This window comes from Nicotiana tomentosiformis, chromosome 2 (assembly GCF_000390325.3).
Source record: "Nicotiana tomentosiformis chromosome 2, ASM39032v3, whole genome shotgun sequence".
NCBI classification, from domain to species: Eukaryota; Viridiplantae; Streptophyta; class Magnoliopsida; order Solanales; family Solanaceae; genus Nicotiana; species Nicotiana tomentosiformis.
The window spans coordinates 82,836,016-82,907,925 of NC_090813.1; the positions used below are offsets into that span (position 1 = coordinate 82,836,016).

General features: G+C 38.1%; 7 protein-coding genes across 12 annotated transcripts in view; 2 read left to right on the forward strand and 5 right to left on the reverse strand.

The window, feature by feature from the left end:
* The window catches only part of LOC104121194 (uncharacterized), an 11,935-nt gene extending 6,271 nt beyond the window's left edge, over positions 1-5,664 (forward strand). For both annotated transcript variants that reach the window (XM_009633126.4, XM_070195658.1), the window contains 9 exons: positions 206-343; positions 582-758; positions 842-1,443; positions 2,789-2,966; positions 3,048-3,262; positions 4,461-4,650; positions 4,817-5,042; positions 5,137-5,292; positions 5,396-5,664. In XM_009633126.4, the coding sequence (XP_009631421.1) occupies positions 206-343; positions 582-758; positions 842-1,443; positions 2,789-2,966; positions 3,048-3,262; positions 4,461-4,650; positions 4,817-5,042; positions 5,137-5,292; positions 5,396-5,522 (2,009 nt within the window). In that variant the 3' untranslated portion in view covers positions 5,523-5,664. The remainder of the gene's footprint in view (positions 1-205; positions 344-581; positions 759-841; positions 1,444-2,788; positions 2,967-3,047; positions 3,263-4,460; positions 4,651-4,816; positions 5,043-5,136; positions 5,293-5,395) is intronic.
* Positions 5,665-11,250: 5,586 nt separating this feature from the next.
* On the reverse strand, positions 11,251-12,288 carry LOC104121193 (15.4 kDa class V heat shock protein). Its single transcript, XM_009633125.4, has 2 exons — positions 11,770-12,288; positions 11,251-11,632 (listed from the first exon to the last, which is right to left on the reverse strand). The coding sequence occupies exons 1-2, from the start codon at positions 11,909-11,911 to the stop codon at positions 11,361-11,363; spliced, it is 414 nt and encodes a 137-aa protein (XP_009631420.1). The 5' UTR covers positions 11,912-12,288; the 3' UTR covers positions 11,251-11,360.
* Positions 12,289-14,135: 1,847 nt separating this feature from the next.
* On the reverse strand, positions 14,136-17,050 carry LOC104121192 (uncharacterized). 2 transcript variants are annotated; one of them, XM_070195659.1, is made up of 2 exons: positions 16,861-17,050; positions 14,136-16,191 (listed from the first exon to the last, which is right to left on the reverse strand). In XM_070195659.1, exon 2 carries the CDS (start codon positions 16,155-16,157, stop codon positions 14,259-14,261), a length of 1,899 nt encoding a protein of 632 aa, XP_070051760.1. In that variant the 5' UTR covers positions 16,158-16,191; positions 16,861-17,050; the 3' UTR covers positions 14,136-14,258. The 2 variants fall into 2 exon arrangements, with proteins under 2 accessions (XP_070051760.1, XP_009631418.1); XM_009633123.4 differs by having other exon boundaries at positions 14,136-16,172; positions 16,843-17,050.
* Positions 17,051-19,289: 2,239 nt separating this feature from the next.
* On the forward strand, positions 19,290-25,457 carry LOC104121191 (polyadenylate-binding protein RBP45-like). Its single transcript, XM_009633121.4, has 7 exons — positions 19,290-19,759; positions 21,419-21,887; positions 24,252-24,307; positions 24,382-24,512; positions 24,591-24,687; positions 24,774-24,947; positions 25,150-25,457. Exons 1-6 carry the CDS (start codon positions 19,466-19,468, stop codon positions 24,921-24,923), a joined length of 1,197 nt encoding a protein of 398 aa, XP_009631416.1. The 5' UTR covers positions 19,290-19,465; the 3' UTR covers positions 24,924-24,947; positions 25,150-25,457.
* A 7,219-nt stretch (positions 25,458-32,676) lies between these two features.
* LOC104121190 (mediator of RNA polymerase II transcription subunit 21) lies at positions 32,677-36,957 on the reverse strand. 4 transcript variants are annotated; one of them, XM_009633117.4, is made up of 6 exons: positions 36,820-36,957; positions 35,529-35,695; positions 34,614-34,846; positions 33,630-33,707; positions 33,355-33,406; positions 32,677-33,036 (listed from the first exon to the last, which is right to left on the reverse strand). In XM_009633117.4, the coding sequence occupies exons 3-6, from the start codon at positions 34,821-34,823 to the stop codon at positions 32,960-32,962; spliced, it is 417 nt and encodes a 138-aa protein (XP_009631412.1). In that variant the 5' UTR covers positions 34,824-34,846; positions 35,529-35,695; positions 36,820-36,957; the 3' UTR covers positions 32,677-32,959. The 4 variants fall into 4 exon arrangements, with proteins under 4 accessions (XP_009631412.1, XP_070051763.1, XP_070051761.1 ...); XM_070195662.1 differs by lacking the exon at positions 35,529-35,695 and having other exon boundaries at positions 36,820-36,939; XM_070195660.1 differs by lacking the exon at positions 35,529-35,695 and having other exon boundaries at positions 32,677-33,272; positions 36,820-36,939.
* A 19,862-nt stretch (positions 36,958-56,819) lies between these two features.
* LOC138905162 (uncharacterized) lies at positions 56,820-57,927 on the reverse strand. Its single transcript, XM_070193667.1, has 2 exons — positions 57,532-57,927; positions 56,820-57,134 (listed from the first exon to the last, which is right to left on the reverse strand). The coding sequence occupies exons 1-2, from the start codon at positions 57,925-57,927 to the stop codon at positions 56,820-56,822; spliced, it is 711 nt and encodes a 236-aa protein (XP_070049768.1).
* A 1,201-nt stretch (positions 57,928-59,128) lies between these two features.
* LOC138905163 (uncharacterized) lies at positions 59,129-59,656 on the reverse strand. The gene has a single exon (XM_070193668.1). The coding sequence runs from the start codon at positions 59,654-59,656 to the stop codon at positions 59,129-59,131; it is 528 nt and encodes a 175-aa protein (XP_070049769.1).
* Positions 59,657-71,910: the final 12,254 nt, after the last annotated feature.

The following is a 71,910-nucleotide window of genomic DNA, read 5'->3' on the forward strand; positions in this document are numbered from 1 at the left end:
CTTATTTCAAGTTTTAATTTTCTTTTTCCAATGAATGCAAATTTTATGAAAAAGGTACCCACTTCTTTACGGAAATAATTTCAGTAGAGGTAATCTTTCTCTGCATAAAGGCTTCTCTCCTTTGTAATAGTCCCACATCCATGTCATCGACAGCCTTTCGTACTAATATAATTTCATGGTCTTTATGACCTTATTGATAACACAGATGCTGCCAGAAATTTTAAGACTGTAATGGCTTGGTGGCAAGAGATGGCTCAAAAAAATAACAAATGCACTTCTAAGGAAACTTCTAGCAGTCCAAAGTGGTCTTTTACTAGTAAAAGGAGCAATGATACTCAAAAAGGTAATCATCCATGACAATTATGTACTTGGTGTGTAAATATTTTGCTGTAACCAGTATCAGGAACATGTCAATATTCTCTCCGATAGCTTTTCTTCTTGTATATAATTCAATGTGGGTGTCACCCCTACTATCTCCATTCTGTGCTTTGTCATCTGAGGATGAGAATCTGAAATTATACTTCAGGTATAGTTTTACCAGGCCTCAAGCCAGCTGAAAGATGTTTGTCTCATTGTTTCAGAAAATGCAGCCAAAGTAATACAGTCTCATTTCAGACAGTCAGTGCAGCGTCACAAATATTTGAGGATTAGGAATGCAGTCTGTATCTTGCAAGCTGCAATACAAGCATGGCTGAGGGTAAAGAAGGAACCATCAATTCAGTTCTTTGGTTCACAGACATATCTGGCATCACTATGTGGTATATGCTTACTTTTTTTCTTCCCTTTTGCTCCATTACTAGATAGAACTTTTATCATTTAATGTATTGCTACAAATGAACAGGTGCTAGGAATTGTTCAGAAAATTTGGAAAATCACGCTGCCTTTGTGGTTGATAGACATGCCTTTCTTAAGTTGAGAAAATCTGTAAGAATCATCCAGCGTGCCACAAGAGACTGGATTTCCCGGAGACATGTGACTGGAGATGCATCACCGCAAGATTTGTCCACTCCAACCCTCAATGATGCTGCCATTGTCATACAAAAGTGTATTCGTGGGTGGATAATAAGGTCTTCTCTTGTAAACACAGACCAATCTCCCACAGTTTCTAAGGAACGTGAAGAGAATATGCATCATATAAATGCAGCTGTAACTATCCAACATGCTTCAAAGGAATATACATTAAGCAGCCCTATACACAGTCAACACTTTGCAGCAACTAAAATTCAAAGTCACTATCGTGGATGGTTGATGAGGAAATATTTTGTGGATCAGAAGCAAGCAGCAACAAAAATACAGAGCATTTTCCGATCTGCAAGATGTTTGAAGGATTTTCATTGCTATAAACAGGAAGCTCTTTCAACGATTACAATCCAGGCTTATGTCCACAAACGGATTGCTCAAAGAGAAGTTTATAGGCGTAAATCTCAAATTATTATGATTCAGGTAATTTTTTCTTCAAATATTAAATATTTGAGCGTATATTGCTTCATTTTGATTTACTTCTGAGATACACTCGATATTAATCTGCCATATATTGTACTTAACTACACCTGTTATTTGGTGTCTCAGGCTTATTAAGTAACTCATTGAAAGTACATCCTCGTAAGGTCAACATCTAGTCAAAGGACTTAGATTGTGTAGTTTCTTTTTTTCATGCATTTGCATTATGTTTTTCTGTTAGTTGTATCCTGCAACCTTCCCGAGATCATCAGTCACATAAGGTACAGGGTTCCATAATGTTTATGTCAATATGTGACACAAGTCAAACCGCAGAATTTAGGTCACTTCCTTTCACGAGCAGACTGTACCTTGAATCATTAGCCTACGGGATAGGCTTATATTTTTTTCAGGCTTAAACAGCGTGTTTGCACCAGTTAGCATGAGGAGAAATGTAGATAGATGAACCAGAGACATTACAAGTTTATCTAACAAGATGCAGGAAGCGAGGCTTAGATGGTTCGGGCACGTGAGGAGGAGAAGCCAAGATGCCCCGGTTAGGAGGTGTGAGCGGTTAGCTTTGACGGGTATGAGAAGAGGTAGAGGGCGGTCTAAGAAGTATTGAGGTGAGGTGATCAGGCAGGAGTCGCAGGACATGATGCGGCTTGAGATTTCCGAGGACATGGCTCTAGATAGGAAGATGTGGAGATCGAGCATTAGGGTGGATGGTTAGGAGGGAGTCGAGCACTTTTCTTCCTTCGTATCGGCTGTGGGGCTAGCCTGTTAGGGTGTTGTCTTTGGGTTATTAGTGGTGTAAGTTTGTGTCCACACTATTTTTCCGTTTTTTTTTTCATAGTACGGTGGCTCTATTACTGGTTGTTGTTATTGCTTTTCTATCCATTTTCTGTTTCCTACGATGCTAATATTATCTCTCTGATTTTTGTTGTTGTCACAGTTCTATTGTCTTTTCTAGTCTTCTTGAGCTGTGGGTCTCTCGAAAACAACCTCTCTATCCCTCCGGGGTAGGGGTAAGGTCTGCGTACATTCTACCCTCCCCAGACCCCACGTGTGGGATTTTACTGGGTTGTTGTTGTTGTTGTTGTAAGTGCAATACTTTGTTTTGGCACTTTCACTTGGCAATGGCGTTTGCTGCTTTTACTTCCATATTTTGCAGCCAGTCAATTGTTGTGTCATTTTGGCTTCTGTAACGGTTATGTTACCCCTTCATTAACTACTCTAACAAGGATTTCATATAGCAGCTCATGCAACTTTATCATGATATGGACTAATAAAATACTTTTTTCAAAGGACTTGACTGTTCCTAGTGTTTAATAATTTTTTGTTGTGCCAGAGCCATTGTCGTGGCTGGTTAACAAGGAAAAGGCTGCTCGTTGCAAAAGAGGCTGTTATAAAGATTCAAACTGCAATTCGGAGCATGAAATACCAGAAAGCATTCTTTCGCCAAAGGCATGCTACTTTGGAAATACAACGGTTTGCAAGAGGAGCCATTACTAGAAAGAGGCTCCTAGGTACCTTTATTTTCAATCACAAGTTTCATTGTTGACTTTTCTTATTCCTGTCTATAATCAACTTAATGCATGGTATTCCAGGGGCCTCTTGCTACCGTAACATCTCAAAATTGGGTTACCAAACTCTTGCACTTAAAATACTATTGCAAGCAGTATTAAAGTTGCAACGGTGGTGGAGAGGTAAACTGCTTCACGAACAGAGAACAAAAGCAGCACTTGTCATCCAATCGCATGTCCGAGGATGGACAGCCCGGAAAAGTGCTTCAAGAAACAAGCACCAAATTGTTGTGATCCAAGTAAGTCGTAGATCTTGCTTACCGCGCCCTGCTTCCTTAACACGCTTGAGACAACTTCTGAAGTTCACATGTATTTTATAGTTCTTTAAATGCAAAAAATGGTACTTCTGTGTTGTTTATTTCCTTTGACTATGGCTGGGTAATTATATTTTACTTCCAGCTTTTCTTGTCACATATTGAAGATTAGCAAGGACTACTTCTCCTTCTCTTTCACTATTTATCTCTTCCTGCAATGTAGATTGTAATATTTTCGCTCACATCTGAAACATAGCCAACAGTGCGTATGACCTTTGCATCCAATAATTCATTTCTGATCCCCCCCTTTGTAGTTGATCACATGTTTCTAAGATACTTTTTACTTGATTTTGCGCTTTTAGATCATCTGGAAACTTGATTTTGTTCGTGGAGAAAAGCTGCACAATAATGCTTAAAAATATATTAGCAAGTAGTTCTATTTAATATAGCAGGAATGGTCTAGAGCAAATCAAATAACAATCTTTAAAATCTCTTGAATCGTGTGGTTGTTGTCTGAATCTTCCAGCACTGGAAAGAGGGGTCCTTACTTGAGTGAAATATGGTTCAGCTCAATATCAGAAAACATCTTTGCAGTATCGGCGTTGCTACATTATGTATATGTTTCAAAGTATTTGTATCATCAGATAGAATGGGTGTAGTGAATTGAAGCAGCGTCACTTCAATATAATTCTCGAAAGGTGAAGTTCTTGTTATGATCTTAGGGTGATTTTTTCTGTGAATTAGCTATGAGGAAAGCAATTGGAGAATATATGAAGGTGAGAAGATGAGAAAGAAAAGATTCTTGTCTGAAGAAATAGAACGTGATCATGTAGTACTGTCAAATAAAATATATAGCTCATATATGCTTTGAATCACTAAGTTACAGATGGGAATAAATGCACAAGGGTATACTATCTCAACTATATGTGTCCATTTTCACTATCTCAGCTATATATGTCCATGCCGTTATGATTTCTAGCCGTATTGAATGAAGCTCAGTTTTTACACGATTAAACTTGTACGTATTGTGCCTATACTGTAGGATGTCTGCTAGCAATCTTCTTCTTGAATAATTTTCTTATATATGTTCCAAATATTTCCAAATTTACTTTTGGAGTTGAATCAGCAGTATCTTCATTCTTCTTGAACTTTCTTAACTCATGCATCATTTTTCACTATGCAGGCATACATGAAGGGTTACCTTGCAAGAAAAGATTTAAGAGGGCAGCTTCTTGATTTGCGTCTGAGAGTACAAAACTCTGCTGCAAATGTTGATGATGGTATGCGCATAATAAACAGGCTTGTTGCAGCACTGTCAGAACTTCTGAATATGAGAAGTGTCAGCGACATTCTTCGTATCTGTGCAACTCTGAGTAAGTGTTTTGTGCATCTGGTACAGATATGTCTTTGGTTTTTTCTTGTTTTCAATGTTCATTCACTTAACAGTGCATAGAAATAATGAGTGATGAGTTCAGTCAACATAGTTCACCTTGGGATCATAAAGAAATAATATTCCTCTTTTTCCTTTTCCTATGATAGATATGGCAACACAACATTCAGAAAAATGTTGTGAAGAACTTGTTGCTGCGGGTGCTGTTGGTACATTGTTGAAGCTGATCAGCTCTCTCAGCCGGAGTCTACCTGATCAAGAAGTTACAAAACATGCACTCTCCACTCTCAGAAACCTTTCCCGATATCCACACTTGATTAATGTACTAATTGATAGCTGTGGATCAGTGGAAACAATCTTGCGGGAGTTTTTAAGGTATGCTATTGAAATTGAGCATTAAAATCAAGTTCTTAATGCACTTCAGGTGGCATAAGCTTTATATGTTTCTGCTTTGCAAATGCTTGTGCAGAAACAAAGAAGAGGGATATTTCATTGCTTCAGACCTTTTGAAGAAGATATTCACAGAGAAAACAGGTGTTGAAGCTGTGCACAAGTTGCCTGCTCTTTTAAAGAGATTGCGCGATCATGTGGAAGAGCTTTCAAGGAAAGCAAAACCTGACAAGAGGTCTGCGCTTCAGTATAGCAACCGCAGTTGCTTAATCTTCTTCTCCATAGAATAGATTAGTTGTGGTAGATATGTTGTCTAATATTGAACCTAATTTATGCAGGACCAGGACCCCACAGCCACATGCAAGGAAAGAGCTGGACAAAAGATTGAGAGAAGCTGTTGAGATATTGGAATTGATTAAAACCTCCATCGGATATCCAACTAGACGACTCTCTTACAAGGTGTAAGAATTTTCTTACTAGTTGGATAGGAGTCTTTTTCTTTGTTGATATTGTTATATATCCATTTAGTACATCATGTTTAGCAAGATAGAATAGAAACTTTCCTTGCAGATCAGTTAGTGAGTTGTGAAGATATCTTCACTCTATACTTCTCATTCTCCAACACCATCATTAATCTAACTTTTAGTTAGTCCATTATGGACTCTAGGCTGTGATATGTGAGGTTGCTGTTAGTATTAGGATTGTTGTGTCTATACCGACTTAGGGTTCCCAATGGTAGGAGTTAAACTTTTTGCAATTTGTGATTTTTGACTGATGAAAGTTTCGCCTCTGTAACTTGGCCTTTGTAACTTTTGGTTTTCACCTACGCTGCATATCCTTGCTGAGTTTAATCTCCATAAAGACATCATGATAGAATTTTTACAATATAAGGTAACTCTGTTAAAATTACACTAATAGTATAAATTCTTTACACTTAGTGAAGTTAAATCCAACCGGTAATGTCGATACTTCTAAATAATCATAAAAGATTTACCAAGGTTTTTTTTCCTCACGAACAATTTAATGCAAGTGACATGCTTGGGCGGAAAGTTCATTGTTTCTCAAATACTAAATGTAATGGTCTATTCTAATTCTTTCTGAATTCATGTGAAGTTTTCATATGTTAATAATTCAAGGACGGTAAATAGTTAATTATCGACTTTGGATCCACTAAATTGGTCAATTTCTCTGTGGGGTCGCATTAAATTTGGATAAGATATTTTTTATTGCATTTATCCTACTGCTGTGTGTGTGGCTTCTGCAAGCTGCAGCCTTTTGCTGAAAATCATACGTAATTATAAATGTTAAGTATCCAAGTTGGCAAGTTGTGAGTTTTAAATCATTTGGCAGGGGCAAGTCCCAATTCACTTAATAAAGTTGGTTAAAGTAAACGCAAAGTAAAGGGGACTGGAGGGCCCACCCTGTGGCTGCCGTCCCAACCTTTATCTTTTTCGAAGTGCATCAAAGGAGATTCAGATTCCATGAGCCAAAATTATCCACCAGCAAAACCTACTGTCAAATTCTTCCCTCTTTTTTCACTATTCCTTCTCCTTTAGATTCAAGATCAACCGAGAACTTGATTATACTGGAAAAGAAAACCTTTAGTTAGAGGGTGTTTTATCCACTTTAGTGAACCTACTTGGTAGAAATGTTAGAATTTAGACCAATGTGTGTCACGACCCAAAATCACATCACATGCGTCGTGATGACACTTGTAAGCCGATCATAATAGCAATTCAAGCCATTTTTAAAAAAAATTCAATACAAGTGTCAAAACCAACAACGAAAATATTCAAACAACCTCTCAAGACTAGTAATAGTGAGTCACGAACTCTAACTGAATACATGAAATGATCTCAAGAATCGAATATACAATAATGTTCAAATAATAATTGACAGTACAATAAAATGGAAGGACTCAAAGGGACTGCGAAGACCAAGCAACTCTACCTTGAATCCTTGCGATCAACACACTAACTCTCCTCGAGTCCAATATCTCTAGTACCTAGCTCTGCACAAAAATGTGCAGAAGTGTAGGTGAGTACATCACGGTCGGTACTCAGTAAGTATCAAGACTAACCTCGGTGGAGTAGTGATGAGATACAGTCAGGACATTCACTGGTCTAATAATCTGTGCAATATAGCATACAAAATAACATGAAACAAATAGCAATGATGGCAACAAGAATCAATCAAGGATATAAACAACAAGGTCACAAGAACACCATAAATATTGCTCAAACGAATAATGAACACAAGTACAACCAAGTAATCAAGTCTTTCAAATATAAATTTTTCACCTATAACTTTTTCAAATAAAAATCTTTAGAATATAATCTTTTCAAATAAATATATTTCGAATATACTCCCTTCAAATAAATATATTTCGAATATAATTCTTTCAAATAAATAGCCTTTAATATAATTCTTTCAAATAAAAGTCACCCTATGACACTTCATTTCATAATCATAAAAATACGGGTCTTAGCCCACTTTCATATTTTCGTAATACGGGTCTCAGCTCACTTTCATATTTCCAAGGCACCTCGTGCCCATATTTTTATCACAATTGCACAGGCAACTCACGTACCAAAATATCAATATATAAGATCTGCACGGATAACTCACGTGCCAATAATAAAATCATCATTTACTCGCGGCAACTCGTGCCCAAATCTCATTTCACAATTGCACGGATAACTCACGTGCTAATATCGTAATCATTATATATCCACGGCACCTCGTGCCCACATTTCATATCACAACCGCACGGACAACTCACATGCCAATAACATAATTCGTCCGGCAATAGCCATAGACTCACAATTTCAACATGTATTAAACTGTTATCAAATTTACTAAATTAACAAAACAAGTTTCACAAGATATAAAAGAAATCACCAACACAATAATCCCACATCATCACAGATCATCCCTGCCAATAGCCACCCTTATCTCTCCTATAGTCACCTTTATCACTCCATATAATAGTCATACTTATCCCTCCGCTCCGACAATATCAATAGCCAGCCACCCTTATCTCTCCGCCCCGACAATATCAGTAGCCACCCTTATCCCTCCGTCCTGACAATATCAATAGTCACGCTTATCGCTTCTATAGTCACCCTTATCACTCTTATAATAGCCACTCTTATCACTCATATAATAACCTCCCTTATCGCTCAGTTTAATAGTCTCCCTTATCACTCCGCCCACACAATATCCCAACACATATAACAACAATGAAATGCCATCCTTATACTTGTATAATATTAACAATGGAATGCCACCCTCATACGCCGTACAACATTAATATAAATCACACAACAATTTACACAGAAGATTATCACAATAACACCACATAATTAACTCATAATTACAAATTGCCCGTAGGCCATAACCTTTCTAAAAGTACAACGAAATCACAACAAATAGCCCAAGGCTCCACACAACGTATATAAAACCTCAAAAACAATAACAAGGATGGAAAAATAGCTCAGCACAGGACAACGCCTTCTTTAATCCAAATTTCAGATAAATATACAAATGCCTCTTTTTAAACTTATTTAATTAATATTTCCAGAAAATGTCAACTCAACAAACACGCGGGATTCACATAAAAATCAAAGTGGCAATCATACCAAATTATCATATAAAAATAAATTCGACAAACAAGGATTTGAGGTATGGCAAATAGAGGATTTAATAAATGCCAAAAATTATCTAATTTAATACATAAAAAAATGCCTAAGACTTTAAACCAATAAAATTTGCACATATAAGCCCGAGTACGTACTCGTCACCTCGCGTGCACGTATTTCAATCACACAATTTCCACATAAGACTCAATGTCTAAGGAGTAATTACCCCATTCAAGGTTAGGCAAGATACTTACCTTTTTGAAGTTAGGCCGATATTCCAAAATGGCCTTCTTGCTTGAATTGACCTTCGGACAACTCAAATCTATCCAAATTAATTCTCAACTTCATTAAAATTCATCGGAAACAATTCCGGATAATATAAAGTCGACTTAAAATTTCATATTAAAAAGTCAACCAAAAGTCAACGTGGGGCCCGCTTCTCGGAACCCGACAGAAATTTTACGAAATACGAACACCCATTGCGATACGAGTTCAACCATACCAATTTTATCAAATTTCGATAACAACTCGACCTCCAAATCTTAATTTTCCGTTTTGGGAAAGATTTTACAAAAATCCCAATTTCTTTCATTTAAATCTGAATTAAATGATGAATATAACCTTGGATTTATGAAATATAATCACTTTCAGATATAGGACACTTACCCAAGTTGAAGTCTTGAAGAAATTCTCAAAATCGCCCAAGAACCGTGTTCCAAAAATTCAAAACGAAATGACCAATTTTGGTCTTTAAGTGTCTGCCCAATAAAAACACTAATCAGGTCGCTAAAAGTGCCAAATCAGGTCGCTAAAGGTGCGCACCTGAACTGTTTACACCAACAATTTTTTTTTCACTGAAAAGGCTCCAACTCCATCATATGAACTCGGAGTTCGACGATTCTTGTTCCTATGAGATACAAATAATAATACGAACCTAGTCGTTTAATCGAAACTCAATTCAGAGCTCATTTGCTCAATGCGATACCAACTTCGCTCGTTAAACAATTAACTCATGTTTCGCACTAAAAACCCAATCGCGACTTGATGAAATTAGACCAAACATTCCAGATCATTCCTATAATTCATTATAAAACTCCAGGAAGTCTTGAAATCGAATTTCGATTTGTAGAACTAAAAATGGACCTTTGAATCATTACATTCTTATGCTCAAAACAATAACAAACCACCAAACACATTAAAAACACATCCAAAAACTCATGTGAGCCCTATGGGACCCCAACCAAGTATACTAACAAGTCCCAAAATGCAATACAAACTTAGTCGAGGCTTCAAACCACGCCAAAACGCATCAAATCAATCCGGAATGACTTCAAATTTTGCACACGAGTCATAAATGACATAATGGACCTGTTCCAATTTCCGGAATCGAATTTCGACCCCGATATCAATAAAGTCAACCCCCGATCAAACTTTCGCCAAAATGCGTCGAATTGACCTACGGACTTCCAAATCCAATTCCGAACATGCGCCTAAGTCTGAAATCACCATACGAAACTATTGGAATCATCAAAATTCCATTCCTGAGTCGTTTGCTCAAAAGTCAAAACTCCGGTCAACTCTTTTCATTTAAGCTTCAAAAGTAAGAATTGTTTTCGAACATTCCAAAAACCAAACTCGACCGCACACGTACGTTATAATACATATTACGAAGCTGTTCGGTGCCTTAAACCGTTGAATAGGATGCCAATTCACAAAACGACAAGTTGGGTCGTTACAATGTGTCACAAGTTCAAATACAACAACAACAACAACAACAACAACAACAACAACAACCTAGTATAATCTCACTAGTGGGGTCTGGGGAGGGTAGTGTGTACGCAGACCTTACCCCTACCCTGGGGTAGAGAGGCTATTTCCGATAGACCCTCGGCTCCCTCCCTCCAAGAACTCTCCACCTTGCTCTTGGGGTGACTCGAACTCACAACCTCTTGGTTGGAAGTGGAGGGTGCTTACCACTAGAGCAAACGACGGGAAAGTTGAAGATATTTTGCATCTTTCTATGTTCTCTTTCTGCAATTACAAATTGAAATTGGACACCACTATACACCTCCTTAATTAATTAAATTCAACCTCCAATGGTGCATAAAATTCTGAATCTATCATTCCCAGATTTTCCTTAGAGAGCATTCATAAGATTTGGTTTTCTTTTTTTATTTAATTTTCTTTTGGGAGGATGGACCATGTAAAGAAGAAGGGATGGTTAGAGGAGAAGAGATTTAACCCCTGGCATCTTCTGCACCTTGGGTGATGCAGGGTAAATAGACTCCAGTCTCCAGGCCATAATTTTGTTACAGAGATATTATTCACAAGCTTAAAAGTTTTTGGAATGACAACAAATTTAGTTTAAGGATTATGAGCCGAGGGTCTCCGGAAAACAGCATCTATATCCCTCCGGGATAGGGGATAGGGTTAAAATTTGCGTATACTCTATCCTACTCAGACTCCATTAGTGAGATTCTACTGATTGATGTTGTTGTTTTTTGTTGATTATCATGAATCTAAAGTATGTACAGATACTCAAAGAGAGCACAATCTTGAAATCATTATCTATTCCTGAGCAATGACCATTCCTCCGGAAACAATCAATGCTTACAAGATTAAGTATTACTAATATCAACCAATCTTGTTTGGAAAAAATATATCAAGCAGCTCTAGCACCAAGATTCACCATCCTTTCTGGCAAGTCAGCTGGCTCAATGAAAAATCCCCTTCTCACAAGTGTTCTTGGAACTGTGACTGTGAAAACACCATCTCTATAACTAGCACAAATTCCATTCATATCCACCATTCCAGGTAGCCGAAATTTCCTCATGAAACTCCTTGTTGGTTCTGTAGTTTCATTGGCAGCTTCAGTTCTTATTATCAGGTATCTTGAATCCTCAACTTCCACCTTTATTTCCTCTTTCTTCAGACCTATCCAAAAAACAAAAACATTCATTCAAAACTCAAGAAAATTAATACCCGATACAGGACAAAGTAAAGGGTGTTCAAAGGGGGAAAAAGTCTATTTTAAATCCCCTACTGAATTTTGATTCTTTTTTTTGTTTTACCTGGAAGATCAGCAGAATATATGTGAGATTCAGGGGTCTCTCTCCAATGAACATAATTCTCAGGAATGAAATGATAGGGAAAGCGGAGAGGAGAGGTGAAGAAAGAATTCCATGTTGAGGGGTGGAAGGTTGAGAACTCCATGTTCTTGGAAAATAGAGAGAAGAGGATTTGGGAAGAAAACTTGGTGGCTGCAACCTGCAAGAGAGGTTGGTTGTGTTTTAGGGGATGAAAAGAGTGTTGATTTTGACCTTATATAAGCCTAGCCAAGATTGGTGGCATTGGTGATCTTGTTAGGCTTTTCATTAAAATAATGATTGGCTCCTCAATTCTTTGAAGGGAAAAAGCAAATATATCTATCCTGAACAAAGAGATGCATATGAGTTGCTACTTGCCAGTTTGGGTGTCTAATAGTGAAGTGACAAATCCAACCCAATTTTAGAAGAATCAAATAAAATAATTAACTACTTAGACAAGTGGGAAATGTTTCCTCTATTTTACTCTTTTAGGACTTTCGGAGATGATTTCCTTTTTACTTTAAGATTCTCTTGAGATCATTACATTATAACCACAAACAAAATTGTTCAATGGGAGAATATATATTGAAAGAACAAAACCATAGAATACAAAAGCAAAACAACCTTTTTAATATAACTAACGTTGAGAACTTCTACAAGTTCAATATTGAGACACAAATCGTCTACACCTATGACTTCTTTTTTTTCCTTCCTTTTTGGATTATGGGGGGGGGGGGGGGGGGAGGGATTGGATTGTTATCACTCACAAGAAGGATTATATAATCATGAATATTGCTCCTATCAGTACAGAAAAGAAAAGAAAAAACTTAAATAGAACCTAACTAACAGCCGAAGTAATCCATAAGGTAGCATGTTTATTAACGATTTCAGCTAAGGACTAGTAGTTCAACGGATTCAGTGGGATTATGAGAACGAAGAGACTATGTTTGATTCTCATCTATATTTTTACTGATTGTAAATTCACCTTATATTATTTAAGTTGGTGATTGTAATCACTTACTCTCTAAAGTTCAACAATATACTTTTGCTCATCCCTTATTCCATTATGTCAATTTTTCGCTGAATTAAATATGAAACACTTGGATTGTAATATATAAGAGGAAGGACGATAAAAAGTTTCAAAATATTTTTACCTTTTAGTGTTTGTTCCTTAATGTCGTAGAATTTTCATAAAATTTTGTACGAATTCTCAATAACCAATTTTTACATAAATATATATTAACTTTATTGATTTTATAAACAATTATCCACAGCTCTTTTCTATTTTATCTTCACTTCTTTTTAGTATTCAGAAAATTTGAAGGTGAGTGGGATGCGAAGGACAAAAGTTGAAGTCGCCTGATATTGATCAAGTTGGATTGCACTTTTTTTTAGAAAAACAAAATAAAAACTTCCAAAACTGGTCATCAGGACTCAACTAATAAAATGTACTACCATTGATGGAAACAAAACACTGCTAGGTTACTACCTCCCACTAGCACAAGCACAAGCACGAACAATCACCTTGCCTTACTAATATATGAATTTAGTCGCATTGTCTTCCTCCAACAGGAAGGAGAGCAGCTGATTTTAGGGATGCCCATTTGTCCACATCAAAAGAAAAAGAATCAACTGATTCTAGGGATGCCCATTTGTCCACATCAAAAGGAAAGGAATCAAGGATATTACGTGGCTATTACGCATCAAGGGTGCCAGCTTTCGCCACCTACCTGATAAGGGTTTCTATCCAAACTAGTGCCTTAAGCAGGAAGGTGGTTTGTCAATTTGAATCTATTTTCTTTATGCTACCGAAAGACGGAAAAGGGAACCGACTCGTTCCTTCCTTACGGAGGTGGTGGGACCTGTTGGCATAATGCACGCGGGAACGTGGGAATTCGAGGTCTCATGAACTACTACTAAAAACCAACTTTTTTTTAGTTTTGTTTGTGGACAAACGATATCGGGTCAGGCCTATGACTAGATCTTTTAGTATCAAACCTCAATTTCTTCTTTTGAATACTACTTATAGATAGTTTTCAGAAGAAAGGTTGGTTGCATACCTGCTATAAGGGGGGTGCCCACTAAATCTGTCTCCAACTAATTTCATTTTAGTTTCGTTGCGGGCCAGTGCACCGGTAATTCTATCCTCCAAAGTTTAGGGAAATGGAAGAAATCACATGGTAGCTTTTTTGGTCTCAGCTAAAATTTCTCCGGAATATACCGTGGTAGTCTTACAGATATATAATATACATCAGACCGATGAACAGAATAAAAAATAAAAGTTTAGTTCACAAATAATAATCATTTGATGAAAGAAACAAACCCAGATTCCATATACGGACTGAAAACAATTTCGCTGCAAGGCATTTCTTTAACAAGTATCCCTCAGATGATCAACATACAGCTGAATATTGACAACAGTGTGCAAGACTTGGGAATTACAACATCAACATGGCTTTAGTGGATATCCTAATTCATGTATTTACTCCTAACAAAAAACAATTGCTATATGATGGGAAATTAGTGGAAGTGCCAAAAATCCTCACAGGAGAACGGAAAGGATTTGGTGTTACAGGATAGCTAATATGTAACCCTGCAGCGCGAAGAACTTGTTTACTACTTGAGCACGAAAGTTCGGACTCATTGGTGAAATAAGCTGGAACGTTCATGGATTTTATCAAGTCAAGAGCTCCACCCCAACACGAATAGCTTCCTAACCCGCAATTCAAAGACACGATAATATGAGGAGTTGGCAGATAGCTGGCTTCGTCCTGGTAAAGACCCCTTACAAGGTTTACCCTCACTCTGCTACCTATTCCAGAAGTTGTCCCGGATAAATTAGTGGGGACTTCTGGCCCGACCATTATTATGTGTATATTGCCCATCCCATGGAGTAGATGACCAATATCAGCAAAGGCTGGCATCCAATCTAACTCACCTTCAGGTCCAATGTAGTGGAGTATCACCTCTTTGTTCTTGAGTAACAGATTCTTTGAGCTGATGTTGAGTGCTGTCAATATGTAATAGATTGTCAAGGGATGAGACAGAATATCTGCAACGGGACTCGTTAGTGGTAATGACCGGAGGCTGTAGTACTCTAGCCAACCAGATAAGAAGACTGAGCTTAATATCCCATCTCTAAAATGATTATGAAAAGGTGAATCATGAGGGTATTCATTCTCGTCCAAGCCGCCCCACGAATCCCAAAGTCTACCCGGAACAGGAAGAAGACCAAACGGACAATGGAAATAACAATTACATTTTCTTCTCCACATGCCTTTCTGGTGAATACCAAGCGATTCAAGCCATTTACAAGGCTGCTCAGCAGAACAATTAAAGATGAAGATCTTCATTGCCAGCTCTTCTTCTCTTTCCATCATGGCCCTGTAAAGTCCGCAAACATCTTTGTGCGCTTCCTTCCAATGCTGCTTCTGGCAGACGGAACTGCAATAGACCACCGCAGAGCAATGACCACAGTAAACTGACTGTTCTCTGCTGACCTTTTCCTCACACAGCATGCACTCCCTCAAACAGACAGCTGCATTTGATTTCACATCAATAAATGTCTCCTCCATTTGCGCTTCGGAATGCTTGGTGGGAGTGGAAGTTGATGACGAGCTATACTTTTCCTGATATCCTCGACCAGGAGGGTGTGAAATTGTTACTGCCACAAGATCATTTCCTTTGGCCATTTCAGCAGGCCATTGAACATCAACAGTTTCAATAAAAGGTTCGAAATATATCACTCTAGACCACTTTGGAGCTGCTCCATAATCTTGCTGAAGCAAAGGGTGCAGAAGAGAAGCTCCTTTCATTACTGCATACACAAATCTAAGCTCTTCAAGTGTTGGATTCCTAAACTGAAGCTCGCCAGTGTTTGTGCAGCGGCCAACGTCAATTACTGGATATCGATCTTCACCTGAGACCTCCAATGCCAACGATATAACAAATCTCTTATTTGAAGGGAGCATCACAGAGTCCAGGTCATAAGTAACCCGCAAAACCTCAACATTTGGAACCCGAATTGTCTCCCTAGGACCAGTCATCTTCTTCGCATCATTTTCCGACCTAAACATATAAAGACCTATATCCCCACCATCCCCACCAATAAATTGGATACAAGAAAATGGCTGTTTTTTGCCAGACCAATCTGAATCCTTCCCTACCCTTACACCGAAAAGATGACTTGGGCGCAACCGCCTCCAAGGATCAGTCCTATACAAAGCTGCAGCAGCTCTGTATATAGACTTAATGAAAGGCGGTGCAATACCATCTATCTTCATAAGATTGGTTCCGGATCCAGGACCAAGTCCAGGTCCAGCTCCAAATTGCTCTTGAAATCTACCAAACGCATATTTTAAATGCACATCCATCTTAATGACTGACACCTGCAAAACTTAGATGTCACTCAACTCACGAAAACCAACCAACACCATGCATAAGTATATCAATAACAACAAATGCAGCAGCAAATTCAAGCAGAACAATGTAGTAATCTGTAAGAACAATTTCAAACTAAACACTGGTCCTTTTGTGACATATCATTTTGAATGACAAACCGAAAAATTGAATAAGAAAACGTGTTGCTCTTGCTTCACCATATAAAAAATTCTATAATTAATAGTACCAAGAAAAGAGGTTAAAAGGACAATTTATTCATAAATTGAGCAACGCAACAACTGCAGTACCAAATTCAAGCAGAACAGTATAGTAAGATGTAAGAAACAATTCAAGCACCAAGACTGCTCCTTTTATGTGATATACCATTCTCAGGGACAAACCCAGAAACTAAATTATAAATATTTTTAATTTTACTTTATCGTATCAAGAATTTTCTACCAAACAGTAAACAAAGGTACAGGGAAAAATTATTTCTGGGTATTCCTGAAATTTACTTGAAAACAGCATTCATAAGTTTATAAGTATGATGAAAAGATCGTCCCAGCTAAGTGAAAATGCAGAGAAGAATGCTTCATTAATTTGGTGATAAAATAAAAATCGCTAGTACTAAAGCATTTAAGTTGGAATTTCTTGATATAAACAAGATGGCAATGTCACCTTGATAATGATTTCTACTGAAGAAAGCTGCGATCTTTAGCTTTCAAATAACACAACAGTCAACTTAGAGTCAAGATCTGCTGACACTGACAAGAACTGTGTCTGAGAGGAATTGGAAATGGGAAGATCATCGTCGATCAAGTTGAATGGGCTTGATGTTGGGCCTAAGCTTTAGTAATATGGACTTTCTTGGGTCGCTCAGAGTTGTTGCCCGAGGAATTTTTCTTTCCTTTTTTGCTTACATAGTAGTAGTAAGACATATAAAGGCATTAATGGTAAGAGTCCTCCTATTTAACATTTCTCGAGGTGAAACTTTGATAATGAAGTGTCATTTCATATGAACACCTTAATCCTCGTAGTAGACCTTCGAGAATATGATCAAATCTCTGTATAACAGTTTATTTTCATATTTTTTAGTTTTTACGGTTGAATGTATGTTATAAACAAAAATAATTTAAAAATTAATTTTTTTAATGTTACATATAAAATATAAGAAAATTATTCAAATTTAAATACTCAAAAAATATAGTATAAATTTTACTAGTTAAATATTAAAGAAAAGAAACACATTATTAATAAAATTCGTAACTAAATGTATAATGATTTAAACTCTAAAGCATACATTTTAAAGCTACTAGAACTCTAGAAGATTAAATTATTTCAAGATTAATGGGAAAAATCCGTAATTATAGCTTCTTTCGTAGATTCTAGTCTCTTACAAATAATATAACGCTTCAATTAGCAAAGATTTGTGTCCAAACTTCCATTAAAAGGATATCTAATAGCTTTTCCTTGAAGACAATCTAAGAGGTTAATAGTTGAATCTTCTATCTCGGTCCAAGTAGTAGAAGGTTGAGGTCAAAATCTTTAAACTGATTATTTGTGACCTTATTAGAGATTCTATATGGATATTATACATTAGTAATTTTACAAAGAGCGTACTGGTGTAAAGATGGATATTGCTTTTATAGGCAAAATGTTGTTATAGAGAGGTAAAATATAACATAAAAAAATAGTTTATAAAAAAATTGGTTTTTATAATGAATGACTTTTATATGAAGATGATGTTATAGAAAAGTCTGACTGTACTTAAAGAAAAAGGGCACATAAAATAATTTTATTTTTAGTATCTTTTATGAAGTATACAAAATTAGCTTACTTAAAAACATATTATTCGGCACACTAATGTTTAATTGTATCTCCATATATATTCACTATTCACTATGTGAGAGTAAAATTCACAAAAGTATTAATAGAGTATTAGTTCCAGCGCATATCCAAACAGTTTAATAATAACATTAAGTTATAGATTATATTTATTTCGACAATAATTCATCTTGTATTTCTATATTAAGAGATGTGCTTACAATTGTACAATTCTTGAACCTTCAAGAAATATAGATGTTGTATCTCTTAATGTATTTAATATGTAACTATCTGATGTTGGATATTGAAAAATCAGCTATGATTGAAATTGATGTTATTGGAATATTGAAAGATTGACATATTCCTTACAAAATAAAAATGTAAGTAAATTACCTAAATTGGCCGAGAAAACACAATTTTTAGTAACTTATTAGTTAAATGTGTTTAGTTAAATCACAATGACTTTAAAATTAAAAATGGTTGTTACCTATTGTATTGTATCGTATTTTTACTTTAAATACGATGTTTGTTTTGGTTGTTACTTATATTTTATTGTATCGTATCGTTAAATTCGTCGTTACAATATGCCACTTTATGTAACGACTGATTTGGTGTGGTTGCGTCGTTATCTTATCTTTTTCTCTCATCCCACCTTTCATTATTATTAAATATTTTTATTTTATCATTTACCCTATCTTTTTATATAATAAATTTATTCCGTATCATAATTTTTCTTTATAATATTGCAAATTTATTCTTCATATTGCCAGTGCATGATATCATGAAACAACGGCAAGCGATACAATTTATCCAAACATTATATTCATCAAACGATACAGTACAATACAGTACAATACGATACATTATGAAACGATGTATAACAACCATCCAAACAAGCTGTAAAAGACCCAAAGGTCGTTTGGTAGGAGGTATCAGAAAAAATAATGCAAGTATTAGCTTTGTGCATTACTAATCCCTTGTTTGGTATATTTTTTCAACCAAGTATTAGTTATACATGCTATTTGGTATTATACTTTGTATAACTAATACATAGCAAACCATGGTATTAAACAATGAAATATTTTTAATACTTGCATAAATATAATTAAGGACATAATTGCCCCTAAAAACTTATTCCAAATACTTTCCACCATATTTTAGAAGTCATTTCTGTCAACATCTAATATTGTTAGAAATTATACAATATTTTAAATCAAATAGTAAATAATAATAACAACATAATTGATTTCATTATTACTAATACAAACATTATTAATACATTGCCCAAAAGTACTATAAATATTTTTGAATATTCTCCTCGTCCTACTCCTAGCAAAGCCGAAGTCCAAGAAAGGCCAGAAAATATCTCATCCTCTTCGCCCATTGTATTCCCTTCTTTGTCTCTCCACATCCAAACATCCTTATAGGGTTCCGCCGAATCCCAACCACCCTCTCTTACCCCCCAATCTTCGCCACGATGCAACCAGCAAATACCATGGTTCCACCACCACAACAGTACCAACAGCAGTGGATGACTCAGCAGCCGCCGCAGTATCAGGTTCCGCCGCCTCAGCAGCAATCTGGATATTATTACCAGCAACAGCCGCAGCAGGGCGGAGTTCCTCCACCTCAACAACAACAGCCTCAGTATAACGCCTCCGGTTCTGTTCAGCCGACTACCGCTGATGAGATCCGAAGCCTTTGGATCGGAGATCTTCAGTTTTGGATGGACGAACAGTACCTCCTCAACTGCTTCGCACAAACTGGAGAGGTATGCCTCGTATACCAACAATCTAATTTTTCTCCTTTTTATCGTTTTGCCGTACGCTGTGATATAGATTTTTGCCAAATTTTGGATTCATAGTAATTGTTGTTTCATGGAATTTCTCGTTTTTGTTTTAAATTTAAGAGGCTTTATGTGGAAGATTTGATCTTTGTTATCTTCCGAGAGATTTTCAAGTGTTTGCTACATTCAGATATGAATATTTTACTGAATGTTTATTTGTGAAATGTGAATATGATGGTGTTTGTATTTAGTAATTCTGTTGGGAAAAGGTATGCTACTCTGCTGTAGTTTGTAATCAGTGACTTTTGGGTTAGATTGTTGGTGAAAGGTATGTGAATAAGCTGTAATTTGTATTCAGTAACTCCTCTTACATTGTTGGTAAAAGGTATGCGACTGCACTGTAGTTTGTATTCAGTGACTTCTATTAGTTTGTTGTGAAAAGGTTTGTGAATATGCTGTTGTTTGTATTTAAACTTGTGTTACATTGTTGGTATACAGTGTGTGAATGTTCTGTTGGTTTTACGTAGTAACTCGTGTTATGTTGTTGGTAAAAGGCGTGAGAATATGCCTTATAAAAGGGCATGAACATGCTATAGTTTGTGCAAGTAAATTGAATTTCCTTGTTGGTAAAAGTATGTGAATATGTTGTAGTGTGTATTCAGTAAATTGTATCACCTTGTTGCTAAAAGCTCGTGAATATGCTGTTGTTGTGTTCGGTAATTTGTATTAGAATGTTGGTAAAAGGTATGTGAATGTGCTGTAGTTTGTAGTCCTGAACTTGTACTAGCTTGTTGGTAAAGGGTATGTGATTATGCTGTAATTGTATTCTGTAACTTGTATTATGTTGTCAATGAAATGTGTTAAGGTTAACCATATCTAGACAAGTAACGTAAGCCTAGAGGAAAAGTACCCTCCACCTCCAGCCAAGAGGTTGGGATTCAAATTACAAAGGAGCAAAGTGGGAAAAGGGCCAGTCTTGACTCTTGGACAGGGTTGTTAGAATTACATAATTAAATTTATAGGAGACAATTTGAACCAGGAATTTGTGCATCTTTTTAAATAAATGATAGTTATGTTTTAATTAGTTTGTCGAAGTGGCTTGGGATTATCTTTTGGAACTATCAGCTGCTGTCTAATGGTTGCTTTTTATCTGCTAATTAAGCTGTTCTTCAGTTGAGATTCTTTTAATGTGTAACAGGGGTAAAAAATTGGATAGTAATTTTTGACCCTATAATTGGTGGCTATACCTGCTGATACCTGCCTCTGTTGACTATGGGTATTGACACTGGAAAGGATTAAGCTGAATGCGTTTTCACTGCATCTGAGATATTGCAAGAAGGGGCCTAATAATCCATAAACAACCTTATCATAAAAGTAAATCCATGTGCAATCCATACACAACCTTATCAGAAAAAGTAAATCCATGTGCAATTTGTTTATGCTTACCGATTGTGTGATGGTTGACTTTATATGCATGCTTGTGTGAGTAGACAAAATAAACACAAGCGCTCTTTCCCCCTCTCTATTTATTTTTTCTTGTATCTTATACTGTATGAGCAGTAGTGTTACTACTATTAACAGTCTTCTTTCCCGTTCACTTTTTAGGTTTTTTAGGAGAATATTAACTACTTGTCTCTTGCGTAGGTGGTCAATGCTAAAGTTATCCGTAACAAGCAAACAGGACAGTCAGAGGGTTATGGCTTTGTTGAGTTTAATAGCCATGCTGCCGCAGAGAGGAATCTGCAAGCATATAATGGGACCTTGATGCCTAATACTGAGCAAAATTTTAGACTTAACTGGGCATCACTCGGCTCCGGTGAAAAACGTTCCGATAATGCTCCTGAATATACAATATTTGTTGGTGACTTGGCAGCTGATGTCACTGATTACATGCTTCAGGAGACATTTAGGGTTAACTATCCTTCTGTGAGGGGTGCTAAGGTTGTAACAGATAGGGCCACAGGGCGCACCAAAGGTTACGGTTTCGTTAAATTTGGGGATGAAAGTGAGCAGTTACGTGCTATGACAGAGATGAATGGACAGTTTTGCTCGACCAGGCCCATGCGGATTGGTCCTGCAGCTAACAAGAAGGGTATGGGTGGTCAGAGTCAAGGTATGTCTCAACCCAGTTGGTACTTGTACTGCTTTATGTGGTAATCTTTTACAGCAGTTAAGCGAAATGTATCCAGCTTGCTGCTTGATTGCTTGCTTCACTTGGGTTGTAGATTTTGGATCTTTTTGTCTTTTGTTTAGTTGTCATAAAGTCCTTCAATTGTTAAGTTTTGATAGTTTGAGGATGCTGTTGCTTTATTTTGGGCGGAGCTGATGTCTATTTTTGTTTTGCTCGGCCATGCGGGTGTCATTACGTTTCCTTTCATTCCATTATGCTCTTGAATTCTTGATGAGTATCCAGCTATCCACATCATTTCGTTCCAGTTGTTAAAAACTTCCCCTTGAAATATTAAATCTCATAAAACTCCGCTTGTCTCCAAGCAGGATGAATGGGAGGCTCTATGATTTAAGGGCCTGGATGCTTGTTTCAGCTGAAATGAATACCATTTAGAACGTGGTTTGGCGTAAGTCAGTTCATTTAAACGTGGTTAAATTTCGTTATGTGGGATCCTCGTAACTTTTTTATTTTTATTTTGCAACTTATTCCATTACTCCGCACTCCTTCCGTCAGTTTATTTTTCCTTACTTTTCAGCCATTTTGCTTTATCTTTACTTTTCAGCCATTTCACTTTATCTTTACATTTCCACCATTTTATTCTTTAACTTCATTATCTTGTTAGCCTGCCTGAAGTTGAACTTAATCTTCATTATTCCTTTACGCTTTCTGGTAGTCTCATTCATTGATTTAGTTCCTAGTCCTGGATCCATTCATCTCTTAAGTCTGCTTCATCTACCTCATGAACTTGTTTAGTAAATCCCCTTTACAGGGGCGAGAACTTTCCTGCCACCATTATAATCTTATGCTGCCATCATATGTTTCTGTTTGGTTCAAGATTTGGTACTCATGCTTTCTTTATGTGACACTATTACTAGTTGAAGGAGTCAAACCCTTTTTTCTTTAACTACGATTTTTTATTATTTAAAATTATCAACCATTGTGGCTTGTAATAATTTTATATCATTCAAAAATCTGTAAATTTTATTTCAAAAAACTTGAAGAATCAATGCCCAAATTCATACTAAAACTAAGTCCTTTGACCCTGTATATTCCGAGCCTCTTCTCATGAATGGAACAGAGGGGTTATAATTGTTTTTAGCTGGCAGCTGTATGTACAGTTACTTGGGTAGTATTTTTCTTTTTGAAGGTTTATTTTGATAAAATTTGCCACTAATATTCTGAATCTTTATCTCATGGAGAGTTTAAATAAGATGATAATGAGGTTGGTTTTAGGGTTTCTTTCGCTATGATCTCTTGGCTGACGTGAATCGTCTTATGATTGGATTTCAGAATATTGCACTTGAATAGTGCCTTTAGATTCTACATTTAATTGGTTTTGATTTTACTAAAAATGAGTAAAGGATAGAGATTGCTTGGAGCGCTCCCCCCCAACCCCCCCCCCCCCCCCAAAAAAAAATACACACACACACAAAAAATGTTCCTCTTGGTGCCTACTACAAAAGTTGTTTGGTCGTGGAAACTACTAACCCCTTTTCTGCCTTTTATCACCTCTTGTTTAACAGTCGTGTGATTATAATTATCTTAATGCATGAGATGGGATGTAATGAGATAATGCCATGTAGGCTGGGAAAGTTAATGAGATAATGCCATGCAGGCTGGGAAAGTCAGGAAATTATTCAGAAACTGCAGGACACCTAGTGGTGAATATACATCTTGAGAATATTTTTTCTACTTGTTTACTCATATATTGGTCTTCATTTTGTCCCTTCGCCTAACTGTGGCTATCCTTGACAAATTTGAAACATAAATGTCTTCCTGCTTCCATACTCCCACAAGCACATCTGAAATATCTGTTGTGTATGCAAAGTAACCTCATGTTTGGTTATCCAACAGTTCAGATATGTATCCATTTCTCAAATGCTTGATTGCCTCTCTAAACTGTTAGACATGCCTCCTGACTTTTAATGGTTTAGCCAAATGCCTGTCAGCTGTTTAGTCAAATGTCTGTCAGTTTGTGTTCTGATGCATATTCTGTTTCTTTTGGGACCTGTAGGAGTTAACAGTTATCCTTCTTGCTCTTTTGGGGCTATGCAATCATCCGACTGATGCATGATGTATATAATTGTGAAATGACTGTTTTATCTCTTGAATCATATGTAAAAGTATTTTGTTATCAAGAAAGTTGTACACAGTTATTTGTATTACTGATGGTGGTAGTCCCCTGGCTGACCTTTGCCTTCTTGTGATAGTTTATGGTACATAAGCTTGTTCTTTTGTATTCCATCTTACTCATGAAGCATAAAATTCTCCTCCCTCTCCCCTCACCTTTGCCTCTTTCTTTTGCAGCTTCGTATCAAATTTCACCTGGAGCTCAAAATGAGGATGACCCTTCTAATACCACTGTCAGTACATTTCTTTCTGGCAGAATTTGACATTCAGTCAGCCTGTACTCATATCCAAATGAATTTGGTTGCAGATTTTTGTTGGGAACGTGGATACCAATGTAACAGATGAGCATCTGAAGCAGATTTTTGGACATTATGGACAGTTGCTTCATGTAAAAATACCAGTAGGCAAGCGGTGTGGCTTTGTTCAGTTTGCTGACAGGTACAGTAATATGCCTTCTGAAGATGATCAATCTCAATGCTTGGAGGCTTAACACGTGAGCCATCATTGTTATTGCAGAAGTTGTGCTGAGGAAGCTCTACGGTCACTAAATGGAACTCAGCTTGGTGGACAAAGCATCCGTCTTTCCTGGGGTCGTAGTCCAGCAAACAAGCAGGTTATTTAGTAACGCCAATATTCTAATTTCTGGTTTTGGCACTTCTCGGTTGGTCAATAAGAACTATGTGTTTCTGGTTTGTGCAGCCTCAGGTTGATCCAAACCAATATGGCGGTTATTATGGGTATACACCTGGATATGAGGCGTATGGTTATGCTCCACCTACTCAAGATTCAAATCTATATTATGCGGCGGGCTATGCAGGATATGGGAATTACACACAACCTCAACAATAGCAGCAAATGTTGCAGCAGCCTCAGGTTTGATGAACCCGTTGAGCTTATTTGAATTAAATGAATGCAACATTCTTTTAGGTTATTAATATCTTTTAGCTGTTGACTGCTGCTTATCTTTTCTCCACGATTTTGTTACTGGTTTAACTGGGGAACAAATTTAAACTATAACAGCAACTCATTGAAAAATGATGATGTATTCGATACTCATTTCACTTTGTTTTTGCAGTGATCTGCTGGTCGAATGAATTGCTGAGTGCTTCATTGCATGACTACTTACTAGCGTTAAAAGGGGAGCACAGGGGATTCTCAGTTGGAATCCAGATGTAGGCTAATTGTTGGGGATACAATATATTTCACTACTTTTTTTAAGTTTATCGCCTGCCCTTTGTTTTTTTTATGTTTCATGAAGCACTTTTGTTTCTTAGATATGAGATCTACATATACTTGAAGACCTCGGAGAGGTAGAGGGCATTTGTTTATACATGTATGTGCTTTGTTTGCTATTCTGACAATGCTTAAAACTTCATTTTGGCAGACGGTGGTTGACCTTTCAATAGTGGCCAATGGTTTTCTTTAAAGATAATTGTATACATAATAATCATTTGGGTGACTCGTTCTCCGATGTATTCAGATGAGAAGCTCAAAAGGCATCGTTTTAAGATCCTAACTGACTTCAAGTTTTCTGTCATCTTTTGGATTCCCTGATGCTATGCTACTCTCCATGGCAGATATCTTCTGTGTTAGTGTCATATATTAATGTAGGAAAAACTTTAGATTGGTGCCAATTGCCGCGTGATCTGGTTAGTGTCAAATTGTCAATCATATGGAAGCCTCATGCGATCCTAGGTTGAGCTATTACTTGGTCACTCGATTTGGCGATATCCGAGGACGATGGCATTTTACAGTGGAAGTATCCAGGCACCGTATTAGTAATGTGTAATTAGATAACCTCTACGAAAAATGTAAAAATACACATCAACTAATTGCAATACTTTTGACAATATAAAACTGTTGGAGCAGAGAAACCATATTAACTAACTTTCCAAATAGTGCTCGTCTCGTAGAAGACCTAATGTTATGGTTAGATAGAAGGAATAGGAAGTGCATGTGAGTGAGTCCAGAACCAAAATGTGGTATTTTTTTACTCAAACGGTCGAAATGCGTGAAAAAAAAAAGATAGTGACCAAAATATGTATAACGCCCTTTTAAAGGGCACTATACCTTAATGGCCGTTTGCCCGTTAAGGTATAACGCCCTTTAAAAGGGCGTAATACATCAGCTTGAAAAGAGCGGGAAGGTATAGCGTCGTTTATTAAGGCGCTATAGTATAACGCCTTAATAAACGACGCTATAACCTACATAAAAACCCGTCTCCTTTCCTTCCCCACCAAACCAGAATCCCCCCCAATTAAAAATTAAAGAAACAGCGGTCCCCCAATTAACGACCAAAAAGGCTCGAGTGGAGCCCATCCGCCCCACAAAAAGTAAAGATTCTCGGTTTCACATCCTAGCTAAGGCGTTATCTTGTTGTGGGTTGCTCGTTTCGGCTCCAAATTGCCAAATCTTCAACGTTCCAAAAACCTTAAATCGAGGTATTCCGACTTAGTTTTTGTTAAAACTCGTATAAAAATGCATATTAGTTATTTTTAATGTGCTCTATGTTGTTTTGCGATTTAACTATTTTGTTATTTTTATCCGGATTATGATATTAGTGTGCTAAAAAAATTAGTAAAAATAGAGAAATTATTTTTAGTTATTAAAAAAAATGATAACTAGTTACTTTTTACTGTGATATATGTATTTTCGTGAATGTTTTGTGATTAAATTTATTTGTTGTTTTAATCCGATTTAGATTATTTAATTGCTTAAAGACTAGTAAAATAGATAAATTGTTACTTTAGTTCCCTCTAGTGGTATCTTTTGGCCTAATGTAGTGCTTGTATTTGTAATGTAGTACCCTTTTAGCGTTTAGCGTTGTAAGATGTAGTGCCCTTTAGCGTAGTATTATTATAGTTATTGAAATTAATCATTTAAGTATCTATTATACCCAAAAATACGTAAAAAAAAAGTTGATAGTCAACAATCATAAGAAAATAACATGAGAAAACAAAAATATTTTCTGGACTAAGTATGCGAAAACAACAATATTTCCTGCACTAAGTATGAGAAAACAACAATATTTCCAGGATACCTTGGCGCTACTGGCCTCAAATATCAAGCCCGGAACCCATATGTGAATATTTAATAATTAAATCTTGTATAATTATGAAAATTAATTATTTAATTTTATTATAGTAAAAAATAAGTGAGTCAAACAAAAATATGTAATAATAAAACTAACATATAAAATAATAAAACTAACATATAAATTAATAAAACTAACACATACAATATTAAACTAACATATAAATAATAAACTAACATTTAAAAATAACAAACATTTTGAGTGATAAATCGAGATAATTTTCTCATCATGAACACAAGAATTCAGGATATCTTGGTGCTACTGGGCCTCAAATATCGAGTCCAGAACCCATGTGTGAATATTTAATAATTAAATTTTGTATAATTATGAAAATTAATTATTTAATTTATAAACAAACATATAAAATAATAAAACTAACATGTAAAATAATAAAACTAACATATTAAAGTAAAATAAAATCTCGGACTTGCCAACCTGGATCTACTGTTGTTACTGGGCGATCATAGGTCGTCACACATATGGGAGGGACAGTTACTGGCCCAGACGTTCCGTGCCAGGAGAGTAAACGATATGTGAGGCTTTCTTAGGGACCACCCTCTCTATCCCCGTATAGTCAGACGCCTCCAGGATACATGCTTTTATAGGATTGCGTAGATCGGCCGACTACATCTTGATTGGTCATTGATGACCCTGATAGAGCGGTGGCGACCGGAGACACACGCATTCCATTTGCCCATTGGCGAGACCACTATCACGCTTCAGGACACCCTGTTGCTTTGCCGAATGCCATCAGAGAGTACGGGTTTGCACTACATGGAGATGCTGCAGCGGCTCACCGATTTCCAGCCACCGGATGAGACTGCACTGGTTGGGGTCAGTCGTCTGCAGTTGACGCCCGTCCAGCAGTATTTGGAGGCATTGCACACCGACATCACAAATGATACACCAGAGCTTCATATTCACCGTTACACGAGGTTGCTGCTCCTTCTTATGTTTGGAGGGGTTTTGTTCCCGAACACTTCGGGGAACCTAGTCAGCTTGAGATTTCTTCATCATCTTGAGCGGCTAGATGATTTACATCAGTACAGCTGAGGTGTTGCTGTTCTCGGTTACTTGTACATGCAGATGTGTCGGGCGTGCATGATGACGTTGCTGAATTTTTGCCGCTGCTATAGGTGAAAACATAGTTGAATACTCTATTCATTATAACATATCCAGTAAACATATACCTTAAATTTTACGTCCACTTTGTATATTAGGTTTGGGCTGGGAGCGATTCCTGCAGTTGACACCATCTCTACCACCCTTAGCTCCGGGTGTACGACCTCCGTTTCTCCCTCTAGCTAGGAGGTGGGCTGATAGTTCAAACACAAACTCTGTCCAATTCTAGCAAACATGATTTGTAGTATTCCTGGTTAATGTGTTCATCATACCATTCCTCAAACATACAATGATTTCCGTCATTGCGTCCAAATAATTGTTGACACATCCAGAATCTGTGCCCAACATTACCATCGGACCAACATGCCCTCAAAATCGCACGTTTGCCACAATAGCACCTTGGTTGGTCATTGCGTCCAGACATTTGTTAATGCAAGAAAAATGAAAAATTTATGGAAAGTTTTGCTATTTATTTTTGTTAAGCGCAAATAATAACTAAAATGCGCTAGTTATTTATAGGCAAGACAACCCACATAACGTAGTATTTCACCGCGCTATGCTTCGCGTGTTAAAGATTTTTTCGGGTACAAAACAACTTTTCGAGAAGATAACTTTTGCAGGCGAGCAGCTTTTCACGTCGACAAGACAACACACATAACGTAGTTGGATACCGCGCTATGTTTCGCGTGTTAAAGATTCTTTCAGGTACAATACAACTTTTCCAGAAGATAGCTTTTGCAGGCGAGCAGCTTTTTCAGGTCGATAAGACAATTGTTTTTTTTAAAATGGGTTTATGTTAGATTGTTGTACCGAAGTATATCAATAAGATTTAACAGCAATAGAAACATAATTTTATTTCATACATTCTGTAAGATAAACAAGTACATACACCTATTATAACCACATTACGGAAACAAAACACTACGTGTATCCTTGATAGTTGGACACATTAGATGAACTTCCACCAGGAGTTGGATTACCACCGCCACCCAAACCAGCTGAAGGACATTTACAACGATCGTGTCCTGTTTGCGAGCATATGCCACATATGCGCGCATAAACGATATCACCAACATCTATTTGGTTCCGTATACACGTTCTTTTTTGCACATGTCGTTGACGTACATAGTCCTTGTTACACACCATTTTAAATGGTTCCGGCGGCCAATAATGCTCAGCACCCACTGGCTGCAACTGCCCACTATAGGTGTTTAAGTAAGCAGCAACACTATATTCTTTATCAACGTAGTTGGTTGCCCCTAAACCTGTATGTTGAAAGCACTTGATGGCATGTGAGCACGACAAGTGGTAGATGGACCATTTCCCACAAGAGCATAACCTTCTGGCTTCATTTACGAGGTGTGTATTATTCCCCTGGTTGTGATGGATAGCGGTGCGAACTTCAAAAATATTTCGCTCGTTGCAATACTGCAAAAATGAATGCCAATGTGCTCGCTTCCTGTATTTCTCAAATCTTTTCATTGGTATTAGCATAAATTCAACACCTCTTTCCATCAATGACGATGCACCTCTAGCCCTTTCAACAAACCTCTCTGCCATCTGCTTGAATGACATCCGCACCATGGCAGTGACAGGCAATCCTCGTGCAGACTTCAATAACCCGTTGAAAGACTCTAACACATTTGTAGTCAGAATTCCCCATCTTCTACCACCATCCGCATGCAAAGTCCACTTGTCAAGCTCATGTCGCATCAACCAACGATGGGCTCCCTCATCTTCCTGCCTGATAGATTCCATGCGCCTCCTGAATTTATACTCTTGGTGATCTATTGCAGCCATCCACATTAAATCATGCAAATCCTTGTTGGGATATGCCTTCTGGAAATTGGCCTTTAGGTGCCTCACACAGTAACGATGGTAGGTATACGGTTCCTGCCATGCACGCAAATTCTGTCCATAACTTAAAATACCACTATCCCGATAAGATATTAGACAAATACCTGAACGCTGTTTGATAACGTGCTCTTTCAAGTGGTTCAAAAATAGTGTCCACGTCTATTGGCTTTCATTGGCACAAATAGTAAAAGCTAAGGGTAGCATCTACTGCAACAACGATCAACAACTTAATATATACTTACCATAGACATGAGTGCCGTCTATGGATATTACCGGCCGGTAATGCAGAAAACCATCAATTGCTAGTTTAAATGCCCAGAACACATATTTGAATATATGTTCTCGTATTCCCGGACTCTGCTCAAACTTTCATTCAACAACAGTCCCGGGGTTAAAGTGCTACAATGCGGCCATGTACCTAGGTAGAGATGCAAATGACTTATCCTAGTTACCATAAACAATTTCAAACGCACGTTTGCGCCCGAGAAATGCCTTTCTTTTGATAATGGTGCACCCATATTCCAGGAGGACGGATGTAATACACTCTTTGATCTTGTACCTTATGGAAGTCAACATCCAAGTTGAAGCGATTCCCATTGAATGTGTCCATTTCACAATTGTGGGTGCCAATATATTTACCCACAACCCACATATTTGATTTTTTCTTCGCACGCAGCATTCAATTACAACCCGTAAATCATCTACGGCAAACAACCTTGTATACATCCGGAGTTGACTCCCATACCTCATCTCACGACACTCTTTTACGCTGTACATTCTCACCGTCCTACTTAGGCGCGCTTTATCAGGAAGGTTGTAAATCATCTACGGCAAACAACCTTGTATACATCCGGAGTTGACTCCCATACCGTCATCTCACGACACTATTTTACGTTGTACATTCTCACCGCCCTGCTTAGGCGCGCTTTATCAGGAAAAAACATACCCTTTTACAGCAACGTTGGTCTAGACTCATCCCACATTACTGTCCGAATTTCGTCAGTATCCCTTGTGAGGGCATCCACATCCGGCATACTTGACAAATGATCAAGGTAGGGAATCTCCCTGGAATGAAATGGCACGTGAGACTCGTACACTCTTGGTCTAACGGGGGGTGGACCATGCTCCCTCGTCAAATCAGTTCCAACATTCTCTTCCTCCTCATCATCACCCTCATCAAGGAAGGGTGTGTCATCTTCGGACTCATCGGCATTGTTGTCATAATCACTGTTCTCTTCCTGACTCTGTGCATCTGCCAGATCCCGATTAAATATATCGTCTTCGGGCAATTGAGTAAGGACAAGACGTTCAAGTTACTCGTTTTCACTGCACAACCAACAAAATAATGAGTTACTCAAATTGATAAATATTTACATATAGCTATATCACTTCACTTACAAATCGTAATGTGTTGACATCCCATGATGAACATTATCCTGTTGGTGATACTCCAGGATTGACCACCATGATCCAACACACCAGAACTACGCATATTCTAACTGGGCGTTGGTTCATAACTTATAAAATTCATATCTGGCCAATACCCCCTGTAAAATATATGAGTGTTAATACAAATTCAATACAGCAAAAATAAAGATTGTAACACAAAGAAAAATTAAAGTTTACCACTCGTCTTGTGGATCATGTAAAGTAGGAGAGAAATTATTTCCTCAATCCTCATTCGCCCGTGGAGATAAATTTAGATCAGGCCAAACTCTTTCAGCCGGAACCTGTTCGGCTAAAACTGCTCCAAAATAACCACCCGATGACTGAGGATATCCCTGCTTTGCGCAACCTCATTATTGCGAACGTCTTCAACCTTGACGTACATTTCCAACATTTTTATCATAAGAAATTTCCGATATTTATCCGGAGTCCTCAAAAAATCTCTCAAAGTTTCATCGTCCTCGATGTTAAACTCAGCATAACAAGCAACCCCTTGCATAGTGACATAATACAGATATCTCCCGGTTACTTTAAGGTTCACCGAATGTTTGCTCACTCATTTTTTTACATAACGATACCAATGTATCGTACTCCATTGTAAGTGGCAACTTAACATGACACGGTGGAGATAAACTATAGGTTACTGAGTTGTTCACCACCATAACCTCACCCCCCCCCCCCCCCAATATAATGAAACCCTTACTTTTCGCTCTTCAGACATTATGACAAAATGCACAACAACTTAACGAAAAAATATTTCAGAAGACTTCGAATATTTGTGAATGGATTTTTAGAAAATTCTTAACCTACTTAAATAGGGCAAAAACCAGTCCGGGGGTACAATTAAATAAGGGCGTTATACCCATTTGAATTATTGTTATGTCAGTTAAGCCCAGAAGAATTATTGGTGGGCCCACAAAATATGTATAGCGCTTTAATAAACAGCGCTATACTCTCTTCAAGTTGAAGTTTACTCTCTTCACCATCTTTTTTTTCCACGCATTTCGGACGTTTGAGTCAAAAAATACCACATTTTGGTTCCGGATTCGCATGTGAGTTGTGAGGAGACAAGTGACTGCTGAATTTGGTTTTAAAACACGTCATTCCTGTCTTTCCATTCAGAATAAACAAAGATTTGCAGCAGGTACACATGGAATACTGAATTCTTTTCTGCAGCAATCAAGAACTTCAAACGGAAATGCCAGAACACACCAGTATATATATGACCAGTTAGTGAATGCACCCATAAAAGCCCGACGCAGACGATTTGTTGTTCCTCCAAGGCATATTCCAGGAAGAGGGCCTCCTTAAGCAAATACTGTCTGATTAGTTCCATCAAAACTGAAATATGTACTAGCAGCTTAATTCATTCTGGCTTCTTAAGGTTCAGGCAGTTATCCGTTGCTTGGTTAAACAACTCCTGAACCTGCTTTAGCTCCTTTTCTAAATCAACAAAATCAAACTGAGTCTCAGAATAAACAAAAAATAATAATATTTTAAGATACATAAACATTTGGACCTTAGCCTAACTAGAACAACTTTGACCACTCTCTCAGAAGGAAAACAAATACATGAATGCTTTCTTCCACCACAAATTCTGCAGTTAAGTAAAGGATATAGGTGCTGTGGAAGACTGATTAGATGGAAGTTATGCTCAATCAGTTCACAACCATCTCGGTCTGCATGTGCATAGCCATGTATTGTGTAAAAATGCCTCCCAAAACCAAAATTATGTCAGATACACTAGGAATAAATCCTTACCTGCAGCTTCCAGTTGCTTTTGAAGTTCTTGGCCAACTGCATCGTTCTCAGCCTACATCACATACAGAGAGTAAGAGTTATTGGGTACAATGCAGACAAAACAGTTAGCCCAAAAACGTAATAACAGATTAATCTTCATTTATCCTTTTCATTTTTTAATTTAACTACATATAGGTTTTGTTTCAGTAAGTATATGGCATTGGAATTAGAGTAAGACGGAGCATCATCTTGCTCAAATGTCATATGTCAAAACATTATTTATGAGAAGCTTATACCTGGAGTTCTGCAATTCTTTTTAATTGGGCTTCTTCAGCCCCATCTGATAAAGGAAGAGCAGCAACCAATGCATCAAACTGTCCAGTAAAAGAACAGAAGAAAAATGTTTTCAAGAATACGACAACATTGTAGCAAAGCTACAATTTAAGAGCACATTGCAATAGGTCGAAATTAAGAGCCATGCAATCTTCAAGGCTACTCTCAAGTGCCATCTGTGCATCTTAAGTTTGGTGGGATGCTAGATCAGACAACCTCTGATTGTGAGGACAAGATGAAAACAAGGGAAATATAATTGTGAACTTGAAAACCTTAGAAATAATGAAAAGTGTGTCCATATATTTCACTGAAGACAGCTAAAGGGCCACAAGCTAGAATTCAATTTTCTGGTTTTGAAGAACCAAGCATTACCCGATGAGACTTAGCCTAGATGTTATGGTTTAACTCCTGAGGCTGAGAGCAAGTTCTCAAGTTAAAGTCCCTAGAGTAATGAGATTCTGTTCAACTAGAAGTTGGAATTTGCCCACCATTATGTGAATAAGTCAGGTTTTAATTTGAGTAGTTTGTGATGTTAATAACATTATTATATGTGTTGTTAAAATAAAGGACAACAGACTTAGGTCTTTGAACTCAACCACACTGGTCTCAAGACTCAACAAACAAAGACTTGATGTTATCTGGTATAGAACAGCATGTACACAACAGATTGGATGAGCCATGAAACATAAATATCCCCATGATATGCATAAAGGTCCACAAATAAGATATTATAAGGATTTGATGTACTAAAAAATACATAGACTAGTCAAAGGAAGACGAAAAGACATTATTTGACCAGAAAAAAAATTCAATATTCTAGGAATCCTGGATATTTTCAAAGTACATGCAGAAGATCCATATAAATGTGGCTTGCTCATCTTAGTTGATAACCTTGATCTATAAGCATACGAGGGTGTTATAGAAAGAAAATGTGAAGGTAAGTGTACCTGCTTGGCAGCCTTAACAAAAGCAGCACTCATTTGCTTTGGCTGCTCTGCAACATTGGTTGCATCCTCTGTAGGATTAGCAGGAGGAGGTTCCGGATAATTAGGTGACAGACGAACAGGAGGGGCATCCCTCTGAAGGGTACCAAAGGTGTTGAAAGCAAGAGCTGCAATGGTATTTACTTGCTCCTGTAGCTGTGATATTATATCCATCTTGTGGATCCTTCCCTAAGTTCCTAAAAAATGGTGAATATAGATTTTAAAACGATTGCCTATATATATTGAGTACCAATGATTCAGGGCTACTGTTATTTTCATCAATAACCATCACTCACGCATCAGTCACGGATAAACTTTTCAAAGAAGATATAATCAGATAACAAATTTCAAATTGCTTTTGGTAAGTTATCACAACAGCAGAAAAGACAGTTTTTTATGACACTAATGTAGATTTCACCACGAAGTTGCTGATTGTTTCTCAAGCTATCAAACTCTACCAGAACTGGTTTTATTATATATCTTACAAGACTTGAAGCAGTTGATGGTTACTGAGTCACATAAAATCTTATCATGTTGTAATCTAATGAGTTATTCCTAGTATATCTCATGTAGTAGTATCAGAGCATGGACACTCTAACTTAGCTTTTTAGTTGGTTATCACACACAATATTCTTGTAGTTGTTCCTTTTCTGAAATGAGATTAGTCACAATTCCGGCCCAGCTTAATGAGGGGGTTGCTAGAAACAATGTTTTTAAAAGCAAAAACTGCAAAAAGCGATATCATCCATGGGGGTTGAAGCGAAAAGTGAGAAATGAAGCGCACAAGTCACATAAAATAAAAATTACCAAACATACATGAATTTATTACTATAATAATCAAAGTGCAACTAAAATAAATAATTTTAGCGACAATCTTACAAGATATTAATCCAACTTCTCAAACTTGAGATTCAAACAATCTACCGCATTAGGATCAGTGGATCACTTTGGGTATCTTTGTTCGAAGGATAACCCCTTGCTTCAGATCCTCTTTAGAAGATGAACTGATTGATTTTAACAGCACCGGCTAGATATGCCATTAAGTGCTACAAGACCAAAAGAACAATGATTTCTTGAGGTTTTATGCTAGAAGCAAACTGTCAAGTGCACTGTTTATCAAAAGCACACAACTTGAAAACAAGAAGAATTTACTATAATACTTAGTTAATAACTAGAAACCAAACCCACTGCATAACTCAGGAAATCTTGTGGTTAGAATTTTCAGAAAATTTACTTCTTAATCCTTGAAAGCAAATTATACCATCAAAATTTAAGCTATTATATCATGGGAAGCAAATAAGAACATATATTAACTTGTAAAAATCACAAGGAACAATGATTCCATCATAGGACTAGCATCACATAACCGAAAATAAACAGAGAAAACCAAATGTCCAAATACGTAAGAAAAGTATCCCCATTCACAAATTGGCAGAATTTACTCAGATCATTCACTTATGTTCTGAGCTCCCGACAAAAGTACTGAAATTATCTGCGGTTCTTAGCTATTAATACAGATGAATATATATATATATATATATATATATATATATATATATATATACACACACACACACACACCATAAAGGTGGAACTTTTCCTCTGCATTTCAACTAGTTAGGCCCTTTTCACTCTGCATCTTTATTCTTTTTAACCCATGCTTTCTTTCAATCAACTAAATTTCTTTATACTTCACTACTCATAAGGGACGGTGGTATCTGATCCAATAACAATACAAATATACAATAAAAGAACTCAAATAAAAGAAGAATCTTTTAAACTAATCATAATTCACAGACACTTCGAATTCAGAGTTTAGATATGTAGCATTTCCCTTAACAGGCATCAAAATTACATCTTTTAGCAATCAAAAAATTGCAACTAGGAAATTCAATTAAAAAAAAAATGCCATCATACCAATAGCACAAAACCAAAGATATGCAAAAGCAAAATACACCAACAAACAGCATATAAAAACGTTTCTGAAGATCCTTGGATGCAATTACCCAATAAAAACTACAAACTATAGTAGTACATCAACAAACATAAAGCATAAACGAGATTGAACTATACTCAGAAAATTGAATGCAGTAAAAAGGCAAAACCCCACAAGATAATTGGATCAGAAAATCGAAATACATAAAATTTGGAAGAGCAAGAAGACACTGACCTATGCAATGTGAAAAGTGGGGTTCTGCAAGAAAATTGTAGAAGCAAACACAGTAATATAATCTACCTTTACTAGAATTTGCGTTGTTCAGCGAGGAAGAAAGGGCATGTTCGCATTTGGGCTTAATTTGGTTTGTTTTAAAGGGACTGTTCGAATTTGGGCTTAACTTGGGTTTGGTCCAAGATCCACTAATGCGAACATATTTGAGTAAAATAGCAGGGGCTAGTCAGTTTTCAGACTGGTAATTCAAAAATAGCCAGCGTTTATAAAGTCATAGCCACTATTTTGCTGTAATACGGACCGGTACAACATAATATACTGGAGATTGGTGCACATGTGTATGAACTTGCAGCATATTATGCTGGAACTCCAACACGCGGAAAGTTCCAACACAATATACTGGAGATTTGAGCACTTGTGTATGAACTTCCAGCATATTATGCTGGACCGATATATTATACTGAAATTCCAGTATATTATGCTGGAATATTTTTCGAATTTTGAACAGTGTTTTCGTTCAGATTTATCGTTACATGAAAAGTGGCTACATTTCGATTACTTTTGAAACTGTGGCTATTTTTCAATTACCACTTATAAATCTAGCTATTTTTGAATTTCTCCCATATTTGACTATGCATGGTGTTTAAAGGGAAAAAAAGAACTATTGGAACTTGAGATTTTATTATAATTATTTTATGAATATAAAATCATATCTTTAAGAGGAACATATAATATTTGGAATTATATTATTTTTAAATATAAAAAAATATGACTTTTTTAAATAACTTAGAAAGAAAATAATGTCTGAAAGAGATGGTCCCATGAGTCACAAATACTATTCAATTCAAAAAATATCTCATATAATAGAGTGTATATATTTATAGTCATAAAGATTACTAGTAGGGATAGACCGGGCTTTGCTTGGGCCCAACGTGAACAAAGCTATGGTGTTGCAAATAGAGGTACAGTGACAATATCTGTAAGGATGAGCTTCTGCCCAACGTAAATAAAGTTATGCTATTGTAAATAGAGGTACAATAATAATATCTACTAGGATGAGCTTCCACCCAGAGGAGAAATAGAAAATTACAGAGTTACTATAGAAGCCATAATGCTAAAGTAATATGGCTTTTCAGCCGCAAATGATATGGATCTGAAAGACAGCAGCAGCTACAATTGCTGTCAACAAGATGAAAAACTACTATGTAAAATAAACTATAACAGTGAAATAAATTAGCCATTAACATAACTTTACGAATCAATTTTTCATGAAAACACTTATAGATCATCAAGCACATTTGGTGTAGGCATGACTTTGTTACTTTAGTATGTAGTTAAACATTATGCCTAAGAAGGAATTGACTAACCAGTTTTACGCTATATTTTGAAAACAACATAAGTAGCACATATATAAAATAGGAAAAACTAAGGATGAAGGAAACAACAAGGTAGATACCGACTACTGAGCAAAACCGAATTTCATCAGGCTGGTAAATGAATAGCATCACAAAAAGTGTAAAAAATATAATTGCTTAATGACCGGAAAGAATATCACACAAGTCCTGCTGGCAACAAAAAATCACATGTAGTATTATCACATGTTCCTAAGTTTTTTTTTTGAATAAGAGCAAATGTCTGTAACAATCATTCAACAACAAAAGTTCATTTATATAACAAGAATGCAAGATGTAAGGCTATGCAAAGGCATTTTCAAATTCCACATTTGCCTCAAACAAGAGGGATACGGATTTCTAAACTGATGAGGTCTAAATCATGTGGCCAATCCACTGGATATCTATCAATTTTAACTAAGTAGATATTGGTAGAATAAGGTGATCTATAAAGTTAATGACATCTCCATGAATTTGGAATGACAAATCGAAGAAAAAAGGATCCTTTTTGTCTATCTTAGTCTTTCATGCTCTCACTTTTTCTCGCTTGCCCTTCTTATTTTGTTGTGCCCCTCATCGAATCATCCACATTTCATAATCAATGTGAAAAGAAGCAAACATGCATATTTGTATATATAGTTTTGGAACAAAAGCACTTCGAGAAAATTAAATTAAGTAGTACGTATGAATAGGACGTGGTGAGACCTATCGCTAGCATTGCCAAAAGATTAGACTAAGACAAACCTCTTTTTGTAATAACTGACGTCTCTGGATCATGTGGTTGATTTTGATATATTGATGTTGTACTTAATATGCAAATCATTATAATCAATACATGAAAAATATTATAACTCAAAATTCGAATACGGAGTAGTGACCAGTTATCATTTCCTTTGACAGAGTCAACTATTGTGCCATCTGCAGAAGATGTATTAGCTATTGTAGGAGTAAAAATATAGCTTAACATTAGGAATATATATGTCTGACTACAATCATTAAAACAACACACATCTTTGTAGATACCTAGAATATGAGTTCAAGCAAATAATATGCCTTCTCTTAGAAAATCCAGAAGAAAATAAAGCCAACATTATTCACTGGGATACTTTTACCTAGTTAAATCATCATGAATTTTTCTTTTCATAAGAGCATTATCAGATTAGTAACTAAATTATGATAAGCTAAATTTACGACAGCCCCAAAATAAGAAGTCATAGGCAAAAAGTCAAAACAATGAAGAACTAAATCTTAGAGATAGAAAGAAATTATCAGAAGGCTAATTTTGTTACCCTGTACTTTTCTTTGAACATTAGGTTACTTCAATGCAATCTAAACTTGGAGCGTGGTAGCATTAGTCAAATGTGGAACATAAACTGATTATTTCATTTTGACGTGTAAACAAAAGAAATAAAATAAAGGTATCTTACATTGCAACTCTTTTAGGAACAAACTATATCCTTTTTAAGGTAGTAATGTATACCTTTCATTTCTTCAACACCATTTCTCCAAACAAATGAATTAGGATGTTCATCAATGCGGGCAAACCATAATTTTCAACTTGAAACAAGTCATAGCAAAAGCATAAAATAAATTAGTAAAAACTTCAGATACTACAACAAGCGCATCAGACTAATTTTTGGATTTTTCATCACATCGATACCATAATTATTAAGCATTGCTTTTAATAAATCAAACGACACCAAACAGAAACACACAATTCATATATAAATCAAGATATTACAATGTGGAAAATATAAATGGAGATAACAAAGATCCTACAGAAATGCTAAATATTCTATTTTCTCAACATTACAACATACGAGCAAAACTTAAGGAAAAAGAATTAAGATGTCACGACCCAAAATCCCACCACAAGCATCCTTATGATCGCGCTTTAACTCTGCTCAAGTCCGATATCTTCAATACCTGGCTCTGCACAAAAATATGCAGAAGTGTAGTATGAGTACACCACGGTCGGTACCCACTAAGTATCAAGACTAACCTCAATGGAGTAGAGACGAAGTGCAGTCAAGACACTCACTAGTCTAATAACCTGTGCGATATAATATATAAAATAATAGGAAACAAATAATAATAAGGGCAACATAAAACAACCGATGATATGCACAGTAAGACAACAAAATCACCATTTAATATCGCTCAACAATTAATAAATATAATTACACCCAGTTAACTCAAGTTCTTCAATTAAATATCTTTCACATATAATTCTTACGAACAAAACTCTTTTTCAAATATATTTTCGTCGAATAAATATCTTTCAAATATAATTCTTTCATATAATTCTTCTTGAATAAAAATCCTTTCAAATAAATATTTTGAATATAATTCTTTCGATTAAAGAGTCACCATGTGACACCTCATTTCAAAATTATAAAAACACGGGTCACAGCCTATTTTCATATTTTTCGTAAACACGGGTCTCAACCATTTTTCATATTTCCACGGCACCTCGTTCCCATAATTAAATTATCATATATTCCCGGCACCTCGTGCCCTCATTTCATATCACAACTGCACATTTCATCACAACACCTCGTGCCCACATTTCATATCACAACTGCACGGACAATTCACATGTCAAATATCCTCATTATTTACTCATGGCACCTCGTGCCCACAATTCATTTTATAATCCGCCTGGCAATAGCCACATGCTCTCAATTTCAACATAAATCAGATTGTTATCAATTTACCAACAAGAAGACAAATTGTACAAGGTATAAAATAAACACAAGAAAATCGCAACATCACATGAAAATCATCAACGCCACAACCCCACATCATCACATATCGTCCCTGACAATAGCTACCCTTATCGCTCTTATAGCCACCCTTATCGCTTCGCCCAGACAATATCAATAGCCACCCTTATCACTCCTATTGCCACCCTTATCACTCCACTCAGACAATATTCTAACAACCACAACCACAGTGAAATGTCACCCTTATACCCACATAATATCAACGGTGAAATGCCACCCTTATATCTTCAAAATAGTAATTAACACAACACAATAATTTACACGAAAAATTATCACGGCAATATAACAAAATCAATTCATATCACAATTTGCCCAATAGCTACAACCAAAATTTCAAAGATACAACCAAGTCAATTAATTTTACAACAAATAGCCGAAGGCTCCACACAATGTGTACAACACCCAAAAATAATCAACAGAGATAGAAATTACTCAACATAAAACAAAGTCTTCATTAACTCCAAATTTTCAATAATTATATAAATACCTCTTCTTAAGATCATTTAATTAATTATCTACAGAGGAAAAAATCCAAAATAAAATTAAATTCCAATAATTATCAAACCAGAAAATTCACGGAATTTCATAAATAATCAAAAAATAATTACATCAAATTGTCATATAACAATAGAGTCAACAATAAGGATTTAGGCACGACAAATAGATGATTAAATATATGCCGACAATTATCCAATTTACTATACAATATGCTCAAGACTTTAACTCAATAAAATTTGCACATATAACCCAAGTACGTACTCGTCACCTCGCGTACATGGTTTTCAATTACACAAATTGTACATAAGACTCAATGCCTAAGGGAAATTCCCTCACTCGAGGTTAAGCAAGACACTTACCTCTTTGAAGTTATGCTGATATTCCAAAATCGCCTTCTTGCTTCAATTGACCTCCGGACAGCTCAAATCTATCCAAATTAATTGTATAACTTCATTAAAATTCATCGAAAATAATTCCGGATAATAATATATCGACTTAAAAATTTATTCTAAAAAATCAACAAAAGTCAACATGGGACCCGCCTCTCGGAACCCGACAAAATTTTCATGAAATCCGAATACCCATTCCGATACGAGTTCAACCATACCAATTTTATTGAATTCCAATAACAACTCGACTTCCAAATCTTAAATTTTCGTTTTTGAAAGATTTTACAAAAATCTTGATTTCCTCCATTTAAATCCTAACTAAACGATGAATATAATCATATATTCATAAAATATAATCACTTTAGGATATAGAACGCTTAACCAAGTCAAAGTCTTGAAGAACTCCTCCAAAATCGCCCAAAAATCGAGCTCCAAAATCTCAATCGAAAATGACGAAATGACCATTTTTGGTCCTTAATATTCTGCCTAGTTTTCGCACCTGCGGACTAGTTTTCGCACCTGCGTGCTCTCTTTTGCGAGCGAAATCTCGCTTCTGCGAAGGGCAGTACCAATAAACACATCGCACATGCGGAATCCTTTCCGTTTCTGCGCATTCGCAGGTGCGATGCAACATCCACATCTGCGTAAACAACCGCTTCTGCGCCTTCCTTTCTCGCTTCTACGCTTCCGCAGGTGCGGGATTTTCTTCGCATCTGCGACCACTGCCATGCCCTTCCATCTTCGCTTTTGCGATGTCTCCCTCGCTTCTGCGTGGTCGCATCTGTGCCCAAAATTCCGTAGGTACGATTCCAAGAGGTGCTGCCATTTTCCAGCAGCTTCTTCCAAGTTCGAATTGCTCTGTTAACCTTCCAAAATACACCAGAGGCCCCCGGGACCTCAACCAATTATACCAACACGTCCCAAAATACAATACGAACTTAGTCGAGGCTTCAAACCACATCAAACAACGCCGAAATTACGAATCGTGCGTCGAATCGAATTATAAGTTTTTAAATCCTCCAACTTCTATATTTTGCACCGAAACGTATCAAATCAATCCGTAATGACTTCAACTTTTGCACACAAGTCATAAATGACGTAAGGGAGCTATTCCCATTTCCGAAATCGAAATTCGGCCTCGTTATAAAAAATTCACCCTTCGGTCGGACTTTTTTCCAAAATCTTATATTTTTCAACTTTCGCCAAAATGTGTCGAATTGTCCTACGGACTTCCAAATCCGAATCCGAAAATACTCCTAAGTCCGAAATTATCATACGAAGCTATTGCCATCATCGAAATCTCATTATGGGGTCGTTTGCTCAAAAGTTAACTCCCCGGTCAACTCTTTCTATTTAAGCTTCAAAATGAGAATTTTTCTTTAAATTAAATTCCGAATCTTCCGAAAACCAAACTCGATCACACACGCGGGTCATAATACATATTGTGAAACTTTTCGAGACCTTAAGTCACTGGACGAGGCGTAATTTCTTAAAACGACAAGTCGGGTCATTACATAACATGTCTAAACTTCAAAGCAAACACGAAACCCAAAATAAAAACATATAAAAAATTTATCACGACCCAAAATTTAACTACCCGTGATGGCACCTAACCTCACCCGCTAGGTAAGCCCAATAATAATAATCCGATTCAATTAATATTTAACTAACTCTAATTCACTCCCCAAAGACTGATAGTACAAATCATGAGCTTCTAAGAATAGAGTTTACAAAACTGGTATGAAGTAAATACATCATCTGTTTGAAAAGTACATAAACAGAGTTTTATGAATCTAAGGCTACCATGAACAAGAAGCAGCTACAACTAGAACGCAGATACGTCTTCAAATCCAGCTCCCAACGAATACAGTAACATCAGCAGCCAGTATCTGCACGTAAGGTGCAGAAGTGTAATATGAGTACAACCGACCCCATGTACTCAATAAGTAACAAACCTAACATTAGGTTGAAAGTAGTGACGAGCTTTTACCCAGGTCGGGTCCAAAACCAATAGTCCACAACAGTCCATAACAACGTAAAGCAATAATATAAGAAGTAACTCAGAGATAAAATGCTTAGCTAAATCATGTTTTCTAAAAATAGTTCTTCCTTTCAAGTACATCAGTGAAAACCCAAATCGTTTACCGAAGTTGCCAAAAATATGAATAAGTTTAAAAACAATAATTTTCCCAAAAATCCTTTCAATAATAAAAGAGATGTTTCATTTTCTTTCCAGATAACCCGTGTAAAACAAATGCATCACTATGCCCATCTGTCAACATGTGTGAGAAATCATGAATGATGTGATGATGTACATCATGAGGAAAATACATCTCTATGCCTATATGTCATGTGTGCATGTCAATGCGATGCAACTCAGTGATAAAATCATATGCATACTCTCAGAGTATCATTTCACTCAATCCTCCCAGTCACTTAGTCCTCATAGTCACTCAATCCTCACAGTCACTCAATCCTCCCAATCGCTCGGCACTCGCACTCAGTAGGTACCTGCGCTCACTGGGGTGTGTACAGACTCTGGAGGGGCTCCTTCAGCCCAAGTGCTATTATCTGCATGGACAACTCACGTGCTATAGTATCAATATATGTATCCGCACAGATAACTCACATGCTATAATAAGCCAATCTGGCCTGCTGCGGCGTGCAACTTGATCCCATAATAATAATTTATATAAAGCCAATATGGCCTGCTGCGGCGTGCAGTCCGATCCCATAATTATCCTCACAATCATGCCCTCGGCCTCACTCAGTCATCAATTTCTCCAGTCTCTCTCTCTCTCATGGGCTCACAATGTCATGAAAATAGTCCGAAAATGATGATATGATGTATCAATAAATAACAACAGAGACTGAGATATGATATATAATGACATGAATATGACTGAGTATGAATTTTTAATTTAAAACAAATAATTCACAGCAATATGACCTCTGTGGGTCCCAATAATACTGGCACATAACCTCAACATGATTTTTAATATGATTCTCAGCTCAATTTCTTTAGCACATAAAACTACATAGAAAATGCCAAGATTATTTGACTATAAAATTCCACAGAGACAATTATGTCACAATTTCCATGGTGCACGCCCTCACGCCCATCACCTAGCACGTGCGCCACCTCCCAACAATTCACATAATACATATATTCAGGGTTCATACTATCATGCCCCAAACTAGGGGAGGCACGACTGGCACTCGATACTGTATTCGATCGAGTTAGCCACTAAACATACTAGCTAACTAGACTGGGGGCCCAACAGATCGGGCAGCACAACATCTGAAATACTAAGCCTGGACCGTAAGGTTATGACATGAATAACAATAAGCCATATAAACATAGGTAGACAAGCCAAAATAATAAAATACTAGCTGGCCGATGAGGCCGCGACTGAAGACATACATGCCTGCACACCTATATATACATGCCAAGCCTATGGGCTGGAGACTGAAAGCAGCAAAAAGAAACCCAGAATATTGTGTCCACAATAGCCTCTAAGAGTGTCATAAGCACTGTCGGGATAAGGCCCCAACTATACCCAAACTGTACAACAAAAGTAACCATCCTATGAAAGCTCCAGGAAGAGGTGGAGCTTACCAACTCACAGCTGAACCCCGAAATCCTAGCGGAGGGGTCGATCAGAGTCCCTACCTGGACCTGCACGCACGAAACAAAAATGCAGTGTCCTTAGGCAACGGGACATCAGTACGAATAAAAATGTACTAGTATGTAAGGCAGAAAGTAGAATCATACATAGCTGATGTAAAAAGGTAATAAAGATACCACCTGACACTGAAACTCTGATAGCCTCCATGGCCGACATCCGACCTCATAGTAATAAAATATGCATGGTATGCTCGTGTAATCGTATGTCGTGAATACATATATATTGATGTAAATGCATGACATACCCAACCAAATGCTAGCAATGGCGGTCTCTCCCGGTAGCTAACCGGTATCATATTGCCAACCTGTGGCCATCTGTACAATATATATAGTCTTTCGGGCAAATAGGCCCCTTACCTCCGATTATAGCTCGAAGTCCATGCATAATATGTTATGTATGATATGAACTTTGAATGCACATAATAGGCCATAACAAAAACTTAGCCAACCTTGGCTCATTGGTACTCTTATTCTCATAATCTCATAATCACCTTCGTATCGCATACAAATATCTCGTGGAACCTCATATCTTTTTTAATAAGTTTGAAAACTTAACTCGACTTTTAGAAAGATAACTTAACTCTGAATATGTTCATAAAAAGCTTAAGGTGCTTCACTTAGTCATTATACCTGATTTCTTGATAATTAGTAAAAGAAAGTATTTCAAAAAAAATCAATTGTTTTAGTAGTTTAAACATAAAAATTATATTTGAGAATTTTTGAAATCGACGTGTCACTTTAGAGATTTTAAAATACACTTTAACAAGGAAGAATGACTGATCGCAAATACTAAATGCCTTTATTTTTAAGTCACACAACCCAAAGACGAATAAGAATTCATATATATGGACATATATTTAAGAAAGCCGACAAAATGACATATATAGATGTCGAATACCCTTTTTAACCGAACGAGTGAAATATCAACCTAATAGCATCATGAAAATACTTCAGCTACGATACCAATGTCTTTCACAGAAGGTCTTTCTAGCAACAGAATAGTAAAATATCACATTTGGCGTCTTAGGAATTTCCCAAAATTCGTGCTAAAAGGAAGGACGAAGCTTAGCCTTAACATACCTCTCCAACGAACGTCCGAATGCCTGTAGTTCCTTCACGAAAGTTGTTCCTTACGTCCTAAGCTTTGAAACCACTATATATATGCAGCTTGTACGCACCTATAAAGAGTTCATAAATGAGTCTAAATTGGCAGATTTGCCATATGACCCTAGCTTGACGAAACGCCCGTAGAACTTTGTAAAAATGATCATAAAAGAGTCCCAAGATGATTACCTTGGCAAACCAAGTATAAATCCTGAAGAACCAGTAAGAAAAACAATTTTTTATCTTTCAAAAATAGCTCCAAACACAGCTAATAGAAAGGGAAAACGATTGCAAAGCGTAGAGATTGCGCTTCTAGGCACGGGGGCAATTTTTAATAATAGAAATCGTTAAAAACGCACCTTAATCACTCAAGAACACCATGAAACCCTCTCTTAAGCTTTCTCACTGTTTTGGGACGAAGATGAAATATTTTTGGGTCTTAAAAGTCGGATTTTCCGACTTATACCACTTGTTTGACCCGACCCGGTTCGCGACCCGATTTTAGCCCGGACAGTCCGCGGTAAAACAGTTATAACTTTTTACTCCAATGTCGGTTTGATATGAGATTTCTTTGGTTGCAAACTAGACTCGTAGACCTTCGATTTGGTAGGTTGTGGGTCCCATAACTCTTTATATATTGGGAGAAATGATCTGATACATTTGACCCAAAGTTTAGAAAATTTATTAGAGAAATTTAGGATAACTTTTGTCGACCTTTATTTCGCAACTTGCTTGACTCCAAAACTTAACATGTGACCAGTGTGATATTATAATACCTCATAACACATTATTATTAGCATATTATACACTCTTAGTCTTATCCCACAGGTGCAAGTTAACTTAAACCTTCCGAACGCGCGGGGTGCTACCCGAGCCATTTCTTTAACCATGAACCTTTGTTTAAGGGATTCCTTTGACTTAAAGCTTTAGTTTAGTTCCTTGATATTACCACACATTTTCAGTCTTATTCTCCCAATGTACTATACCCAATCATATATACCTAATATAACCATGCCACGTTACGTATATTACGTAAGAGAAGAGAGAAACACCTGGGGTCTCAAAGTCTCCCCCCCTTAAGAACATTCGTCCGCGAATGGGTCAAGTCAATTCTTTGGTTTCATTTCTTGTCCGCTAATACGTTATTTGCGAGGCTATATTTGTTATATTTACAAAGCATAAATCAAATTATGAAGATTCCAACTACTAGGCTTCGTATAGCTATCTCGCAATAAGAAATTTAAATTGCACTTTCAAGTCATTTAAAATCCAATTAAGTTGGTGTAAAGAAATAATTGGCAATTATTTAAATGCGACTCACCTTAAGTCGTAAATAGGTGGGGGTACTTCTTCCTCATTTCCTCCTCAGCTTCCCAGGTCATTTTCTCGATGTTGTTATTTCGCCATAACACTTTCACGGAAGCCACTTCTTTAGTTCGAAGCTTCCTTACCTGCCGATATAAAATAACTACTGGTACCTCTGCATAAGATAAGTCTTCAGCAATGTGAATATCCTCAATGGGCGTAATACGTGAATGATCTCCAATGCACTTCCGGAACATAGATACATGAAACACAGGATGGAATGCATCCAATGCTAAAGGCAAATCAATATCGTACGCCACCCTACCAATCCTCCGAATAATCTTATACGGTCCAACATACCTGGGGCTGAGCTTCCCCTTCTTTCCAAATCGCATGACGGCCTTCATAGGCGATACTTTCAGGAAAACCCAATCTTCTACATCAAACTCTAAGTCTCATCGTCAAACATCTGCATAAGACTTTTGCCGACTTTGTGCTGTACGCAGCCGGTCTCTAATAAGTTTTACCTTTTCCATTGCTTGCTGGACTAAGTTAGGACCTAGCAACTCTGTTTCCCCGACCTCGAACCAACCGATCGGCGACCTACACTTTCGCCCGTATAGTGCTTCGTAAGGAGCCATCTGAATACTAGCTTGGAAGCTGTTATTATAAGCGAACTCAATAAGAGGTAGATGATCATCCCAACTTCCTTTAAAATCTAGCACGCAGGCACGTAACATATCCTCAACTGTCTGAATAGTACGCTCTGCCTGTCCATCAGTTTGCGGATGAAAAGCGGTGCTAAGATTTACCTGCGTGCCTAGACCCTTCTGAAAAAATTTCCAAAAATATGCTGTAAATTGAGCCCCTCGATCAGAGATAATAGATAATGGCACTCCGTGAAGGCGAACAATCTCTCGAATGTAAAGCTTGGCATAATCCTCGGCTAAATATGTCATCCTGACTGGCAGGAAATGAGCAGATTTTGTAAGCCTATCAATAATTACCCAAATAGAATCATACCTCTGTGGAGTGCGAGGCAAACCAGTGATGAAGTCCATATTTATCATGTCCCATTTCCATAATGGAAGCTCAATACACTGAGTTAGGCCTCCAGGCCTCTGATGTTTGGCTTTAACTTGCTGGCAGTTGGGACATTGGGCTACCAGCTCCGCGATATCTTTTTTTATTCCATTCTACCAATAGATCTGTCGAAGGTCCCGATACATCTTTGTCGCTCCGGGATGAACTACATATCTAGAATAATGGGCCTCCAAAAGAATCATGGCACGAAGCTCTCCTACTGACGGTACACATAAGCGGCCCTGGTATCTAAGGACTCCATCTCCAGTTAGCTCAAATAAAGGTTGTTGCTGCTGTGGAATACTTTCCCTCAGTTTTATAAGCTCAGGATCCTCGTGCTGTCGCTCTTTCACTTCAGTAACAAAAGAAGATTTTTCCGTATTCTGAACGAGAATGCGTCCACCCTATGCATCTACCAAACGCACCTGCAAACTAGCTAACTGGCATAGATATTTGGTCATCTTGACCTTATTAGCTTCAACATGGCTTAGACTGCCCCTGGACTTCCAGCTAAGGGCATCAGCAACAATATTAGCTTTGCCGGGATGATATAACATATAAACATCATAGTCCTTTAGTAATTCTAGCCATCTTCTTTGTCGTAGGTTCAACTCCCTCTGTTTAAATAAATACTGAAGGACCTGGTGGTCGGTGAAAACATCAATATGAACCCCATATAGATAATGCCGCCAAATCTTTAGGGCAAATACAACTGCGGCTAACTCAAGATCATGCGTAGGATAGTTCTGTTCATGTTTTCACAACTGTCTGGAGGCGTACGCGATAACCTTACCATGCTGCATAAGAACACAACCTAGGCCAATTCTCGAGGCATCACAATATACAACATAACCCTCGGTGCCATCCGAAAGAGTCAAGACAGGTGCCGTAGTAAGCCTTTTCTTTAGTTCCTGAAAACTTGTTCACATGCCTCAGTCCACTGAAACTTAGCTCCCTTATGTGTCAGTTTCGTCAATGGTGCAGAGATAGAGGAAAATCCCTCTACAAACCTTCGGTAATACCCTGCCAAGCCTAAAAAGCTACGAACCTCTGTCGGATTCAAGGGCCTCGGCCAAGTCATCACAGCTTCAATCTTTTGGCCATCAACCTTGATACCATCGCCGGTAATAACATGACCAAGAAAAGCTACAGAAGTTAGCCAAAATTTACATTTAGAGAATTTAGCATATAACCTGTAGTCCTGGAGAGTCTGAAATACAGCTCGCAAGTGGTCCGCATGCTCGGCTTCCGATCGTGAATATATCAGGATGTCGTCAATAAACACAATCACAAATTCATCCAAGAATAGTTTGAATACCCGGTTCATAAGATCCATAAAGGTTGCTGGGGCATTTGTAAGCCCGAAAGACATGACAAGGAATTCAAAATGGCCATACCTCGTCCTAAATGCTGTTTTTGGGATATCAATACCCCTGACTCGTACCTGATGATAACCGGATTGCAAGTCGATCTTCGAAAAGCATTTGGCACCTTGTAACTGGTCGAACAAGTCATCAATCCGTGGAAGAGGATACTTATTCTTGATAGTGACTTTATTTAGTTGCCTGTAGTCAATGCACATCCGCAAGGACCTATCTTTCTTTCGAACAAAGAGCACCGGAGCACCCCATGGGGATGTACTTGGCCTAATAAAGCCTTTATCGAGCAAGTCCTTAAGTTGTTCCTTCAATTCCCTTAGCTCTACAGGAGCCATTCTGTAGGGATGAATGGATATAGGCTGCGCATCAGGAAGCAAATCTATAGCGAAATTGATTTCCCTTTCGGGGGAAATTCCTGGAAGCTCGTCAGGGAATACCGTCGGGAATTCATTCACAATAGGAACCGACTGAAGAGTCGCTGGCTCCTTATCTATATCCCTAACATGAACCAGATGGTATATACAACCTTTAGCAATAAACTTCCGAGCCCTAAGGTATGAAATAAACTTACCCTTGGGCGTGGCTGCATTACCTTTCCATTCAAGGACAGGCTCACCAGGAAAATGAAATCGGACCAACTTTGCACGACAATCAATATTAGCATAACAAGCTACCAACCAATCCATACCCATAATGACATCGAAGTCTAGCATAACCAATTCAACTAAATCAACAGAGGTTGGACGGTCATTAATTAACACTGTACAATCTCGATAGACATGATTAGCTACAATAGAGTCGCCAACTGGCGTAGACACCTCAACTGGCTGTGGCAACAACTCAGATCTCATGTCAAGCTTACCAGCAATAAATGGAGTAATATATGAAAATGTAGAGCCGGGATCCATCAATGCATAAATGGCATGAGAATGTATTGTCAATATACTTGTGATAACATCTGGGGATGCCTCTGAATCCTATCGGCCTGTGAGTGCAAAAAAGCGGTTCTGGCCACCACTAGAACCTGAGGTGTCTCCTCTACCTCTCCCCCTACCACGGCCCTGAGTAGACTGTGGACCTGGTCGGGGAGCACGGACTGAGGGTGAAGAGGCTGTTGTGAATCCTGAAGGCTGAGCTGGTGTACCTCTGCCTAACCTCGGGCACCGGCTAATATAATGTCCTGTCTGCCCACAATGAAAACATGCACTCGAACCCTGTCTACATTGCCCGGTGTGCAGCTTACCGCACTGAGTACATGGAGAAGTAAGCTGTCTCATCTGTGCAGAACGCTCCTATCGACGGCCCTCAGGCTGGCCTGAGCTCTGCCCCGGTCCTGACTGAATATAATGATCAAACCGCTGGCCCTGCATCTGTGGTGGGAAACTACCTGCTGACCGAGGTGGATATCGATGGAGTGGGGGCCTAAAATCAACTCGTGGCTCCCTATAAGACCCCATAGTACGAGCCCTCTTACTCTGCTCCCTATCCCTGCGAGTATCATGAATCCGACGGGAAAGGTCCTCTGTAGTCTGAGCGAAAGCCTATATGCGGGAAATATCTACATCATCCGATAGGGATGCAACCCTACAGTCTCTAATCAGATGATCCCCCAAACCATCCACATAATGATGAACTCTAGCCCTCATGGTACGTACTATATCTGGTGCATACCTTGCCAAAGAATTAAACTTATGGATATAATCCCTCACACTCATATCGCCCTGCTTTAGGCTAAGAAACTGGTCAAGATGGGCCTCCCGAACCTCCCGTGGCAAATAATGGGCTAAAAAAGCCTCAGAGAAGTCCTCCCACTCTGCCGGCGGAGCATCAGGTCCTCTAGATCTCTCCCATGCCTCATACCATAGGACGGCTACATCACGTAGTCAAAAAGAAGCCAACTCCACAGCCTCGGTGACGGAGGTATGCATCACCCTCAATACTTTATACATATGGTCTATAAAGTCCTGGGGATCCTCAGTGGAACTGGATCCTGTAAATAATGGAGGGGCCAAGTGAAGAAACTTTCGTACCATCGAGCTTCCTATCCGATCTCTCCGGGCATCTGCTCCTGACTCTAGCTGTCGCTCATGAATAGAAACCATCCTAGTCAGCAACTGAACAGCCTCCCTCATCCCCTGCTCCCCAGTCTCTAATGGGGAAACAATAGGTGCTGGAGGTCCTGTGTCAGTGATAAAATCATATGCATACTCTCAGAGTATCATTTCACTCAATCCTCCCAGTCACTTAGTCCTCATAGTCACTCAATCCTCACAGTCACTCAATCCTCACAGTCACTCAATCCTCCCAATCGCTCGGCACTCGCACTCAGTAGGTACCTGCGCTCACTGGGGTGTGTACAGACTCTGGAGGGGCTCCTTCAGCCCAAGCGCTATTATCTGCATGGACAACTCACGTGCTATAGTATCAATATATGTATCCGCACAGATAACTCACATGCTATAATAAGCCAATCTGGCCTGCTGCGGCATGCAACTTGATCCCATAATAATAATTTATATAAAGCCAATATGGCCTGCTGCGGCGTGCAGTCCGATCCCATAATTATCCTCACAATCATGCCCTCGGCCTCACTCAGTCATCAATTTCTCCAGTCTCTCTCTCTCTCATGGGCTCACAATGTCATGAAAATAGTCCGAAAATGATGATATGATGTATCAATAAATAACAACAGAGACTGAGATATGATATATAATGACATGAATATGACTGAGTATGAATTTTTAATTTAAAACAAATAATTCACAGCAATATGACCTCTGTGGGTCCCAATAATACTGGCACATAACCTCAACATGATTTTTAATATGATTCTCAGCTCAATTTCTTTAGCACATAAAACTACATAGAAAATGCCAAGATTATTTGACTATAAAATTCCACAGAGACAATTATGTCACAATTTCCATGGTGCACGCCCTCACGCCCATCACCTAGCACGTGCGTCACCTCCTAACAATTCACATAATACATATATTCAGGGTTCATACTATCATGCCCCAAACTAGGGGAGGCACGACTGGCACTCGATACTGTATTCGATCGAGTTAGCCACTAAACATACTAGCTAACTAGACTGGGGGCCCAACAGATCGGGCAGCACAACATCTGAAATACTAAGCCTGGACCGTAAGGTTATGACATGAATAACAATAAGCCATATAAACATAGGTAGACAAGCCAAAATAATAAAATACTAGCTGGCCGATGAGGCCGCGACTGAAGACATACATGCCTGCACACCTATATATACATGCCAAGCCTATGGGCTGGAGACTGAAAGCAGCAAAAAGAAACCCAGAATATTGTGTCCACAATAGCCTCTAAGAGTGTCATAAGCACTGTCGGGATAAGGCCCCAACTATACCCAAACTGTACAACAAAAGTAACCATCCTATGAAAGCTCCAGGAAGAGGTGGAGCTTACCAACTCACAGCTGAACCCCGAAATCCTAGCGGAGGGGTCGATCAGAGTCCCTACCTGGACCTGCACGCACGAAACAAAAATGCAGTGTCCTTAGGCAACGGGACATCAGTACGAATAAAAATGTACTAGTATGTAAGGCAGAAAGTAGAATCATACATAGCTGATGTAAAAAGGTAATAAAGATACCACCTGACACTGAAACTCTGATAGCCTCCATGGCCGACATCCGACCTCATAGTAATAAAATATGCATGGTATGCTCGTGTAATCGTATGTCGTGAATACATATATATTGATGTAAATGCATGACATACCCAACCAAATGCTAGCAATGGCGGTCTCTCCCGGTAGCTAACCGGTATCATATTGCCAACCTGTGGCCATCTGTACAATATATATAGTCTTTCGGGCAAATAGGCCCCTTACCTCCGATTATAGCTCGAAGTCCATGCATAATATGTTATGTATGATATGAACTTTGAATGCACATAATAGGCCATAACAAAAACTTAGCCAACCTTGGCTCATTGGTACTCTTATTCTCATAATCTCATAATCACCTTCGTATCGCATACAAATATCTCGTGGAACCTCATATCTTTTTTAATAAGTTTGAAAACTTAACTCGACTTTTAGAAAGATAACTTAACTCTGAATATGTTCATAAAAAGCTTAAGGTGCTTCACTTAGTCATTATACCTGATTTCTTGATAATTAGTAAAAGAAAGTATTTCAAAAAAAATCAATTGTTTTAGTAGTTTAAACATAAAAATTATATTTGAGAATTTTTGAAATCGACGTGTCACTTTAGAGATTTTAAAATACACTTTAACAAGGAAGAATGACTGATCGCAAATACTAAATGCCTTTATTTTTAAGTCACACAACCCAAAGACGAATAAGAATTCATATATATGGACATATATTTAAGAAAGCCGACAAAATGACATATATAGATGTCGAATACCCTTTTTAACCGAACGAGTGGAATATCAACCTAATAGCATCATGAAAATACTTCAGCTACGATACCAATGTCTTTCACAGAAGGTCTTTCTAGCAACAGAATAGTAAAATATCACATTTGGCGTCTTAGGAATTTCCCAAAATTCGTGCTAAAAGGAAGGACGAAGCTTAGCCTTAACATACCTCTCCAACGAACGTCCGAATGCCTGTAGTTCCTTCACGAAAGTTGTTCCTTACGTCCTAAGCTTTGAAACCACTATATATATGCAGCTTGTACGCACCTATAAAGAGTTCATAAATGAGTCTAAATTGGCAGATTTACCATATGACCCTAGCTTGACGAAACGCCCGTAGAACTTTGTAAAAACGATCATAAAAGAGTCCCAAGATGATTACCTTGGCAAACCAAGTATAAATCCTGAAGAACCAGTAAGAAAAACAATTTTCTATCTTCCAAAAATAGCTCCAAACACAGCTAATAGAAAGGGAAAACGATTGCAAAGCGTAGAGATTGCGCTTCTAGGCACGGGGGCAATCTTTAACAATAGAAATCGTTAAAAACGCACCTTAATCACTCAAGAACACCATGAAACCCTCTCTTAAGCTTTCTCACTGTTTTGGGACGAAGATGAAATATTTTTGGGTCTTAAAAGTCGGATTTTCCGACTTATACCACTTGTTTGACCCGACCCGGTTCGCGACCCGATTTCAGCCCGGACAGTCCGCGGTAAAACAGTTATAACTTTTTACTCCAATGTCGGTTTGATATGAGATTTCTTTGGTTGCAAACTAGACTCGTAGACCTTCGATTTGGTAGGTTGTGGGTCCCATAACTCTTTATATATTGGGAGAAATGATCTGATACATTTGACCCAAAGTTTAGAAAATTTATTAGAGAAATTTAGGATAACTTTTGTCGACCTTTATTTCGCAACTTGCTTGACTCCAAAACTTAACATGTGACCAGTGTGATATTATAATACCTCATAATACATTATTATTAGCATATTATACACTCTTAGTCTTATCCCACAGGTGCAAGTTAACTTAAACCTTCCGAACGCGCAGGGTGCTACCCGAGCCATTTCTTTAACCATGAACCTTTGTTTAAGGGATTCCTTTGACTTAAAGCTTTAGTTTAGTTCCTTGATATTACCACACATTTTCAGTCTTATTCTCCCAATGTACTATACCCAATCATATATACCTAATATAACCATGCCACGTTACGTATATTACGTAAGAGAAGAGAGAAACACCTGGGGTCTCAAAGTCTCCCCCCCTTAAGAACATTCGTCCGCGAATGGGTCAAGTCAATTCTTTGGTTTCATTTCTTGTCCGCTAATACGTTATTTGCGAGGCTATATTTGTTATATTTACAAAGCATAAATCAAATTATGAAGATTTCAACTACTAGGCTTCGTATAGCTATCTCGCAATAAGAAATTTAAATTGCACTTTCAAGTCATTTAAAATCCAATTAAGTTGGTGTAAAGAAATAATTGGCAATTATTTAAATGCGACTCACCTTAAGTCGTAAATAGGTGGGGGTACTTCTTCCTCATTTCCTCCTCAGCTGCCCAGGTCATTTTCTCGATGTTGTTATTTCGCCATAACACTTTCACGGAAGCCACTTCTTTAGTTCGAAGCTTCCTTACCTGCCGATCTAAAATAACTACTGGTACCTCTGCATAAGATAAGTCTTCAGCAATGTGAATATCCTCAATGGGCGTAATACGTGAAGGATCTCCAATGCACTTCCGGAACATAGATACATGAAACACAGGATGGAATGCATCCAATGCTAAAGGCAAATCAATCTCGTACGCCACCCTACCAATCCTCCGAATAATCTTATACGGTCCAACATACCTGGGGCTGAGCTTCCCCTTCTTTCCAAATCGCATGACGGCCTTCATAGGCGATACTTTCAGGAAAACCCAATCTTCTACATCAAACTCTAAGTCTCATCGTCGAACATCTGCATAAGACTTTTGCCGACTTTGTGCTGTACGCAGCCGGTCTCTAATAAGTTTTACCTTTTCCATTGCTTGCAGGACTAAGTTAGGACCTAGCAACTCTGTTTCCCCGACCTCGAACCAACCGATCGGCGACCTACACTTTCGCCCGTATAGTGCTTCGTAAGGAGCCATCTGAATACTAGCTTGGAAGCTGTTATTATAAGCGAACTCAATAAGAGGTGGATGATTATCCCAACTTCCTTTAAAATCTAGCACGCAGGCACGTAACATATCCTCAACTGTCTGAATAGTACGCTCTGACTGTCCATCAGTTTGCGGATGAAAAGTGGTGCTAAGATTTACCTGCGTGCCTAGACCCTTCTGAAAAAGATTTCCAAAAATATGCTATAAATTGAGCCCCTCAATCAGAGATAATAGATAATGGCACTCCGTGAAGGCGAACAATCTCTCGAATGTAAAGCTTGGCATAATCCTCGGCTAAATATGTCGTCCTGACTGGCAGGAAATGAGCAGATTTTGTAAGCCTATCAATAATTACCCAAATAGAATCATACCTCCGTGGAGTGCGAGGCAAACCAGTGATGAAGTCCATATTTATCATGTCCTATTTCCATAATGGAAGCTCAATACACTGAGTTAGGCCTCCAGGCCTCTGATGTTCGGCTTTAACTTGCTGACAGTTAGGACATTGGGCTACCAGCTCCGCGATATCTTTTTTCATTCCATACCACCAATAGATCTGTCGAAGGTCCCGATACATCTTTGTCGCTCCGGGATGAACTGCATATCTAGAATAATGGGCCTCCGAAAGAATCTTGGCACGAAGCTCTCCTACTGACGGTACACATAAGCGGCCCTGGTATCTAAGGACTCCATCTCTAGTTAGCTCAAATAAAGGTTGTTGCTGCTGTGGAATACTTTCCCTCAGAATGCGTCCACCCTCTGCATCTACCAAACGCACCTGCAAACTAGCTAACTGGCATAGATATTTGGTCATCTTGACCTTATCAGCTTCAACATGGCTTAGACTGCCCATGGACTTCCGGCTAAGGGCATCAGCAACAATATTAGCTTTGTCGGGATGATATAACATATAAACATCATAGTCCTTTAGTAATTCTAGCCATCTTCTTTGTCGTAGGTTCAACTCCCTCTGTTTAAATAAATACTGAAGGATCTGGTGGTCGGTGAAAACATCAATATGAACCCCATATAGATAATGCCGCCAAATCTTTAGGGCAAATACAACTGCGGCTAACTCAAGATCATGCGTAGGATAGTTCTGTTCATGTTTTCACAACTGTCTGGAGGCGTACGCGATAACCTTACCATGCTGCATAAGAACACAACCTAGGCCAATTCTCGAGGCATCACAATATACAACATAACCCTCGGTGCCATCCGGAAGAGTCAAGACAGGTGCCGTAGTAAGCCTTTTCTTTAGTTCCTGAAAACTTTGTTCACATGCCTCAGTCCACTGAAACTTAGCTCCCTTATGTGTCAGTTTCGTCAATGGTGCAGAGATAGAGGAAAATCCCTCCACAAACCTTCGGTAATACCCTGCCAAGCCTAAAAAGCTACGAACCTCTGTCGGATTCAAGGGCCTCGGCCAAGTCATCACAGCTTCAATCTTTTGGCCATCAACCTTGATACCATCGCCGGTAATAACATGACCAAGAAAAGCTACAGAAGTTAGCCAAAATTTACATTTAGAGAATTTAGCATATAACCTGTAGTCCTGGAGAGTCTGAAATACAGCTCGCAAGTGGTCCGCATGCTCGGCTTCCGATCGTGAATATATCAGGATGTCGTCAATAAACACAATCACAAATTCATCCAAGAATGGTTTGAATACCCAGTTCATAAGATCCATAAAGGTTGCTGGGGCATTTGTAAGCCCGAAAGACATGACAAGGACTTCAAAATGGCCATACCTCGTCCTAAATGCTGTTTTTGGGATATCAATATCCCTGACTCGTAGCTGATGATAACCGGATCGCAAGTCGATCTTCGAAAAGCACTTGGCACCTTGTAACTGGTCGAACAAGTCATCAATCCATGGAAGAGGATACTTATTCTTGATAGTGACTATATTTAGTTGCCTGTAGTCAATGCACATCCGCAAGGACCTATCTTTCTTTCGAACAAAGAGCACCGGAGCACCCCATGGGGATGTACTTGGTCTAATAAAGCCTTTATCGAGCAAGTCCTTAAGTTGTTCCTTCAATTCCCTTAGATCTGCAGGAGCCATTCTGTAGGGATGAATGGATATAGCTGCGCATCAGGAAGCAAATCTATAGCGAAATCGATTTCCCTTTCGGGGGAATTCCTGGAAGCTCGTCAGGGAATACCGTCGGGAATTCATTCACAATAGGAACCGACTGAAGAGTCGCTGGCTCCTTATCTATATCCCTAACATGAACCAGATGGTATATACAACCTTTAGCAATAAACTTCCGAGCCCTAAGGTATGAAATAAACTTACCCTTGGGCGTGGCTGCATTACCTTTCCATTCAAGGACAGGCTCACCAGGAAAATGAAATCGGACCAACTTTGCACGACAATCAATATTATCATAACAAGCTACCAACCAATCCATACCCATAATGACATCGAAGTCTAGCATAACCAATTCAACTAAATCAACAGAGGTTGGACGGTCATTAATTAACACTGTACAATCTCGATAGACATGATTAGCTACAATAGAGTCGCCAACTGGCGTAGACACCTCAACTGGCTGTGGCAACAACTCAGATCTCATGTCAAGCTTACCAGCAATAAATGGAGTAATATATGAAAATGTAGAGCCGGGATCCATCAATGCATAAATGGCATGAGAATGTATTGTCAATATACTTGTGATAACATCTGGGGATGCCTCTGAATCCTGTCAGCCTGTGAGTGCAAAAAAGCGGTTCTGGCCACCACTAGAACCTGAGGTGTCTCCTCCACCTCTCCCCCTACCACGGCCCTGAGTAGACTGTGGACCTGGTCGGGGAGCACAGACTGAGGGTGAAGAGGCTGTGTTGAATCCTGAAGGCTGAGCTGGTGTACCTCTGCCCAACCTCGGGCACCGGCTAATATAATGTCATGTCTGCCCACAATGAAAACATGCACTCGAACCCTGTCTACATTGCCCGGTGTGCAGCTTACCGCACTGAGTACATGGAGAAGTAAGCTGTCTCATCTGTGCAGAACGCTCCTGTCGACGGCCCTCAGGCTGGCCTGAGCTCTGCCCCGGTCCTGACTGAATATAATGATCAAACCGCTGGCCCTGCATCTGTGGTGGGAAACTACCTGCTGACCGAGGTGGATATCGATGGAGTGGGGGCCTAAAATCAACTCGTGGCTTCCTATAAGACCCCATAGTACGAGCCCTCTTACTCTGCTCCCTATCCCTGCGAGTATCATGAATCCGACGGGAAAGGTCCACTGTAGTCTGAGCGAAAGCCTGTATGCGGGAAATATCTACATCATCCGATAGGGATGCAACCCTACAGTCTCTGATCAGATGATCCACCAAACCATCCACATAATGATGAACTCTAGCCCTCATGGTACGTACTATATCTGGTGCATACCTTGCCAAAGAATTAAACTTATGGCTATAATCCCTCACACTCATATCTCCCTGCTTTAGGCTAAGAAACTGGTCAAGACGGGCCTCCCGAACCTCCCGTGGCAAATAATGGGCTAAAAAAGCCTCAGAGAAGTCCTTCCACTCTGCCGGCGGAGCATCAGGTCCTCTAGATCTCTCCCATGCCTCATACCATAGGATGGCTACATCACGTAGTTGAAAAGAAGCCAACTCCACAGCCTCGGTGACGGAGGCATGCATCACCCTCAATACTTTATACATATGGTCTATAAAGTCCTGGGGATCCTCAGTGGAACTGGATCCTGTAAATAATGGAGGGGCCAAGTGAAGAAACTCTCGTACCATCGAGCTTCCTATCCGATCTCTCCGGGCATCTGCTCCTGACTCTAGCTGTCGCTCATGAATAGAAACCATCCTAGTCAGCAACTGAACAGCCTCCCTCATCCCCTGCTCCCCAGTCTCTAATGGGGAAACAATAGGTGCTGGAGGTCCTGTGTCAGTGATAAAATCATATGCATACTCTCAGAGTATCATTTCGCTCAATCCTCCCAGTCACTTAGTCCTCATAGTCACTCAATCCTCACAGTCACTCAATCCTCACAGTCACTCAATCCTCCCAATCGCTCGGCACTCGCACTCAGTAGGTACCTACGCTCACTGGGGTGTGTACAGACTCTGGAGGGGCTCCTTCAACCCAAGCGCTATTATCTGCATGGACAACTCACGTGCTATAGTATCAATATATGTATCCGCACAGATAACTCACATGCTATAATAAGCCAATCTGGCCTGCTGCGGCGTGCAACTTGATCCCATAATAATAAAGTATATAAAGCCAATATGGCCTGCTGCGGCGTGCAGTCCGATCCCATAATTATCCTCACAATCATGCCCTCGGCCTCACTCAGTCATCAATTTCTCCAGTCTCTCTCTCTCTCATGGGCTCACAATGTCATGAAAATAGTCCGAAAATGATGATATGATGTATCAATAAATAACAACAGAGACTGAGATATGATATATAATGACATGAATATGACTGAGTATGAATTTTCAATTTAAAACAAATAATTCACAGCAATATGACCTCTGTGGGTCCCAATAATACTGGCACATAACCTCAACATGATTTTTAATATGATTCTCAGCTCAATTTCTTTAGCACATAAAACTACATAGAAAATGCCAAGATTATTTGACTATAAAATTCCACAGAGACAATTATGTCACAATTTCCATGGTGCACGCCCTCATGCCCATCACCTAGCACGTGCGTCACCTCCCAACAATTCACATAATACATATATTCAGGGTTCATACTATCACGCCCCAAAATAGGGGAGGCACGACTGGCACTTGATACTGTATTCGATCGAGTTAGCCACTAAACATACTAGCTAACTAGATTGGGGGCTCAACAGATCGGGCAACACAACATCTGAAATACTAAGCCTGGACCGTAAGGTTATGACATGAATAACAATAAGCCATATAAACATAGGTAGACAAGCCAAAATAATAAAATACTAGCTGGCCGATGAGGCCGCGACTGAAGACATACGTGCCTGCACACCTATATATACATGCCAAGCCTATGGGCTGGAGACTGAAAGCAACAAAAAGAAACCCAGAATATTGTGTCCACAATAGCCTCTAAGAGTGTCATAAGCACTGTCGGGATAAGGCCCCAACTATACCCAAACTGTACAACAAAAGTAACCATCCTATGAAAGCTCCAGGAAGAGGTGGAGCTTACCAACTCACAGCTGAACCCCGAAATCCTAGCGGAGGGGTCGATCAGAGTCCCTACCTGGACCTGCACGCACGAAACAAAAATGCAGTGTCCTTAGGCAACGGGACATCAGTACGAATAAAAATGTACTAGTTTGTAAGGCAGAAAGTAGAATCATACATAGCTGATGTAAAAAGGTAATAAAGATACCACATGACACTGAAACTCTGATAGCCTCCATGGCCGACATCCGACCTCATAGTAATAAAATATGCATGGTATGATCGTGTAATCGTATGTCGTGAATACATATATATTGATGTAAATGCATGACATACCCAACTAAATGCTAGCAATGGCGGTCTCTCCCGGTAGCTAACCGGTATCATATTGCCAACCTGTGGCCATCTGTACAATATATATAGTCTTTCGGGCAAATAGGCCCCTTACCTCCGATTATAGCTCGAAGTCCATGCATAATATGTTATGTATGATATGAACTTTGAATGCACATAATAGGCCATAACAAAAACTTAGCCAACCTTGGCTCATTGGTACTCTTATTCTCATAATCTCATAATCACCTTCGTATCGCATACAAATATCTCGTGGAACCTCATATCTTTTTTAATAAGTTTGAAAACTTAACTCGACTTTTAGAAAGATAACTTAACTCTGAATATGTTCATAAAAAGCTTAAGGTGCTTCACTTAGTCCTTATACCTGATTTCTTGATAATTAGTAAAAGAAAGTATTTCAAAAAAAATCAAATATTTTAGTAGTTTAAACATAAAAATTATATTTGAGAATTTTTGAAATCGACGTGTCACTTTAAAGATTTTAAAATACACTTTAACAAGGAAGAAGGACTGATTGCAAATACTAAATGCCTTTATTTTTAAGTCACACAACCCAAAGACGAATAAGAATTCATATATATGGACATATATTTAAGAAAGCCGACAAAATGACATATATAGATGTCGAATACCCTTTTTAACCGAACGAGTGGAATATCAACCTAATAGCATCATGAAAATACTTCAGCTACGATACCAATGCCTTTCACAGAAGGTCTTTCTAGCAACAGAATAGTAAAATATCACATTTGGCGTCTTAGGAATTTCCCAAAATTCGTGCTAAAAGGAAGGACAAAGCTTAGCCTTAACATACCTCTCCAACGAACGTCCGAATGCCTGTAGTTCCTTCACGAAAGTTGTTCCTTACGTCCTAAGCTTTGAAACCACTATATATATGCAGCTTATACGCACTTATAAAGAGTTCATAAATGAGTCTAAATTGGCAGATTTGCCATATGACCCTAGCTTGACGAAACGCCCGTAGAACTTTGTAAAAACGATCATAAAAGAGTCCCAAGATGATTACCTTGGCAAACCAAGTATAAATCCTGAAGAATCAGCAAGAAAAACAATTTCTTATCTTCCAAAAATAGCTCCAAACACAGCTAATAGAAGGGGAAAACGATTGCAAAGCGTAGAGATTGTACTTCTAGGCACGGGGGCAATCTTTAACAATAGAAATCATTAAAAATGCACCTTAATCACTCAAGAACACTATGAAACCCTCTCTTAAGCTTTCTCACTATTTTGGGACGAAGATGAAATGTTTTGGGGTCTTAAAAGTCGGATTTTCCGACTTATACCACTTGTTTGACCCGACCCGGTTTGCGACCCGATTTCAGCCCGGACAGTCCGCGGTAAAACAGTCATAACTTTTTACTTCAATGTCGGTTTGATATGAGATTTCTTTGGTTGCAAACTAGACTCGTAGACCTTCGATTAGGTAGGTTGTGGGTCCTATAACTCTTTATATATTGGGAGAAATGATCTGATACATTTAACACAAAGTTTAGAAAATTTATTAGAGAAATTTAGGATAACTTTTGTCGACCTTTATTTCGCAACTTGCTTGACTCCAAAACTTAACATGTGACCAGTGTGATATTATAATACCTCATAACACATTATTCTTAGCATATTATACACTCTTAGTCTTATCCCACAGGTGCAAGTTAACTTAAACCTTCCGAACACGCGGGGTGCTACCCGAGCCATTTCTTTAACCATGAACCTTTGTTTAAGGGATTCCTTTGACTTAAAGCTTTAGTTTAGTTCCTTGATATTACCACACATTTTCAGTCTGATTCTTCCAATGTACTATACCCAATCATATATACCTAATATAACCACGCCACGTTACGTATATTATGTAAGAGAAGAGAGAAACACCTGGGGTCTCAAAGTCTCCCCCCTAAAGAACATTCGTCCGCGAATGGGTCAAGTCAATTCTTTGGTTTCATTTCTTGTCTGCTAATACGTTATTTGAGAGGCTATATTTGTTATATTTACAAAGCATAAATCAAATTATGAAGATTCCAACTACTAGGCTTCGTATAGTTATCTCGCAATAAGAAATTTAAATTGCACTTTCAAGTCATTTAAAATCCAATTAAGTTGTTGTAAAGAAATAATTGGCAATTATTTAAATGCGACTCACCTTACGTCGTAAATAGGTGGGGGTACTTCTTCCTCATTTTCTCCTCAGCTTCCCAGGTCATTTCCTCGATGTTGTTATTTCGCCATAACACTTTCACGGAAGCCACTTCTTTAGTTCGAAGCTTCCTTACCTGCCGATCTAAAATAACTACTGGTACCTCTGCATAAGATAAGTCTTCAGCAATGTGAATATCCTCAATGGGCGTAATACGTGAAGGATCTCCAATGCACTTCCGGAATATAGATACATGAAACATAGGATGGAATGCTTCCAATTCTAAAGGCAAATCAAGCTCGTACGCCACCCTACCAATTCTCCGAATAATCTTATACGGTCCAACATACCTGGGGCTGAGCTTCCCCTTCTTTCCAAATCGCATGACGCCCTTCATAGGCGATACTTTCATGAAAACCCAATCTTCTACATCAAACTCTAAGTCTCGTCATCGAACATCTGCATAAGACTTTTGCCGACTTTGTGCTGTACGCAGCCGGTCTCTAATAAGTTTTACCTTTTCCATTACTTGCTGGACTAAGTTAGGACCTAGCAACTCTGTTTCCCCGACCTCGAACCAACCGATCGGCGACCTACACTTCCGCCCGTATAGTGCTTCGTAAGGAGCCATCTGAATACTAGCTTGGAACGTGTTATTATAAGCGAACTCAATAAGAGGTGGATGATCATCCCAACTTCCTTTAAAATCTAGCACGCAGGCACGTAACATATCCTCAACTGTCTGAATAGTACGCTCTGCCTGTCCATCAGTTTGCGGATGAAAAGTGGTGCTAAGATTTACCTGCGTGCCTAGACCCTTCCGAAAATCACTCGCGATCGCGAAGAACAAACTCCCCAACTCTTCCAGACAACCTCTAGTTTAATGGTTCTAACTTGTTGTACAAAACCCCAAATGACAAATAGTTTGTCTTTCTGAAAACTAGACATCAAGGGCTACAATTTTCTTTTTTGGATCGTCTCCAAATTTCTTATAGATTGCAAGATATAAGTTTACAAAATCGGGTCACTGCAGTAAAGATTTTGTTCTACGCGATCGCGAAAGGGCTTCCGCGATCGCGATTCACAAGGCCCCAAACTGCTGTTTGCTCTTCGCGAACGCGACCAAATGTTCGCGATTGCGATGCACACCGCTGTAGACAGAAACCAGCAATTAAAAAGGGCCTAGAAATGATCCGAAACCACTCCGAAACTCACCCGAGCCCCTCGGGACCTCAACCAAATATTCCAACAAGTCCTAAAACATCATACGAACTTAGTCGAAATCTCAAATCACATCAAATAACGCTAAAACCATAAATCATACCCCAATTCAAGCTTAATGAAACTAAGAAATTTCAACTTCTACATTCGATGCCGAAACCTATCGAATCAAGTCCGATTGACCTCAAATTTTGCACACAAGTCATAACTGACATAACGAGGCTATTCCAATTTCCAGAATCAGATTCCGACCCCGATATCAAAAAGTCAACTCCCCTGTCAAACTTCTCAAAAATTCAACTTTCGTCATTTCAAGCCTAATTCCACTACGGACCTCCAAATTATTTTTCAGACATACTCCTAAGTCCAAAATTACCATATGGAGCTATTAGAATCATCATAATTCAATTTCGAGGTCGTTTACACATAAGTGAATTTCCGGTCAACTTTTTCAACTTAAGTTTTAAATTATGAGACTAAGTGTCTCATTTCACTCCGAAATTTTTCCGGACCCGAACCAACTAACCCGATAAGTCATAAATCAACTATAAGGCATAAATTGAGCAGTAAATGAGGGAACATGGCTGTAATACTCAAAATGACCGGTTGGGTCGTTACAAAATTTCACCTATAAATCAAAGTTTTTGACCTGGGTATGAATCTATAAATCAAGATACACAAATAAAAAACTTAAGATATACTAAATTCACATATAATTTAAAATATTCAAAAGCCACAAATGTAAAACCCACAAAACACTAAAAATCCAATATTTAGATATATAATAAATATATAATAAAGCCAACAAATTCAACAACCCAAGAAAAACCGTAAAATTTTCAAAGCATATGACAACCATAAATTCAACCTCTAAAAATAAAAATAAAAATTCATACCTTTACAGCAAAGAGATGAAACCCCATACGGAAGATGAAAGCCATGATAGAAGAATTATAAGTGACAAATATGAGTAATTACCAGAGTAATCCGCCAAAGTGCAAAGATAAGAAGATGATGAGCAATGGAAGAGTATACAGTCGGGGCAGAGTCTGTTTACAGACGAGAGCTTTTGGTAAATTGTAGGTTAAAGAGAGAATTACTTTACAATTGTCAAAAAAAGAATCCACGTGTTGATCTATTAATACAAGGAACTTGAAATGACCAAAATATCCAGTAAATCCTAAGCAGACATGGTGACCTTGAGTTGCTTGTATTCATTCTTATTAGTAAGTAGTAATCTAACAAGATGAATTAAATAAAATAAAAATGACTTGAGTTTTGCTTAAGCGTATATATAAATCATCCTTTTGAGTAGTAAAAATTATGGTGGCGCACTATTTGGTCTCCTCCATTTAACATGTACCCGCTTTTTTTTTTTAAAAAAATTTGTACCCACTGTTTAAACAACTTCAGGCCTTTTTATCCTCTTTCTTCCTCTTCTTCTTCTTCTTCTTCTTCTTCTTCTTCTTCTTCTTCTTCTTCTTCTTCTTCTTCTTCTTCTTCTTCTTTCTTAACAGTGATTTTTATGATATTTGTGAACATATTTTAAGGTAGCTTATGATGTTTTACAGTGGTGAGTTATTGTGTCGCTTTTTTTCTACTATTGTTTAGTTTTTTTTCTTAATTGCAAAATGTGTTTGTTAGATTTATTGTTGTTTTGATAAATTGATGATTGGAGTTTGTTCTTGATGATATTTGGAGGTTATGTTTAAAATTTAAACTCATTTGGAGTAGATTTAGGTATTAAATCGTATATTGGATTGTTAAAATTCGAAAAACAAATTTCTGTTTTTGGGCAATTTGCACTCCAGGCCTATTTGGCCTTAAGTGCATGAAAACGTTAGTTGCACTTCAGACATTTTGGTCTTAAGTGCAAGTGTAGGAAAATATTTGTTGCACTTCAGATATTTTGGCCTTAAGTGCATCTCAAGTACAATTTTTCACTTCACACTTATTGGCCTTAAGTGCATGAAACCATTGGTTGCACTTCAGACATATTTGGCCTTAAGTGCATCTGAAGTGCAATTTTTTATTTCAGACTTATTGGCCTTAAGTGTATGAAACCATTAGTTGCACTTGAGACCTATTTGGCCTTAGTGCATCTGAAGCGCAATTTTTCACTTCATACTTATTGGCCTTAAGTGTAGGAAAATATTTGTTGCACTCGCCGTAAGTGCATCTGAAGTGCAATTTTTTACTTTAGACTTATGACTTTAAGTGCACTAAACCATTGGTTACATTTCACACATATTTGGCTTTAAGTGCATCTAAACTGTAATTTTTTCACTTCACACTAATTTTTTTTAATTTCAGACCCGATAAGTCTAGACTCTGAAGTTGATCATAAAATGGATAAACTTGCAATTTGTTTTGCAAAGTGAGTATAGTTTCAATTGTGAACCCAAAATTGGGTATAGATGCAAAAGCCTTACTTTAGTGGTGAAATCATTACATTACGTCAATAATGTTGTTTAATATGCAAGATATAATTCTTCAAATTCTAATTTATTTGTGTTGGCCCAAGAAAGAGAATAGTTTTGAAGATTGACAAAGGAACTCAGATATGAACCAGGTCCATCACTGGCAGACATAGACACAGGCAGAGTCATGCAGGAGATAAGCGTATTCTGGTAGAATGAGATATCTCCTGATCGAAAAGATTACAAAAACGATAAGGAGAAGGACTCCTTATTCAATAAGAACAATATCTAAGATAAGGAAAGATTTAGGAGTTGAGTTTAACTAGAACTCTTCCACCAAGGAAGAGTAACATTAGGATTCTAGTTAATTCTTTATCTACTAACTCCTATATATTGTGGAATGTTCTTATTGTACAGTAACGCACAAAAGTAGAAGTTAAGCAAGAATTGAGAGTAAAATAGCGAGGCAATTTTGCAAGCAGTTCGAGTGATATTTGAGTATGCGAATCTAACGCTACTTGAACCAGCTAGAAGAACCAGTTCCAACTGTTGTCTTTTAGTCTAGTTATTTGTAGTAGGTGGTTTTAACTTATACCTTTTTAGCTTTATCTAGAAGTGTCTGTAATAGGTACTTTGTATTTTCAAGTTAGAGTTAACTTAAAGTTTGTCGCAAATAGCTAGAGGCTAGTTTGCTACAAAGGGTTAGAGGTAACCCTAGGTTTACAAAAGAGTTTTTGTAAATGCTGTTTTGGCTCACTGATTTAGTAAAGAGTTTTGGGAAAATCCTACTAGGAAGTAAGTCGTGGTTTTTTTACCTTTTGAGCCAGGAGTTTTCCACGTAAAAATCTCTGTGTTCTTTATTTTCTATACTTATTATTCCGCAACAGTAGTAGTTGGAACACATAGAAGAACCAGGTCCTTCTATAATCTATGCACGCGAAAAATTTAACACCACACAAATCACTCCCCCCTCTTGTGTGGTATTGACGTATAAAATATCAATTGGTATCAGAGCCGGTTATCCTTGAAGAGGCTAACACCTTAGGAGAAGATCAAGATGAGTGCACCACCTGAGAACTGGGAAGGACAATCAACTGCCAGGCCTCCACTCTTCAATGGCCAGTACTACTCCTGGTGGAAGAACCGAATGAGAGACCACATAATTGGAGAAGACTACGAGCTATAGGACATTGTTACTGATGGTCCTTTGGCTACCATGAAGAAGAATACTGAAGGAGTAGATGTGCCAAAGACAAGATCTAACTGCACTGCTGAGGACTTGAGAAAGTGGGAGAAGAATGCTAAGGCCAAGAAATGACTTATGTGTGGACTTGGTCCAGTCGAGTACAACAGAATTCAAAGCTGTACTACTGCTAAGGAAATTTGGGACACCTTGCAAATGGCTCAGGAAGGAACTACTCAGGTGAAGAGGTCTAGAGGTACTTTACTATATTCTCAATATGAGAATTTCTCTATGAAGGAAGGAGAGACTATCCAAGAGATGTGGTTCACCACACTGACTAATGAACTGAAGTCTCTTGGAAGGACTCTTCTTGAAGAAGACAAAGTTGAGAAGATTCTGACTAGGGTTCTACCAGTTTATTGGGAAAGCAGAATCACTGCAATTCAGGAATTTAAGAACATTGCAACTCTTAAACTGGATGAGCTGATTGGAAATCTCATTCCGTATGAACTTAGAAGGCAGACCATGAAGATGGATGTGCCCAAGAAGGAAAGGAGCATGGCACTCAGAATCACTGAAGGTGCTGATCTGGAGGAAGATGAAATGGCTATGATCACCAAGGACTTCAAGAAATACCTTATGAAAGGAAAAGGTTCTTCAAGAGGTAGAAATTACAACAAAGCAAGGGTTCCTGAAAAAACGACCAATGAGGGCTGCTACAAGTGTGGGAAGACTGATCATCACATCAAGAACTGCCCTCAAAGGGAAATTTAATGGAAGAAGGAAAGATCTGAATGAAGGAACAGGAAGAAGGAACAGGTTCATCCCAAGAAGAACAAAGGATCAACAAAGGCTATGGTTGTTACTTGGGAAGAAAGTTCAGATGAGGAATCAGATGATGAAGATGGAGATGAACAAGCATTTATGGCAATTGGAGAATCATATGGGGAATCTCATGAGGAATCTGAGGTAAGTATAATTCATCTCAAAGACAAGATTAAGTTTTTGTCTAAAGAAAAACTCTCTGAATTATTGCTAGATTTCATTGATGAATCTGAGGCAATAAATAAAGAAAAAGAACAACTGTCTAAGGATTGTGTGATTTTAAAAGCAAAGTGTAATAACCTGGAACTTAGAGTTAGTGAGATTGTAAGTGAAAATACTGCTCTGAAGAACCAGGTTCATACATTTGAAGCAAATGTTCTTGAGTTGAAATCTGAAAATCTAAAACTGAAACTAGGAACCAGTAAGAAGACAACTGATTGCACACACAACTCACTTTAGAAGAAAATATAGGCAAACTGAAAGATTATTTGTATAGGAAGGATGAGCAGGTAAGAGTGCTAAAGGAGGATCTAGGCAAGGTCAAGCATGAACTAGACAGAACTAGTAAATGGAACAGGTTCTTTGATGCTTTGTCATGGCTACATGAACATCACAGTAGCAATAGAAGAGGACTTGGCTTTGGGAATCAGCTACCTAAGTGGGATCCTAAAAGCAATTACCTCACTCTTCCTAAGAATAAGATTTGTACTCACTGTGGTAAGACTGGTCACTATAAAAGTGAATGTAACGCAAAAGAAAGGGCCAGTCAAAAGAACAAAAATTTTGTTCAAGGGAAGAATTGGTTACCAAGTTGGGCTAAAAAGAATTTAATTCATCCTTTTGCTTATAGAAAGGGACCCAAACTAGTTTGGGTTCCTAACACTAACCCTTGATTTCCTTTTGTAGGTTCAAGTGAAGGGGAGCAGCCAAATATGGTACATGGACAGTGACTGCTCAAAGCATATGACAAGAAACAAGGACCAGTTCCTTTCACTTGAGGACCTCAAAGGAGGAAATGTCTCCTTTGGAAATGGAAAGAAAGGTGAAATCATTGGGGTTGGTAAGGTAGGTAAGGATGACTCTCATTCCATTGAGAATGTCTACTTGATAGATGGCTTGAAGTATAGCCTAATCAGTGTGTCACAATTGTGTGATAGAGGTAACTTGGTAGCATTCACCTCTACTAAATATTTTTTGATAAATCTTATCACTGACAAGATTATTTTGCAGGGTAAAAGAGTGAATAATATATATATATATATATATATATATATATATATATATATATATATATTATAGATATGTCCACACTCTCAGAGAATGAACTAACTTGCTTAAGTATGCTGGATAGTGATTCCCTCCTTTGGCATAAGAGGCTTGGACATGCAAGTCTAAGTCAACTCAACAAATTAGTCTCCAAGGACTTGGTGATAGGACTGCCTAACATTAAGTTCAAGGAAGACAAAGTTTGTGAGGCTTGTGCAGGGGGGAAGCGGGTAAGATCCTCTTTTAAATGCAAGAAAATGGTAAGTACCACTAGAACGATGGAACTGGTTCATATGGATCTCTGTGGTCCAATGGG

Excerpts from the sequence above, each read along its gene's own strand:
- LOC104121191 (XM_009633121.4), top strand. The coding sequence starts at position 19,466 with ATGCAACCAGCAAATACCATGGTTCCACCACCACAACAGTACCAACAG. Across the intron at positions 24,513-24,590 it reads TTTGTTCAGTTTGCTGACAG|AAGTTGTGCTGAGGAAGCTC; the intron begins GTACAGTAATAT and ends TTGTTATTGCAG. Across the intron at positions 24,688-24,773 it reads GTAGTCCAGCAAACAAGCAG|CCTCAGGTTGATCCAAACCA; the intron begins GTTATTTAGTAA and ends TGGTTTGTGCAG.
- LOC104121190 (XM_070195660.1), bottom strand. The coding sequence starts at position 34,823 with ATGGATATAATATCACAGCTACAGGAGCAAGTAAATACCATTGCAGCT. Across the intron at positions 33,708-34,613 it reads TTGTTAAGGCTGCCAAGCAG|TTTGATGCATTGGTTGCTGC; the intron begins GTACACTTACCT and ends TTTACTGGACAG. Across the intron at positions 33,273-33,354 it reads AAAGCAACTGGAAGCTGCAG|ACCGAGATGGTTGTGAACTG; the intron begins GTAAGGATTTAT and ends ATGCACATGCAG.
- LOC138905163 (XM_070193668.1), bottom strand. The coding sequence starts at position 59,656 with ATGGATCCCGGCTCTACATTTTCATATATTACTCCATTTATTGCTGGT.
- LOC104121192 (XM_070195659.1), bottom strand. The coding sequence starts at position 16,157 with ATGGATGTGCATTTAAAATATGCGTTTGGTAGATTTCAAGAGCAATTT.
- LOC138905162 (XM_070193667.1), bottom strand. The coding sequence starts at position 57,927 with ATGTTATATCATCCCGACAAAGCTAATATTGTTGCTGATGCCCTTAGC. Across the intron at positions 57,135-57,531 it reads AAAAAGATATCGCGGAGCTG|TCAGAGCGTACTATTCAGAC; the intron begins GTAGCCCAATGT and ends ACTGATGGACAG.
- LOC104121193 (XM_009633125.4), bottom strand. The coding sequence starts at position 11,911 with ATGGAGTTCTCAACCTTCCACCCCTCAACATGGAATTCTTTCTTCACC. Across the intron at positions 11,633-11,769 it reads ATATTCTGCTGATCTTCCAG|GTCTGAAGAAAGAGGAAATA; the intron begins GTAAAACAAAAA and ends TTTTTTGGATAG.